This window comes from Camponotus vicinus, unplaced genomic scaffold (genome assembly GCF_025532165.1).
Source record: "Camponotus vicinus isolate PSW18456_S1 unplaced genomic scaffold, iyCamVici1.0 SCAF_3, whole genome shotgun sequence".
In the NCBI taxonomy this organism is placed as follows: Eukaryota; Metazoa; Arthropoda; class Insecta; order Hymenoptera; family Formicidae; genus Camponotus; species Camponotus vicinus.
The window spans coordinates 8,369,813-8,439,054 of NW_028141967.1; the positions used below are offsets into that span (position 1 = coordinate 8,369,813).

Here is a 69,242-nt window from a genome sequence, read left to right on the forward strand (position 1 = left end):
AAATTAATTAAGACTCGTAATTGTGCTCGACAAAAAGGAGAGTCGAGGGCCCGACCGTTCGTTCGGCGCCCCTGGCAGCCGATAACGAGATATCTCTTTGTCCGCGGAAATCTAAAAACAGCGCTCGTCCTTCTCGAAAGATCTAATAACAACAAAGTATATTAGATCGTTAAATTTTAAACGTTATCTCAGCAACCGTCGAGTGCTTGAAAAATCTGGATCTTTCGAGAAGGGCTCAAGTATAAATTGACGCGATCAGAGAGCGCTGGGCCTTTTGTCGAAAAGTCTCCGATGCGCTCATTTCGTTATCGAATATTTAAAAACGCTCTTTCCGTCGCTCGCGGAATATAGTGATTCTCGCCGTTGCTTGCGGATTCAAAAATTTTGCTCGAAATTTTCGATCTTTCTTTCGCTGCTAATTAAAAGACTGTAAATATATTAAGATTGTGTATTTGTAGATTAGAATAAAGACTTTGTACATAGACATATATATCTATCGGGACTTATCGTTCTCTTTCTCTCGGGCCGCGCTCACTTCCCGGTCTATTCTCGCGCTCTCTCAAACATTTGCTGGTCCTTCGAGCCGGATCGCTTGTCCGGTGCCGTGCAGTGAAGTGAGTGACCGTGCCCTTTCAGTGACCTTCCGTGCTATTCCGGACAGTGTCTGCCAAAGAAGAGAGGAATCATGAGTCGTAAAGCTGAATTACTAATTACCGCCGCAACCGATCTCTACGGCAAAATCGCCCGCACTCATGATAATCTAATGAAGCTGGGCGCTGCCAAAATCACGGTGGGCGCCGTGGGGGCGCGCTTGCAGTCCTTGGAAAAGTATTGGTCCAAATTCGACACACACAACGACGAGCTCCTGAACTACTTAGACCAAATCGCAGATTCGGAGTACTTAAGGCTCGACATACCTGCTCTGGCTGAGGAGGCCTACCTCAGTAATAAAGGTATGCTGCTAGACCTTCTACGTAGCCTCAAGGCCGAAGAAAAGGAAGCTGCTACGAAGGCGCGAGAGACGTCATCTCAGGCTCCTCGCACTACTCTTCCATACAGCTGCCACCGTTTTCTGGGCTCTACCAGGACTGGCCCTCCTTCCGGGACCTCTTCAACTCCATCATCGGCCAAGACACCGCTATCTCCCAGGTAGAAAAGCTGCACTACCTGAGGACGTGCCTGAAGGGAGAAGCAGCTTTATTGGTAGGAGATCTACCAGTCACCGGCGAGAACTTCACCCGAGCCTGGACAGAGCTAACTCATCAATAAGAGAACAAACGGCTCCTGGTTCGTTCGTATCTCTCTCGCTTCTCGTCGCTTCCGGTCCTGAAGGGTGAGTCCGCTTCTGAATTGCGCAAATTATTGCACGGCGTTATCAATACGGTCAGCTCACTCGAGAGCATTGGTCGACCGATTACAAGCAGCGAGGACTATTTCGTCTACTCGGTGACTGAAAAACTCGATCCCCGATCGCGGCGTGAATGGGAGCATTCGGTCAAGGGTACGACGGAGCCGCCGTCATACTCCACGTTGAGATCGTTTCTTGAAGAAAGATTGCAAACTCTCGAGGCCCTTCAGCCCTCGAAGGCTACGCCGGAGCCCGCTTCTTCCAAATCGAGCGCTTGTTCCAATCGATCCGCGCGCGTACAACACGCGCGAAAATCAGAGTATAGGCGTGGTCGTTGTTCCGTCTGCCAGCAAGATCACTACATAATGTTCTGCGACGGGTATAAGTCGAAAACCGCGGCCGAGAAGAAACAGCTGGTGGAAACTGCCAACTTGTGCTTGAACTGTCTTGGCAAGCACAAAGTCAGCGAATGTGCTTCGAAGAAGGCTTGCTCAGCTTGTGGCGAGAGGCACCACACTACACTGCACGACGCGTGCACCGCATCCGCGATCTTAAAGACGTCGCACACTACGCGTAATTCGCCGAACGTTCCCGTCGCCGTCTTGCTCGTGACCGCACGCGTTCGCGTAACGGATCGGTACGGAGTTACGCACGTCGCTCGCGCACTAGTGGACCAGGGCTCAGAGTCCTCGCTCATCTCCGAGGCATTGGTGCAGCGCCTGAGACTCGCTCGAACACCCACATCCGTCGCAGTGTTCGGAGTAGGCGGAAAGCAAACGGGGTGTGCCCGCGGCCGAGTAGCCCTCAATCTATCATCTTTAGGAGGTGGACCAACGGTGAGGGTCTCGGCACTAGTATTTCCTCGGCTGACAGTGTATGACGGCGGGATCAAGGCCGACTCAAATGCTTGGAAATATCTTGACGGACTGGACCTGGCGGACCCAGACTTCCTAACGGCAGACCCGGTGGACATTCTGTTGGGCGCGGACGTTTATGCAGCCATTCTTCAGGAAGGCGTTCGCAAGGGTGAACCTCATCAACCTGTGGCGCAGAAGACCTCATTGGGATGGATTCTCTCCGGCTGCGTCAGCTCTCCGACGGCATTGCGCCGCGCTATCGCTAACGCGTGCACCACCGAGGAAGATCTGTCGGTTCTCGTCCGTCAGTTCTGGCAGCAGGAGGAGCTTCCCGTCCAGGATTCGTCTCATAGCCTTGAGGATCGAAAGTGCGAAGAATTTTTTCGCCGAACATATACTCGTACTCCGGAAGGTCGATACATGGTTCGCCTTCCGATACTCGAGCCACTGCCGGATCTCGCAGCCACGCACCAATCCGCTCAGCGAGTCTTAGTGAGCATGGAAAAGAGGTTCGTTCGGGAGCCTCATCTACAAGACTTGTACAAAGACTTCATGAGGCAGTACGAGGATTTAGGACACATGAGCCTGGCTGACCCTCCGACGTCAAATCGCATCAGCTACTTGCCGCATCACGGCGTCATGCGCGAAGCTAGCTCCACAACCAAGCTGCGCGTCGTATTTAATGGCTCCTCAACCGTATCGTCCGGAACCTCTTTAAATCAACACCTCCTGGTGGGGCCAAACTTGCTGCCGCAGCTCGCCGACATTCTGGCAAAGTGGCGTCGTCATTGCTACGTCCTGGCAACGGATGTGGAAAAAATGTATCGTCAGATACTAATCCATCCTGAAGACCGCGACCTGCAAAGGATTTTATGGCGTTATAAGGAGGTCGACAAAGTTCGTGAGTATCAACTTAATACAGTTACTTACGGACTCGCGTGTGCTCCATTTTTAGCCATGCGCACTCTCCGCCAACTCGCGGATGATCTAGAGGAGCGATATCGCGGCGCTGCTATCATCCGCCGTGACGTCTACATGGACGACGTACTCACAGGCGCAGACACCAAGGAAGAAGCGTTGGCATTGCAACGGCAGCTAATTGATCTCTGCATGGCGGGCGGTTTCCCGCTACGGAAATGGTCAACGAATGATCCCACGCTCTTGGCTGACATCCCCGTCGAACATCGCATGAGGCAAGAAATTCGCGCGTGGCGGCCACATGAAACCCACGCGACGCTCGGACTTCAGTGGCATCCAGCCATTGATTGCTTCTCGTTTGCGACGAGGCACATATCCGTGACACGGATAACGAAGCGCTCCGCTCTCTCTCTAACGGCACGCCTCTTCGACCCGCTCGGATGGCTGGCTCCTGCGGTCGTGAGAGCCAAAATTGCTCTTCAACAGATCTGGCTCCAGGGCCTTGGATGGGACGACCCTCTCGACGACATCTTGGCCAGGACGTGGCACAACTATCAGACGGAACTCCCGCTGTTAGAGCAAATACGAATTCCCCGGTGGATGGGTTATCACACGGCGAACACCAAGATCGAGGTGCATGAATTTGCTGACGCCTCCGAGAGCGCATACGCCGCTGCAGTCTACCTACGAATAAAGAGCGAGAAGTCTTGGGATACGGCCTTGCTCGCTGCAAAAACGAAGGTTGCCCCAGTCAAACAGGTATCATTACCTCGCCTCGAGCTCTGTGCAGCGACACTCATGGTCAGGCTAGTCTCTCGCCTGCGAACTGTGCTCGAACTTCCACAGGCCCCCGTGCATCTCTGGTCGGATTCTACAGTGGCTCTTGGATGGATAAGGGGCCATCCTGCTAGATGGAAGACATACGTAGCCAACAGGGTAGCCGAAATCCAGGTTACCTGTCCAGACGCGCGATGGCACCATGTTCCCGGCCGGGAGAACCCTGCGGACTGCGCTTCCCGCGGTCTGTCACCAAGTCACCTTGTCGACCACCAACTCTGGTGGCAAGGCCCTTCGTGGCTCAAGGCGGATGCTCACTCTTGGCCAAAGGCCGCCGTTACGAATACCGAGGAGGCTCTACCAGAAGCACGAGTCAAGGTCCACGCAAGCGAAGTATCTGAGCCGCCCGTGAAAGAACCTGAGGAACTGCTGCGATTCTCCTCTCTTTACAGGCTGCTGCGCGTGACAGCTTGGTGTCGACGTTGGCTTCCCCGACGTAAAATCGAGAGCCAGTCAGCCACCGATCTTAATGCTGCCTATGGAGCAGCTCTATCCACGACCGAGCTCGATGCCACGCGACTGTTATGGATCCGGTTGGCGCAAGCCGGAAAATTTAAGCTGGAATTAACAGCTCTACGACAGAGTCGAAGCCTGCCAAAATCCAGTCCACTTATTCGTTTTACTCCTTTTGTAGATTCTGAAGGTCTACTCCGTGTGGGTGGACGCCTGAAGCATGCGCTGCTGGCCTATGATGAGCGACACCCCATCCTCCTGCCTAGCGACTCTCACCTTACACGACTCGTCATCGACGCCTGCCATCTCCGCTCACTTCACGGTGGGGTTCAGTTGACCTTGGGTCTGTTGCGGCAACGTTATTGGATTCTTCGAGGCCGCGCTATCGTCAAACAGCGAATCCACCAGTGCGTGACGTGCACGCGATGGCGGGCGGCGACTCCCCAACAGATCATGGGCAACCTTCCTCGAGAGCGGGTAACACCGGCGAGACCATTTCTTCATGCCGGGGTAGATTATGCCGGACCCATTCTTCTGCGGACAACCAAGGGGCGAGGTCATCGGACTAACAAGGCCTTTATCGCCATCTTTGTCTGTCTGGCTACGAGAGCCGTGCATCTGGAGGCCGTCTCAGACTACACCGCGGACGCCTTCCTAGCAGCGCTACGCCGATTCATCTCCCGGCGTGGTGTGTGCAGCACCATCCGCAGCGACTGCGGCACAAACTTCGTCGGGGCCGACGCTCAACTGAAAGCCCTCTTCACGGCGAGTAATCCGGAGCGACGTGCAATTGAGCAGCGGCTTGCGGCAGAGAGCATCCAGTGGAAATTCAATCCACCATCAGCACCCCACTTTGGCGGCATATGGGAAGCCGCCGTCAAATCGGTCAAACACCATCTGCGCCGGGTGTTGGGGGACGCGAAGCTAACATACGAGGAGATGAGTACTCTCCTCGCTCAGATTGAAGCATGTCTTAATTCCCGACCATTACAGGCTCTCTCAGACGATCCAGACGACCTCGCAGCCTTAACGCCAGGGCACTTTCTTGTGGGATCGGCGCTGACAGCTATCCCGGAGCCGTCTCTGGTGGATCAACCCTCCAATCGGCTAACCCGCTGGCGTCTCCTTCAGCAGATGCGAGACCATTTCTGGGATCGATGGGCAAAGGAATATCTGTATGGACTCATCCATCGTCCGAAGTGGTGGAAAAGGAGCGAGGACTACAAAATCGGACGACTGTGTCTCATCTGCAATGAGATTACTCCGCCGACGCGGTGGCCTTTGGCGCGCATCGTGCGAGTCCACCCAGGCGAGGATGGACAAACTCGCGTCGTAACCGTTCGGTCCGCTACCTCGGAGCTCACTCGACCGATTGCTAAGCTCGTCCTACTACCTCAACGCGACAACGACCTTGTAGAAGGGTCGTCGTCTCAATAGCGACCAAATTATTCTAATGTTTTTTTTCTCTCTTCTCTTCTTTCTTTTGTTAATTTTTTTGTTAATCACTGTAAACAATCATCTGTCCTTGTCTAGCTTCGATTTATTAGCAACCGTCACCATAACTAACGGCATATCTCTCCGCCTCGATTCTCGACCGCCAGCAGGAGCATACCGCGCATCCACTGCTAAAGTTGCCTAATTTCGCCAAACGCTTTCGGCGAGGAGGGCGGGATGTTCGAAACGCATCGAGCATTAAAAAAAAAAATTTAAATTAATTAAGACTCGTAATTGTGCTCGACAAAAAGGAGAGTCGAGGGCCCGACCGTTCGTTCGGCGCCCCTGGCAGCCGATAACGAGATATCTCTTTGTCCGCGCAAATCTAAAAACAGCGCTCGTCCTTCTCGAAAGATCTAATAACAACAAAGTATATTAGATCGTTAAATTTTAAACGTTATCTCAGCAACCGTCGAGTGCTTGAAAAATCTGGATCTTTCGAGAAGGGCTCAAGTATAAATTGACGCGATCAGAGAGCGCTGGGCCTTTTGTCGAAAAGTCTCCGATGCGCTCATTTCGTTATCGAATATTTAAAAACGCTCTTTCCGTCGCTCGCGGAATATAGTGATTCTCGCCGTTGCTTGCGGATTCAAAAATTTTGCTCGAAATTTTCGATCTTTTTTTCGCTGCTAATTAAAAGACTGTAAATATATTAAGATTGTGTATTTGTAGATTAGAATAAAGACTTTGTACATAGACATATACAGGGCGATCCTGAAAAACGATCCGTCTATAAAATGACATATTCCTGACACCATTCTAAGACAATTTTTCCTTTACCAAAATTTGATTTGAAGCGTAGTTTTTGAATTATGAGCAAAAATAGTTAGTAAATCACGCGTCGGGTACAGAAGGCAGGCAGGAGCGGCGCGGCGTGCCGCGAGCGCGGGCGCAGCTGACCGCCCGACGGGTGATTATCACCGCATGAGTCGCTAACTATTTTATCTTATAACATAAAATTATGCTTTAAATAAAATTTTGGTAAAGAAGAAAATGTCTTAGAATTACGTCAGAAATACGTGTTGCTTAAAATAACGTTATTTTAATAATGAAAAGTTGTTCCGGATCGCCGGCCGTCCGACGTTGCAATCAGCTGATTGCTACACGCGATGTGTGTATGGCGGAGTGTGTGCGTAAGAGAGAGAGAGAAAGAGAGAGAAAGAGGGAGAGAGGGAGGGTAGGAGGGACAGACATTCATACACACGCACGCACTTTTTTTCTCGCTCTCTTTCTCTCTTTTACGCAACACTCATACACTCTCTCATTCAGTCTCTCACTCACACTCTCTCGATCACTCACTCACTCACTCACCTGCTTACTCACTTGCTCATTCACCTTGTAGCAGCGTAGCGAATCTTCATGCTATGTATTGTTGTATCTGCTGCACGGTTATGATTGCTAGAGATGCGCGACACATTGAAATTTTTTCGATTATTAGTCTCACACTCGATTGACACAATACAGATTACGCGATAACGAGTTTACTGTTTATTCACTCACTATTGATTTATCGATACCAAAAATTACTTTCAAAGAAACGCGAATGCAAACAGCACATGACTCGACGCGAAGCGACGGACCGCGGAGACTGCGCGACCACAAGAGTTATGTTGCCAGAAACGCGACACGCGACATCTAACAAACGACTTGCGCGTGGCGCGTGATTGACGCGAGATAAGACGAACGATCGGCTAAAACCTTCGCATTGCGAATGCGGTAGAAAACATGAAACGTATAATGACATACTTAAAAAATTAATTATTTATTATAATAATTATTTATTATAAATAATTAATTTCTTAAGTATGTCATTATACGTTTCATGTTTTCTACCGCATTCGCAATGCGAAGGTTTTAGCCGATCGTTCGTCTTATCTCGCGTCAATCACGCGCCACGCGCAAGTCGTTTGTTAGATGTCGCGTGTCGCGTTTCTGGCAACATAACTCTTGTGGTCGCGCAGTCTCCGCGGTCCGTCGCTTCGCGTCGAGTCATGTGCTGTTTGCATTCGCGTTTCTTTGAAAGTAATTTTTGGTATCGATAAATCAATAGTGAGTGAATAAACAGTAAACTCGTTATCGCGTAATCTGTATTGTGTCAATCGAGTGTGAGACTAATAATCGAAAAAATTTCAATGTGTCGCGCATCTCTAGCAATCATAACCGTGCAGCAGATACAACAATACATAGCATGAAGATTCGCTACGCTGCTACAAGGTGAATGAGCAAGTGAGTAAGCAGGTGAGTGAGTGAGTGAGTGATCGAGAGAGTGTGAGTGAGAGACTGAATGAGAGGGTGTATGAGTGTTGCGTAAAAGAGAGAAAGAGAGCGAGAAAAAAAGTGCGTGCGTGTGTATGAATGTCTGTCCCTCCTACCCTCCCTCTCTCCCTCTTTCTCTCTCTTTCTCTCTCTCTCTCTTACGCACACACTCCGCCATACACACATCGCGTGTAGCAATCAGCTGATTGCAACGTCGGACGGCCGGCGATCCGGAACAACTTTTCATTATTAAAATAACGTTATTTTAAGCAACACGTATTTCTGACGTAATTCTAAGACATTTTCTTCTTTACCAAAATTTTATTTAAAGCATAATTTTATGTTATAAGATAAAATAGTTAGCGACTCATGCGGTGATAATCACCCGTCGGGCGGTCAGCTGCGCCCGCGCTCGCGGCACGCCGCGCCGCTCCTGCCTGCCTTCTGTACCCGACGCGTGATTTACTAACTATTTTTGCTCATAATTCAAAAACTACGCTTCAAATCAAATTTTGGTAAAGGAAAAATTGTCTTAGAATGGTGTCAGGAATATGTCATTTTATAGACGGATCGTTTTTCAGGATCGCCCTGTATATCTATCGGGACTTATCGTTCTCTTTCTCTCGGGCCGCGCTCACTTCCCGGTCTATTCTCGCGCTCTCTCAAACATCATGTCATTCGGGAGTGCAACTCACGTTAGCCACGCTTCGTCATAACTATTGGATTCTCAGGGCGAGAAATATTGTCAAACAAATAATCCATCAATGCATTACATGCACAAGAGAAAAGGCAGCGGTTCCAGAACAATTAATGGGCCAACTGCCGCAGGCTCGCGTCTCCGCTCCCGTGCGAGCATTTCTGCACTGTGGCGTTGACTATGCCGGTCCCGTCGCTACGCGACTTTCCTCAGGTCGAGGTATTAAATCGCATAAAGGATACATTGCTTTGTTCATCTGTCTCGCCTCTCGAGCAATCCACTTAGAATTGGTCAGTAATTACTCTGCTTCAGCATTTCTAGATGCATTCTCGCGCTTTTGCGCCCGTCGCGGTTTACCCACAGTCATGTATTCCGATAATGGTACGACATTCGTCGGTGCAGAAAAAGAAATAAGTCACGCGTACCGTGACGCCATCACGAACTCTGACTTTCTTAATAAAATTGCAGGAGATAAGATCGTATGGAAATTTATACTCCCTCACGCTCCTCATTTCGGCGGATTATGGGAAGCTGGAGTTCGCAGCTTGAAGCATCACCTTCGTCGCGTACTCGGTTCTCATACTCTAACCTTTGAAGAGTTTACAACGCTTCTCTGTCGAATAGAAGCGTGTCTAAACTCCCGACCGATCGGACCTCTAAACGATACGCTCGATGATTACGAACCACTTACTCCGGGGCATTTTTTAATCGGTTCCGCTCTCACGGTACATCCCGAACCCTCAGTCTTATCGATCTCCGAAAACCGATTGTCACGATGGCAACTTATTCGGCAAATCACGGAACGATTTTGGAAGATATGGCAATCCGATTATGTAAACACTCTGCAACAGCGATGTAAATGGCGAACAGAGCAACCGTCCATTAAAATCGGTACCATGGTCCTTATAAAGAATCAGCTCTTACCTCCATGTAAGTGCGAGCTCGGACGAGTGACTTAATGTCACCCTGGCCCTGACGGCTTAGTGCGCGTTGTCTCAATTCGAACCGCTCAATCGGAGTATAAGTGACCGCTTGTGAAAGTATGCGTCCTTCCGGTAAGGATCGATTCTCAATTCAACAATGAGAAAGTCGATTAAACATGTAAATAGCTACTGATACGTAAAATGTAAAAATTGTAAAATTTTGTAAGATACAGAAATTAGAATAAGTTAGTTACGTTGCGATCTCTAGTAAATACAATCATTCGAAGTCGATGCAACTTTTGTCAAGGCGGGCGGTATTGCATCGAATTTTCCGTTCTACCATGTACAATTTCTTTGTGTTTTTTTTTTCAGAATTAAAACGCTCAGTCGAATTGTAACCCATTAACGCGACGTCGCGAATCTCTTTCCTTTCATCGATTCAATCATTTGCTCGTCTCCTATTCCTTTATTTCGAAACTAACGTTTCGAGGTGGGCGGTATGTTGCGGATCCCGTATAATAAAATTAAAGTTCGGTAATCTCGGGACCCCGTCGCGAAACAACAACGAAAACCCTGACACCCAATGTCGAGCGATAATCTCGCAATGTTTACGTACCAACCGATTCTTTGTTTGATATCTCAAAAACAAGCAAAAACAGTCGGATCCTCGCTCGAAAATAAAATCACGCGATTCTACGTAACGCGAGAGGATTGGTTCTCCGAAATCACCTGTTTTCGCAGAACAGCGAAAACGGGGAAGAAAGCCTCTCCCGTGCGACCAGACGACTAAAAGATCGCACTCGAGTCAGACATTCGGGACTAGTCACAACGCGATTTCTTGTCCTAGCATTGGCGAGTCTCCCGCTTATCGTGCAGCTTGCAAGTTTCGTGTGCATCCGCGAAAGCCCGAGACCCTCTCGCGAAATCCAGGCGCTTCGCCCTCCGCAACCAGTTCTCTCTCGCGCTCCCACGCATCAGCTGAGCGGCTCGGTGCGACTATCGCTCTTTCTCCACGATAGTGCGCTCTCGCTCGCACTCAGTGCTCACGTACGGAGCCGTCGGGCCGAGAGACTCTCTTCGCGCTTTTCTGCGCTGAATAATTCTTTAAGTAAATTCGGGTGTACAACAGTTCGGTGAGTGAAATAAACATTAAATTTTGTGTGTGCAAATCATTCAACGACCATTGACTTCTATTCCTCGATTGATCATTGCTCCTCTTTCCTCCTATATCCCTTGTTTCGACGTGTCTTTCGACGCGTGTCCCGGCAATCTAAATTTCGAGCGTTATTTAACGTTGTCGAAACAAATATCATGAATATTACTGAATATTAAATGAAGTTATCATGGATAGCTGGTCAATTCAGAACAAGAGAAACTATGCGTTTCTTTCTCTGCTAAATTTCTGGAAAAAATAAAACATATATATTATACATGTAATTTATTTTTTTTTATTTTTTATTATTATACAGGGCGATCCTGAAAAACGTTATGTCTTTAAAATGACGTATTCCTGACACCATTCTAAGACAATTTTTCCTTTACCAAAATTTGATTTGAAGCGTAGTTTTTGAATTATGAGCAAAAATAGTTAGTAAATCACGCGTCGGGTACAGAAGGCAGGCAGGAGCGGCGCGGCGTGCCGCGAGCGCGGGCGCAGCTGACCGCCCGACGGGTGATTATCACCGCATGAGTCGCTAACTATTTTATCTTATAACATAAAATTATGCTTTAAATAAAATTTTGGTAAAGAAGAAAATGTCTTAGAATTACGTCAGAAATACGTGTTCCTTAAAAAAACGTTATTTTAATAATGAAAAGTTGTTCCGGATCGCCGGCCGTCCGACGTTGCAATCAGCTGATTGCTACACGCGATGTGTGTATGGCGGAGTGTGTGCGTAAGAGAGAGAGAGAAAGAGAGAGAGAGAGGGAGGGTAGGAGGGACAGACATTCATACACACGCACGCACTTTTTTCTCGCTCTCTTTCTCTCTTTTACGCAACACTCATACACTCTCTCATTCAGTCTCTCACTCACACTCTCTCGGTCACTCACTCACTCACTCACTCACCTGCTTACTCACTTGCTCACTCACCTTGTAGCAGCGTAGCGAATCTTCATGCTATGTATTGTTGTTATCTGCTGCACGGTTATGATTGCTAGAGATGCGCGACACATCGAAATTTTTTCGATTATTAATCTCACATTCGATTGACACAATACAGATTACACGATAACGAGTTTACTGTTTATTCACTCACTATTGATTTATCGATACCAAAAATTACTTTCAAAGAAACGCGAATGCAAACAACACATGACTCGACGCGAAGCGACGGACCGCGGAGACTGCGCGACCACAAGAGTTATGTTGCCAGAAACGCGACACGCGACATCTAACAAACGACTTGCGCGTGGCGCGTGATTGAGTAAATAATAATTATTTATTATAATTAGAAATAGTTATTATTTATAATAAATAATTAATTTTTTAAGTATGTCATTATACGTTTCATGTTTTCTACCGCATTCGCAATGCGAAGGTTTTAGCCGATCGTTCGTCTTATCTCGCGTCAATCACGCGCCACGCGCAAGTCGTTTGTTAGATGTCGCGTGTCGCGTTTCTGGCAACATAACTCTTGTGGTCGCGCAGTCTCCGCGGTCCGTCGCTTCGCGTCGAGTCATGTGTTGTTTGCATTCGCGTTTCTTTGAAAGTAATTTTTGGTATCGATAAATCAATAGTGAGTGAATAAACAGTAAACTCGTTATCGTGTAATCTGTATTGTGTCAATCGAATGTGAGATTAATAATCGAAAAAATTTCGATGTGTCGCGCATCTCTAGCAATCATAACCGTGCAGCAGATAACAACAATACATAGCATGAAGATTCGCTACGCTGCTACAAGGTGAGTGAGCAAGTGAGTAAGCAGGTGAGTGAGTGAGTGAGTGAGTGACCGAGAGAGTGTGAGTGAGAGACTGAATGAGAGAGTGTATGAGTGTTGCGTAAAAGAGAGAAAGAGAGCGAGAAAAAAGTGCGTGCGTGTGTATGAATGTCTGTCCCTCCTACCCTCCCTCTCTCTCTCTCTTTCTCTCTCTCTCTTACGCACACACTCCGCCATACACACATCGCGTGTAGCAATCAGCTGATTGCAACGTCGGACGGCCGGCGATCCGGAACAACTTTTCATTATTAAAATAACGTTTTTTTAAGGAACACGTATTTCTGACGTAATTCTAAGACATTTTCTTCTTTACCAAAATTTTATTTAAAGCATAATTTTATGTTATAAGATAAAATAGTTAGCGACTCATGCGGTGATAATCACCCGTCGGGCGGTCAGCTGCGCCCGCGCTCGCGGCACGCCGCGCCGCTCCTGCCTGCCTTCTGTACCCGACGCGTGATTTACTAACTATTTTTGCTCATAATTCAAAAACTACGCTTCAAATCAAATTTTGGTAAAGGAAAAATTGTCTTAGAATGGTGTCAGGAATACGTCATTTTAAAGACATAACGTTTTTCAGGATCGCCCTGTATATTACTTATTAATACGGTATCCAATATCCTTCTTTTTCTATTACCAGCTGTAATCTTCTTTGCATAGAATGAATTAAATTCTGTGTATATCCTTCTTTCTGCGATAATTGTTGCCAAACTTGATGCACGTGGTTTCTTAAAGCATCTCTTGTCCTGAGTTGACCAGCTCTCCATGATAACTTCATTTGAGCCCAAACATTTTCTATTGGGTTTAAGTCTGGAGACTTTGCTGGCCATCTAATTTGTTGAATGTCTGGATTTTCAGTGAACCATGCTTGCACCAATCTGGAAGTATGAACGGCACTATTGTCTTGTGCTATCTTAACAATTGGATATTGATCTTCAGGGAAAATTCGTCTAATTGCCGGTTTTAATATTTCTTCTAAAATTTCCACATATTCTTCCGCATCCATCCTTGAGGATATCTCTGTAAGTTCTACTAATCCATGAGACGTCATGCATCCCCAGAAGCCTAATGTGATTCTGCCGCTAGTTCCTGATGGAAGAACATACTTCGGATTTAACCGTTGTCCCTTTGGTCGCCAGACTCGATATCGCCCTTCTTCTGCGGATGAAAAAATTTTTTCATCCATCCAAACAACGGCATTCCACTCTTCTTGGGGTGTATTCAAATGTTGTCTTGCGAATAACATTCGTTGCTCTCTATGTCGAGGCTTGAGCTCTATTTTTTTGCTGCAGGCTTACAGTGAACTTTTGCAGCACGTAGGCGACGTCTTATTGTTTGTGCACAAATATTTATATCCCTGTTCCTCAGGATATTTATAACAGAATCAAAAGGATTTTCGTCAACAGCTCTTATAATTTCTTGATTTTGTTCCGGAGTAGTCTTCTGTGGCCTTTTATTATTTTTGCGATGGTCTTGAAGATTTGCCATACCTCTTTCTTCATGTTTTTTTATCCATAACGCAGCTGTCTGACGAGTGCATCCCACCATGTTTGCAATTTCAGTTTTATTGTATCCAGCTTCATGTAAGCCAATTATTTTGCCTCTGTCTGCTGGTGATATATTTGCAAAAATATTATTTCTGTCCATTTTATATTACAATATTTATATACAGAATTCTGAAAAAAATATTCTCTCTTTTCTTTTCTTTATACAGCACAATCTTGCAAAATCAATACCTTGCTTAGTAACAAACAATATACTATCATTATATTACTGTGACATATAATTATAAATATTGTAATATAAAATGGACAGAAATAATATTTTTGCAAATATATCACCAGCAGACAGAGGCAAAATAATTGGCTTACATGAAGCTGGATACAATAAAACTGAAATTGCAAACAAGAGCTAATAGAGCTCAAGCCTCGCCATAGAGAGCAACGAATGTTATTTGCAAGACAACATTTGAATACACCCCAAGAAGAGTGGAATGCCGTTGTTTGGATGGATGAAAAAGTTTTTTCATCCGCAGAAGAAGGGCGATATCGAGTCTGGCGACCAAAGGGACAACGGTTAAATCCGAAGTATGTTCTTCCATCAGGAACTAGCGGCAGAATCACATTAGGCTTCTGGGGATGCATGACGTCTCATGGATTAGTAGAACTTACAGAGATATTCCTAAGGATGGATGCGGAAGAATATGTGGAAATTTTAGAAGAAATATTAAAACCGGCAATTAGACGAATTTTCCCTGAAGATCAATATCCAATTGTTAAGATAGCACAAGACAATAGTGCCGTTCATACTTCCAGATTGGTGCAAGCATGGTTCACTGAAAATCCAGACATTCAACAAATTAGATGGCCAGCAAAGTCTCCAGACTTAAACCCAATAGAAAATGTTTGGGCTCAAATGAAGTTATCATGGAGAGCTGGTCAACTCAGGACAAGAGATGCTTTAAGAAACCACGTGCATCAAGTTTGGCAACAATTATCGCAGAAAGAAGGATACACAGAATTTAATTCATTCTATGCAAAGAAGATTACAGCTGGTAATAGAAAAAGAAGGATATTGGATACCGTATTAGTAAGTAATATATAATAATAAAAAATAAAAAAAAATAAATTACATGTATAATATATATATACAGGGTGACCCATTTTAACTTAGGCAGCCAAATAACTCGAAAAATAAGCACACTACGAAAAAATGTTTAGAATCAAAATTTTGTCATTTCGAGGGGGACGTACAATGACGTTAAAATGAGCCCCCCCACCCCTCCCCCTGGGTGGTGAGGGGGGGCAAGTTTGAAATCTTAAATGGGAACCCCTATTTTTTATTGCATATTCGGAATCTTTGGCTAAAAACACATACAATTTGTCTGAAACATTTTTCTCGTTTCATGATAGATGGCGCTGTAATCGACGAAATTCAATTTCTTCGATTTCTCTTACTGAGAACCCATGCTTACGATTCTGCAATAAATTAACAATAAAAATACCACGTTTTCATTGTTAATACTCGAAATTAGTCTTAAAACAAACTTCTCATTATTTTTTATTACTCATTAATTACTTCTCAAGAAACTGCTTTTAGCGTAACCTGCCCTTTAGGCAACTTGAATGGTCCAAAGTACCGAGACATTTTGGACTTTCCATCTGATGGAGTTCCTCTAAGTATCCCTCCAAAATTTTGTCCATTTAGTGCCAAAGTCACAAGTGTTTATGTATTTTTTTAACATTTGTATTCTGATAAAATTCTGGTAAAATGGCAAATTATACGCCTACAGAAGTAGTCGATATTCTTATAACCTTTGGCGAATGTGGTAGAAATTACAGACTTACTGCCCGTACTTATGCGGAGCGATTCCCAAATCGCCGCCATCCTACTGATCAACAAATTATAAACATTGAAAGGAGATCTCGTAATAATCCACTTCATCGCGAAAGGCGAAGGAATAGACTTCATAATAATAATGACCCTAGATTGCTCGCAGTTTTGGCTATGGTTCATCAAAATCCCCATATTAGTACCCGTCAAATAGAACGAGAACTGGGAATCCCTCAAACTACGGCACATAGATTGTTACGATCAGTCAATTACCATCCGTATCATATTACTCTGGTACAGGAATTAAGTGAGGCCGACTACGTACTCAGAGTACAATTTTGTAGATGGGCTCTTGAGATGTTAGATCAGAATCCAGATTTTTTTAGTAATGTTTGTTTCAGTGATGAAGCAACATTCATCAGCAATGGTAGTCTCAATAGGCATAATTGCCACTATTGGTCACCAGAAAATCCACATTGGTATCGTGAGGTGCTTAATCAACATCGTTGGAGTTTATATGTATGGGTAGGCATTTGCAATGGCCAAGTCATTGGACCTCATTTTTTTGAACGTCCAATTAATAGTCCAATGTATTTAGAATTCCTCGAAAATGATTTGCCAGCATACCTAGAGAATGTTCCCCTTGCAGTTAGACTAAATTTATGGTATCAACAAGATGGTGCTCCTGCTCATTATGCTCGTATTGTACGGATGTTTTTGAATCAAAGGTTCCCAAATCGGTGGATAGGGCGGGGTGGACCAGTTCTGTGGCCTCCGAGATCACCGGATTTGAATCCCCTTGATTTCTTTTTATGGGGATACGTTAAAGATGCAGTGTATAGTAAAGCTCCAACGACAAGATTGAATATGATGGAAAGAATAAGAAGAGCTTGTGAAGCTATAACTCCTTTAATGCTAGAAAATGTACAACGTAACTTTCGCTGTCGATTACTGTTATCCTTAGAAAATAATGGTGCACACTTTGAGCATCTCCTCCATGCGGAGAGAGCTGATAACAATGCAATCTTGCCTTAACTGGTTGGGTCACCACACGACCTTGCCTTCACTGGCTGGGTCACTACTTGACCTTGCCTTAACTGGTTGGGTCACCACACGACCTTGCCTTCACTGGCTGGGTCACTACTTGACCTTGCCTTAACTGGTTGGGTCACCATACGACCTTGCCTTCACTGGCTGGGTCACTACTTGACCTTGCCTTAACTGGTTGGGTCACCACACGACCTTGCCTTCACTGGCTGGGTCACTACTTGACCTTGCCTTAACTGGTTGGGTCACCACACGACCTTGCCTTCACTGGCTGGGTCACTACTTGACCTTGCCTTAACTGGTTGGGTCATCACACGACCTTGCCTTCACTGGCTGGGTCACCACACGACCTTGCCTTCACTGGCTGGGTTACCACACGTTCAAGCACCCCGAATTGTGAGAGGCGAGGGGACTCACGTTAATCAAGCACCCCGAAGGGAACAGAAAACTGCTACGTCCACGACGTTGTTCCTGGGTTACGCTAAAAGCAGTTTCTTGAGAAGTAATTAATGAGTAATAAAAAATAATGAGAAGTTTGTTTTAAGACTAATTTCGAGTATTAACAATGAAAACGTGGTATTTTTATTGTTAATTTATTGCAGAATCGTAAGCATGGGTTCTCAGTAAGAGAAATCGAAGAAATTGAATTTCGTCGATTACAGCGCCATCTATCATGAATCGAGAAAAATGTTTCAGACAAATTGTATGTGTTTTTAGCCAAAGATTCCGAATATGCAATAAAAAATAGGGGTTCCCATTTAAGATTTCAAACTTGCCCCCCCTCACCGCCCAGGGGGAGGGGTGGGGGGGCTCATTTTAACGTCATTGTACGTCCCCCTCGAAATGACAAAATTTTGATTCTAAACATTTTTTCGTAGTGTGCTTATTTTTCGAGTTATTTGGCTGCCTAAGTTAAAATGGGTCACCCTGTATATATATGTTTTATTTTTTCCAGAAATTTAGCAGAGAAAGAAACGTATAGTTTCTCTTGTTCTGAATTGACCAGCTATCCATGATAACTTCATTTAATATTCAGTAATATTCATGATATTGCATATTGTTACATAGTGTTACACCTGTATGTATTATATCTGTTAATTATATGTTTAATTATATTTATTTTTAATTATAAAAACATTTACTTGTTAATTTATATTTATTTATTATTGTATACAAATACAAATAATAATTTCAAAAAAATATATATATTTATCATATTTTCATTATACTTTTTCTCTTCCTTTTCCCCTTTCTTTTTTGTATTTTATTTCTGGCAAGTTTTTATATTTGAACACCAGTCGCTCGTCCTCAAATCTGTGACACACAATAAAAACTGGCATTAATATGTGTAATTCATATCACGCTTTATATTTTTTATATATTTAATGTATTTTATTTTAATATTTTATATAATTAATGTGCATTACTTACTTTCTAACCATATACATTTTGACATATTTGACATATAACCACTTTTTCAGATATGTCACACATTAGTTTGAATTTTGTGTAAAATCGCTTTGAAACATCGTTGCCAGATATTAAATAGTCATGACGCACAATTATAATAGAGTGGAAGTACGTCGTCCGAATATGCCTTGACACGAGCAAATTCAGGTGTTGAGGCATTTTGGTTGCCGAGTGTACGTGTTAATGTATACATATTTTTTCAAATTAAAGGAACGAACATGAAGCGACTCGGAAATCAATTTTTAGAGGTCCGGGACACATTCGCAAAAATAGAAGAACAGAATAGCAAAGTCATGGAAGTGAGTAATATATTAGGAATCTGAAAGTTGTCTTTTTTGTAAATAAAATTGATAGAGATACTATACTCAAATTGAAGCACACCCCTAAGTAAAATTTCGAACTTATAATTTTATTTTTTTTTTATTTTTCAGATTTTTGCACGTAGTGTTAAACAGCAGGCCGATGCAACATCTAAGCTTGCAGATGTAGCTATGATTATGACTGAAACTGATAATCGAAGAAACGATATTTTGACTAAAATGACAGAAAACGACAAGGAGAGAAATATTATTATGTTAAATCTCACTAAAATTTAGAAATCTTTGCTAAGAACTTTCAACCTTAAGTCTGAAAATAATACTATAAGTATTATAAGTATTATAATTTTTAAGTTTAAAAAAAAATACAAACCAAAGTCTAAATATAAAGATAATATAAACAATATGAGAGAAAGGGACTTATATATGATAAAGTTAATATATATATATATATATATATTAACTTTATCATATATAAGTCCCTTTATATATATATATATATATATATATATATATATATATACATATATGTATTAAGAGGATATATTGTTATATAATTGAAAGATATAATAAATATGTTATAAAGTATAAACTGCTGTATTTTTGAAATTGTTTATTTTTTTATTACATTTATACAATATAATTTGTAATATTTTAATTAAAAAATATATGCATAACAGTGTACATATACACACAGCAATATATATATATATATATATATATATATATATATATATACATATATAAATGTATAAGACAATGATGTAGGAGTATGAAATAGACTTCTGAGTTTTTAAATAATCTTTGTGATTAATCTTCGTTTGCATCACGGAACTGTGGAAAGCGTTCCCTCATTATTTGCTGCTGTATACGTCGAGCTACAGCACGAGGACCTTGTCTGACAAGCACGTCTCTTTCATGCCTATTGTTATCATTATTGGCAATAATTTGATATTCTCTCTCTGCTTCGTCATAATCAAAATTAAATATAAGAAGACGGTAATGAATTTGCATGTTGTGCAAAACTGCACATGCATTTACTATCCGTCCAGCAAAAGCTGGTTCATACATCAAAACTCGTTGATACGACAGACATCTCCACACAGCCTTGAAAACTCCGAAAAAACGTTCTGCGACATTTCTTGCTTTACATAACTGTTCTGTGTATTGAAATTGCCGTGTTCCTTCTGGATAATGTGGTAATGGCATCATGAGCCATGGCTCCAAAGGATATCCAGCATCACCTATAATACCATTAATATTATCTCATAATAACTAAACATACGTACGCGCGAAACAATAAGAGAATTCTTAGAATAATAAATTCAAATTTACCAATAAGCCAAGTACGACGTTCACCCCTATTATAGTGATATTCCATAGCGCGACGTATTGGGGAAACGCTCCATATAAAAGCATCATTTCTGGATCCGGGATAACGTGCATTAATGTTTAATATTTTCATATCTAGATCTACTATCTAAAATCATATAGAAATAAGTTTATTCTTATATAAATTATTTAAAAAGCTCAAACTAAATATTAATATATTAAGTTACTAACAGCTTGTACATTTAATGAATGCATCCCGTGGTGGTTGACAAATGCTTCCTCGTGTATTTTAGAGTCTAAAATATTCACAAATGTGCAATCGATTGCCCCAATTGCTCCTTCAAATGGCTATGGTGCATTTATAAATTTTTCATGGGCTCTCTGACGTTCTTCTAGTGTCATAGGAAATTTGCCGTAGTAATCGTTGATTTATCAAATCAGTAACTTCATGGAGACATCGACTCTGTGTTGATTGACTTATATTCAGATTAAATTGATTTCCTGTTGGTCTCTGATAACTGCCATGTGCATAAAATTGTATTGTTGCTAAAACCTAAATTAGAAGTAAATATATATAGTTTCTTTTAAAACAATTTAAATGCATTTTTGGTTTAAAGATAAACACAGATAAACACAGATATATATATATATATATATATATATATATATATATATATATATATACAGGGTGACCCACGTAAAGTGTTACAAATTTATATCTCGGAAACGAAACAATTTAGAGAAAAATATTTCAGACAAAAGTTGTATGGTTTCAAGGGGTGCATAAGATGGTGCCATTAGTTTGACCTTGAAGAGTCACCTGAAGGTCACGTGAAGGTCACCTCCAACTTTTTAAATGGGACACCCTATATGCTTTTGCATATTCTTGTAGCTCATCTCGAGAGCTTTCCAAAACACTATAATTAAGTTAGTTTTCATTAAGTACTTTCCGAGTTATGAGGCTTGAAATCATTTCTTAATTTTACATAAACCGTAAAATATCTTGTAAAATATTCATTTTTCGATTATCTTACCTTAATATTTTTATGTACAAAATAATAAGAGGAATTAATTGGTGTAAAGAAAATACATAATTGTTTCGAAAGAAAAAATGTAATTTGCAATTAACAATTACATTTCTTTTTTCGAAACAATATATCAATTCGATATCAATTCGACTTATGAGATGAAAAAAACTAAATTGTTTCCTGAATCGAAGAAAACTGAAAATTACTATGTTTTAAATTACATTAACTAAGTATGCGGCCTAATACATATTACAAAAGTTCGTCTATACATGGAATTATATTATAGTGCTCTCAGATGTTTATAAATTTTGAATTAATCTGTGCAACGAGTTATAACCTCTTTGCGGGATTCTCTTCTACTTAATAAGCTCTATGAGTGTTGTACAATTATGCGATGATATAAAAAAGTAATTATAGCCAACTTCGTGTCTTTTTTTTTTAATAAGTGCATTCGAATTGCCCGCCAATAATCGTAGTTCGCACCTTCCAATCACGTGCCAATCATGGGCGTCAAGCGTCAATGCGCCGCACCAATGGCTATTTATTTTCGTCTCCTGTCCTGTCGCCAGGAAGACTAGGTTCTTTAGTCTCCCTGCCTGTCGCACTCGCGAGCAGTGATGCCAGAATGGATACGCTGGCAACAGTAAATTATTTCGCATAGAGTATAGCTCGGCGTTCCTGTGGGACAGTCGAGGGTCGAGGGGTGTCGAGGAACGTCGAGCTATACTCTATGTGAAATAATTTGTTGTTGCCAGCGTATCCATTCTGGCATCACTGCTCGCGAGGACTAGTTGAGATCTGTTGCTAACCGTTTGCAACAAAACGAAGAGTGAATACGCTGCCGAGCTTTAGAAAATTCAGTGTATTTTTTGAATTAGTGAATTGACACGACGTGGATTTTACACGATGGCAGAGGACGATAGGCCTGTAAGTATCTTTTTCAAAAGCACAGTCATTATTCATATATGTACATTATTTATTGAATCAGCCCGAGTTTAATGACCTTTTAATTTTTTTTATAATTTATATATTTTATTTTTTATAAATTAAATTTTTAAAATTTTATTATACTTAATTTTTTATTTATTTTATAAATTATTTTAATATATTTTTTTTTATAATAAAAATATTTATTTTATATATTAAATATTTTTTTAAAATTTTGTTAATTTTTTACATTTCAAATTCTGATTTTTATATCATATTTTGATTAAATAAAATAATTATTATTTATTTTTATTTGCTTATTAATTTTTTTAAATTTTAATTCATTAAATTAGTCTCTTAAAATGATATGCCTGATAAAAATGATATATTTTGATAGAATAAATCATACATTTTTATTATAAATGTTTTCATTATATTTATTTATTTATATATATTATTTCATATTATAATTATATATCATTAATCAATATTTTATATTATTATATATTCCTTATTTATTAAATTTTATTAAATTATTAAATTATTGAATTATTGAATTATATTTTATTAAGAACTGCGAGTGCTTTTAGTTATATAATAGCATGAATAATTTTGATTGAATAAATTTGAAAAAAATAAAATTACAAACAATAGAAAATGATATATTTCATCAATATGTATATTTCCACGAGTTGTTATGTATCGAGAATAAACAAGAGTTAAGTGTATATACACCTAACTCTCTTTTTACGCGGTTCTTTTTTGCCCAAGTTTTTTTACGCGATTTGGCCTGAGCATGTAAAGATTGTCGTAACTGTTTCCGATAAAGTTGTAAACGTAAGTCGGATACGTAAATCAACGCATGATTTGACATAAACGTAAGCCGTATCGTATAAAATACTGCATCATTTTTAGTTCTATAATAACTATGATACAGTGACTGTTTTTGTTCAAGATATCTAATTGTTTATAATAAGTAATACGTTTATATATTAACTATATATTTAAAATATTTTAATGTTTTTAAGAATTAAATAGATATAAAACATTTTTTTAAGTTAATACAAATAATTAATAAAAGCATATAAACTATCAAATAATTAATAAAAGCATAAGCTATCAAATAATTTATGCATAAATCAAAATAGTTTATAGATACATTAATATTATTTTGTCATTTATTATTTTTTCTATATATATACCATTATAATAGTACCAATATATTATTTGCAATTATTGCATTATATAATGATAATATATTTTTGATATTAATGTCTTTATATTATATTTAATTGTATTTAAGATAAAAATTATATATTATAATACAACTGCATAAATTATCTGATAGCGTATGCTTATTATTTGTATTAACTTAAAAAATGTTTTATCTATTCAATTCTTAAAAACATTAAAATATTTAAATATAGTTAATGTATAAACGTATTACTTATTATGAACAATTAGATATCTTGAAAAAAGTCATTGGTAATCATAGTTATTATAGAAGTAAAGATCATGCAATATTTTATACGATTATACGGGTGTTTACGTCAAATCATGCGTAAATTTACGTCTTCGACTTACGTTTATGACACTATCGGAAACAGTTACGACAATCTTTGTATCGTTTATGACATTATCGGAAACAGTTACGACAATCTTGATCATTTTTTATGCGGTTTTTTTTCATATAATGCGATTTTTTTTACACGATATCCTTATTTGTTCTAATATCACGTAAAAGAGATGTCTTTTGTATCCGTATATCTTCTTTACACGATTTTTTCCCCAAATAATGTGATTTTTTTAATGCTTACGCAATACATTTTACTACGTAAAAAGAAAGTTAAGTGTATCATATATAACCTAATGTCTCAATATTATAACTTGTAAGCGTGTTTTTTGTTCATTTTAAAGATCATGGAACGAAGTTTCAAGAGATCGTTAAATTGAAAAGTGCACAAGCTTGCTGCAAAGCGCCTTAGATTAGACAGAGTCAGTGTTATTGTGAACCAGCAGCGTTTTAATTCTGACAGTAACAGTACTGATGATATGGAGGATAGTATTGAATTTTGTAATCGGTCATCTGAAGGTGATGGCCGCGTTTATTTTCATGAAGAAAGTCAGAATGAACAGAATGCTGTTGAACATTGACTGTGGACTGGATCCATCAGGAAGTGAAATTGATAGTGTGGATCTTATTGCTTCTGAAATTGTAAGTGATGATAACAGTATTGTTTCTTCAGAAACGGAGGCCCAGGAAGATGTTGATTCTATTAGTTCTGAAAGTAACGAAGAAAATGATTTATCAGACGAAGAGCAAGTGCATTTTGCTAATGAGAACGAGAAGGCTCAGTATATTAGAACTGCTGTAGAAGAGTGGGCTCGTGAGCCAGGAAGACTTTCAAAGAGGAAGCTAGATGATCTACTCTCTAAACTTCATCCTGCATTTCCACTTACCTTTTAGTTACAAAACCCTTTTACAGACCCTTGGGATTAATTTAATACCAGTTGATGGTGAAAAATTATGGTACAAAGGAATTACATTCAATTTGGATTCTATGGATTTGCAGGAATATTTAACACGTTTTCATGAAATTATCATTGATATTAATATGGATGGGATCCCTCTCCACAAAAGCTCCCCGATCAAATTTTGGCCTATATTAGGTAGGATCGTAAGAACCAAAAATGAGCCTTTTATTATTGCACTTTTTAAAGGAAGAGTCGATCCTAGTGTAAAGAATTTTCTCAAGCCTTTTGTGAAAGAGGTTGATCACTTGCTGCGAAATGGTTACACAAACAATGATATTGCTTATAAATTTTCGATTAGGCATTATATTTTGGATGCTCCAGCTCGTGCAAAAGTGAAGTGTTGTATTGAACATGGAGGATACTGCGCTTGTGAGAAGTGTGAGGTTGTAGGAGAATGGATTGACCATCGCATGACATATGTAAAACTTGATAAAACTCTGAGAACTGATGAGTCATTTCGTGACCAGGAGCAACCATATCACCATTTGGACCGCTCTCCATTGCTTGACATAAAAGCTCTTCTAGTATCTCAGTTCCGCTTAGATGCACTACATCTTATCGATTTAGGTGTGTTCAAGAGATTCCTCTTAGCTCTTCGAAAATGGAATGGACCTTAGAAGCTGCACCGTAACACTGTTACAGCTATTTCCCATGAGCTAGAAATGCTGAGGGACTCATGTCCATCGGATTTCAATAGACCTCCAAAATCTTTCGAGGATTTTACCTATATGAAAGGTACGGAGTACAGACGACTCTTACTATATGATGGTGTTTTAGTTTTTCGTGATTATTTAGATGAAAATGTTTATAAACTTTTTTACTTCTTCACTCAGCAATTTATATCTTAAGAAGTCCTGTGTTTGTGAGAAATCTTTGTGGCTATGCAGACCAATTATTAAGGACCTTTATTAATCATTCTGCAGATGTATTTGGAAAAAAAATTGTTGTGTATAACGTTCATAGTATGTGTCACTTGTCTAAAGAATGTGAAGAACATAGCGCACTTGATCCTTTTAGCGCTTATCCTTTTGAGAACAAGTTGTTTTCAATTAAATCATCTCTACAATCTGGATATAAACCGCTCAAACAAGCTGCATATCGTGATTTGGAGAAAGGACATGTTGATATTGTCTTTGAAGACCATGAGAATGAAGTGCATTTGGCACGGAGAGGATTTGTAGTTAATGAGATGATAGATGGTTTGCAATTCAAAAGAATCATAGTGAACGATACAATTTTTAAGTGTAACATGAAAGATTCCTGTTTCAAAACTGTTAACGGTGATATTGCTGTCCTCCATAATATTGTACAGAGACATGGTGAAGTTTTTTTGGTTGGATACTCTTTTACACAGATGGAAGACGTCTATCAGTACCCTCTGCCCTCATCAGAACTAGGCATTGTGCGATTATCAGATTTCAGTGAGGAAAGGTGTGTTTTTCCTCTTACTGAAGTTGTTGCTAAATGCTGGCTTATTCCTGATGGAGAATTTTTTTTATGTTCCCCATTGTTTCACACTATGCCTCTTCTCAACTAGTTTTTCTTTGTCCCCTTCTGATGCTGTATATTTGGTAAGTAGTAATGTGGTATATTGATCTTTCAATCCGATGGTACAATTCTCATCAAAGTAATTTATTGTATATTCTAATTTGTTTTTTGTCTTTTTCCCTTCTATATTTGCATATGTGATAAAGTTAATTGAGCTGCTGTGTAGCAAAATTGTATTTTAGAGCTTGAACAACTGTGATGTAGAATATAAGTTCTTTTATGTTATATAAAATTTGGATAGTATGAGAGATGTCCTGTTTGTGATTCTAATTTTTAGTTAAAATCATTCATGAAAACAGTTTAGTATTTGTATGATAATTATCATAGTATTTTTTATGTTTCTATTGTTGATCTCTCTCCTGATGTGACAACAATTAATGTTTCCATACACTTTTAGTTTTTTCCCTTTTTCAATTTTACCGTCTTTTTTGCAGTTTGTGGTGTTGAAATTTTTAACACACGAAGGAAATAGACTAACTCCTGACGACGATGTATTTTATGCTGTTGGTCTTACCCGATGGTTCACAACTGAACCATCGAATTAGATGAAAATATGGAAGTACAGATGAAATGGCCTCCCACATCTGTAGATGCCGGAAGTTTAGTGAGGAAGGAAAAACCGCCTGATCCAAATTGGGGAGAGGAAACCGTTTTGATTAAGAGATTTTATGGTAAGTAGTTTTTTTATGGGAAAGGCGGGGAAGGAATGTCAACTTCTTAAAGCATAAATTTTAATGAGTTGTGTTCCAGTGATATTTCTAATAATTCAAAGCGACTTTGTATTTCATGCTAATTCTGTACTATCAGCAATTGTTCTTGTTGTCTAGTCATTTTTTCATAATTTGATTATTTCCCTTGTTTTCGTTTGTTCTTTTCATGCTAATTCAAAAATGCTAAGTCTCTAGGTTTCCTATGTTAAGCAGTCAATGAATCAAGTGTTAAAAATTTATTCCTGTGTAGATTGCTTCCCAGCTTTTGTAATTAAATAACTTCTATAGGTTATCCTACTTAGATCTGTAATAGAAGAAATTAGTTTTGGAGTTGTTGATTCAATGAAATTTTCAACAAGTTCTTCCTCAGTATTTTGTTCTACTTCAATACTTTGATTTCTATCTAATAAACTATCATCGTCTACATTTTGATGATCAAGTGTCTCTTCGTCTTTATACAAGGGTGCTTTATCTTTGCAAGATTTTTAAAGTTTCTTACTCGGCCTTTTCACCATCTCTTATACAGAGTGAATCACTAAAAGTGTTACAGGCTAATATTTAAGTACATGTTGTTAGTTAAAAAATCAAGATGTCTTTGGAATGACCTTTAACAACTTCGCTTAAAAAAATTAACTTCATCACACAATGCCCGCTACCAAACAATCGCTGGAAGATAAGAGTTTCATATCTCATTGAGTTTCAAAAATATTAGCTTGTAACACCTTTAGTAATTCACCCTATATATGGACGCTTATTGTTATTTAGAGGCATTTGTCATTACCATTTGCTTAGTTTGTTTAGCTATCTGATATTTGTTCCAGATTTATATGACAAGGCTGCTGCTTCATGCAAGGGATATGTGGAGGATTCCAATTATGAAACAGATCATCGTGAATTAGGTAGAGGGTACAGAATAAAAAGAAAGGTACAACATTTAGACTCTGAGTCAGAAAAGGAATCAGATTCCGGATCTAAAGATTCTAGTGTCAAAAAAAAAGGCAAGGACCCGTCTAAGCAACAAGAATCTTCCAAAATCAAAAAAGATGATACCAACACCTCCTCCTGTTCCTTTTGTTGGACCAGGAAGATTTGTTGTATCTCCGTATAAATTAGTACGGCAGAATAAGCAGCATACTCCCCAGCTAGAGAAACAATCAACTAAGAAGACAATTGTTTGCAAATCCTCTCCAAAGAGTAATAGAAAACAAGTGGCCAAACGTATCTTTGATAACATGAGGGAAAAATGCAGAAAGAAAAAGATAAAAAAATCGTGCTCCGTGAAAAGCTTTGTCAGTTGCTGCCGAGTAAGAAACTTCAAAAACCTTGCAAGGATAAAACATCCTTGTATCAAGCAGTGTTAGCAGACGGGTCAGGTTTTTCGCGCATGCGCGGCAAACGAGGCCTCAATGAAGTATCTAATACAGGCAAAAAGGTGTGCCATTGGTCGCCCGAAAAAAATTTTCTCTTAGAAAATTGTTTCGGGTGATCAACAACACACATTTTTATCATACACTATACGAATAACTCACGACTATTTATTAAATATCACAAAACTTTTAATAAACTGTGTCTCACTCAACTATGTCTGTATGCCAAGTAATTTTCCTCGAGCCCGCCAAATCTTCCACATGTGGTACATCGCTGGTTAGCCGCCACTACTGTCGTGTATGCGCGAAAAACCTGACCCGCCTGCCAACACTGGTATCAAGATGAAGAGACACTTGATCAACAAAATGTGGACGATGATAGTTATTTATTGGATAGAAATCAAAGTATTGAAGGAGTAGAACAAAAACTAAGGAAGAACTTGTTGAAAATTTTATTGAATTAACAATTCCATTGAAGCAGATTCCTGAATACCGGCCATCCTCTACAGATACCGAAGTTCTTTTGGCCAGCTCATCTAAAGAGGATTTTGTTTTTAACTCATCAAGTGAATTGAAGAAAAATAAGCCTTTGCCAAGTCTGCCCTCTCCTGCTCTAGGCGAAAGCTCATCTTTCAATGATAAGTCTCATGCTAATGATTACTGTCTGTTTCAATCTGAGAAGTCGGAGAAGTCTGGAAGCAGTTGTACGTCTCAGAGTAATGGTAGTAAAAAAGCAGGTAAGAGAGTAAAGTAAAAAAATTATTTATTGTTGTTAAGAAAAAATTAGTTATTGATGTATATATAAATATTATTTTGTCGTTATGTTTGTTTTGATTTGCAGATAATTCTCTTTTCGATCTCGTCAGCATATATCATAATGATATAAAAAAAGAATTATAAGAACTGAATAGCAAATTAGATTTTTGTTTAATGAATCAAGAGAAACTACATAGGTATATACTTCCGGGTGAGAAAGTTATCAAAAGACCCACAGGATTCCCTTCACTTCCGGTTCAATCTGAACAAGAGTTACATACTTTGGAAACATTTTTAGCTAATGATGCAAATTTATCAGCAGCAGTAAGTTTTTCATCGTGTGTGCTTGGCAAAGTAATAACTACGTTTTAAATGAATTATGTATTAATTTTTTATTTCTTTCTGCAGAGTATGTATCTTGGAAGATTTGTGGACCAAAATAGTCTAAACAATTCAGTCAGGAAATTATTACGAAATGTACTTAGTAACGATGTGGCAAACAAATTCAGCATTCAAGGAGCCAAGGGAAAACAAAAGTTTGAGGTACTGAAGACATGGGAACTTATTCTAGGTGAGCAAAAGTACTTAAGTATTTTTGTGACTTGAAAGCATTACATTTTTTTATATATCTTACTTTTCCAATTAAGAATTTTTGTTATCATGATTAAAAGATGGTTAAAACCAAAGTAATTACTTTTATAATTGTTATTATTGTCTTAATAGCTATTGTCACTTTTAATAATACATGATGGATTCATTTACCATGTTTAGGTGCACTACTGTTATATTTTGAAGCAGAAGATATGACTGCGGCTGAAAAGGTTGCAAGTTTTTGGCTGGCCAATGCTCCATGGCGCGTACAAACAGATGGGACTATTCGTGGCAAGAAGTCTAAGAAAACCGAATAATTTATCAAAGCTGGAGAAATCTAAAGTCACCAAACCTGAAGAAAAGAAAAAGGAAAGATGCAGAAAAAATTTGCTATGCCAAGCCACTCCTCCAGCTATGAATAGAAGCCATCTATTTATGTAGATAACAATCTTTGTTACATATATGTACTTTTACTGATAATTTTAATTGATTTATGTTTTTTGCGTGCAAGTCACGGAAAGTAAGTCATTTTTCTTTTCTTTTAATACGCTGCTCCTTCAATGCGATTGATTCCTATGAAAATGATGGATCTCTTATCTGTCTGTGACTTAGATGTTAAATTTCTAAATAAATTGTGATATTATTTTGTAACCTAAAGATATTTTGTAACTTTGAAGATAGCAAATCTTTTGTTAATTTTATGTTAGTTGTAATGGTCATTTAGGCTTACAGAATAATACTCTAAGCTGTTATAACTTTACTGTCATAATGATGCGAGATAAATCTGAATAATTTTGCGAACTTTGTTGCTATTGAGGTTTCAACTTTCTACTGAACGTTTCACATTTTTAGTTAGTGCCAGTTTTTATTTTTCTACCTTACTATTTGATTTGTTGCATTGTAAGCATATTTTATTTTACATTATAAATCTACCTTTGTAAGGGTGCAGTCCCACGTAGAAGAAAAAGCGGAACGGAAAAGCGGAACGGAAAAGAAGTATAGTGGGGGTAACCAATCAGAACGTTTCTCCAAAAGACATATCTGTTCCGATTTTAAATAACCGGGTTCCCCATGTACCGGAAAAAGCGGAAATAAGTAAGAGTAAAAAATTATTTTTTATGAATTATAGTTAACAAAAATAATCAATTTTGTAAAAAAATATCTTTTTATAATAAATGGAAAATTCCAATGGAATATAATTTACGAAAAAACAAAGCTAATTCAGAATTATTGTAAATTTTAGGTTAGAATTTTTTCCGTTTTTGCGTAAAATATATTCCATGGGGAACCCAGTCATATAAAAGCGGAATGGAATAAAGAACTTTATAATAATATAAATTTAACAAGAGAAATATATTATTTTAGTGTAATTTTGTTGTTTTTATATTTTGTGAAAATATAAAATTAAACTAAACTATTTATATGAAACGATGATAAAATTACATTTTATATTTTAACAAATATTTTATTCAGAATAATATATTTTTAATAAATATTTTAATAAATACTATTTTATAAAAAATATTTTTTATTTATTTTAGGAAATTGAAATAATGAAAGCAAATAAAATATTATTACTATTGATAAAGAGAATTAAAGAGTGGAAAACAACTCCACAATTAAGATGCCAAAAGGAATTGCGTTGGAGAAAATTATTACAAGCTTTTTTAATTTACAAATTATTAAAAAAAGAAGAAGAAGAAAGAAAACAACGAAGATTTTGGGTTCGACCAATATTTAATGAAGAAAGAAGATATAATCAAGGAGCAAGTAATAATTTAATCAAAGAAATGGAAAATATTGATCCCGAAAAATATCTTGAATATTTGCGAATGAGTGTAACATCATTTACTGAATTATTAAATTTAATCGAGCCAATAATCATGAAACAAGAAGCTATAAGAGTTCCAATATCTGCATATACACGTCTGCAAATCTGCTTACGCTATTTGGCATCAGGTGACAGTATGTCATCAATATCTTTTGCTTTCCGAGTTGGAGTAAATACTGTGTCAAAAATTGTAGCAGAAACTTGTGAAGCTATTTGGGATATTTTAAAAGAAAAAGTTTTTCTTGAAATTACAGAAGATTTATGGATAAAGAAAGCTATTGATTTTGAAAATATATGGGATTTTCCAAACTGCATTGGAGCAATTGATGGAAGGCATATGGAACTCCAGGTTATTTGATTATTATGTATTTATTTATTTATCAAATTTAATAAATTACTATTTTTTTTAAACATTTTTTATGATGCAGGCTCCACCTCATAGCGATTCAACTTATTATAATTATAAAGGCAGTCACAGTGTTGTGCTTCTAGCACTTGTAGATGCAAACTGCATTTTTACTATAGTTGATATCGGAGCAGAAGGAAGACGAAGTGACGGAGGTATACTCCAGGAGAGTGAACTTGGACATCGTTTAGAAAACAATCGTTTAAATTTGCCAAAAGTAAGATCAATTTCAGAGAATGGTCCTGAATTGCCTTACGTTATTGTAGGTGATGAAGCATTTGCTTTAACTTCATATATGTTACGACCATATCCACGAATGGGTAATTTAAATCTACAGAAAAAAGTTTTTAATTATCGCCTAAGTCGTGCTCGAAGGATTGTTGAATGTGCTTTCGGAATTTTAACTGCAAAGTGGAGAATTTTTAGAAGACCTCTAGCAACAAATGTTGATCATGCTATTTCTATTATTAAAGCTGCCGTATGTTTACACAATTTTTTAATGATTAAAGATCTTTCTCTCCCTACAAAACAAAGAACATATTCTATTAATATTCCACAAGATACAAATAGTTGTCAAAAAATCCAAATTCCGGAAATACTAACAAATAATAATATTCAACGCGGTGGAACTATTAGAGAATTATTTGCAAATTATTTTTGTACAACTGGAGTTATTGAACAGCAATGGGAAAAAGCATACAATAATGATTTTTAAATAAGATTTTATAAAAAAACAATTTTTTTTATTTTTATAAAAGCAATTACATTTTTTTAATGTAATAAATTTTTTTAACATTTTTTAAACATTTTATTATATCTAATAGATTGTAATTAGAATTAGTATTAGTGTAGTAATAATAGTTATAGAAATTATAAGTATAAAATATTATATAAATAAATAAAAAAATTAATTCTTTATGTTGCTATATATATATATATATATATATATATATACGCATAGTTATAGTCATATATTATAAAGAAACAATAATAAATGTAATAATGTGTAATATAAGTAATAATAAAGCATGAAAACTATTATGTTAATAATCCTAGTTCTTCTTCAACTTCGCGTAATCTTGATAAAAACTCTATTTCTAATTTTGATCTTTCCTTATAAGAAAGTTTACGCATTCCTTCTGATAGACGTAACATAAAACCTTCTACAGGACATGGCTGTACGTTTTGCTTTAAAGTTTCAATAAGAACTTTTTCATATTCTTCAGAACTTGATTTTTTTCTTTCTGTAAGAAATCAATGTATGAAACAAAATTATTATTATTATTAAAATTATTAACTTATTTAATATTTGTAATTAATAAACAATAAAAATATGTACTTTTTCTTTCTGATGACGAAGAATTTGTAGAAGAAGTCGAAAGGGCTGAATGTGATATATTTTCATTATCATTGCTTTCATTATTAAAAAAATCGCCAAATACATTATCTGATGAGTTATCATTTAATGTTAATGACGTTGATTGATCTGTAATATCAGTTGAAGTTGAAGCTTGTATATCATCTGGTATTGTATCTCTTAAGGATGTAATAGTTCTAAAATAAAAATTATAAATTATAAGTAAACATCAATCGAAAATATCACTAAACGTTTTCAATTAAACTTACTGTCGATGTTCTAATACATAGTTAAGAAAATTCATTGCATTATAATGACGAAATGAAGGTTTCATTTCTCCATTTTTTGGTTTTCCAGCTGCACCACTTCTTTTTCGTTGTTCTGTAATTTTTTAAGCGTATTTCTTGCTTTTCTGTAGCAATCTTTTAAATAATTCCAACATTTTTCAGCTTCTACAGGTGTATATAATCCTGAAACGTAAATTTTTATTATCAATGTATACACATACACGCACATATATATATATATATATATATATATACAGGGTGACCCATTTTAACTTAGGCAGCCAAATAACTCGAAAAATAAGCAAGATAGAGAAAAATGTTTTAGACAAAAGTTGTATGGTTTCGAGGGGGCCATAAGATGGTATCATTGGTTTGACCTTGAAGAGTCATTTGAAGGTCACGTGAAGGTCACTTCAATTTTTTTAAATGGAATACCCTATATATTTTTGTACATTCTTGTAGCTTATTTCGAGAGCTTTCCAAAACACTATAATTAAGTACCTTTCCGTTAAGTACTTTTTGAGTTATGATGCTTGAAATAATTTCTTAATTTTACATAAACCGTAAAATATCTTGTAAAATATTCATTTTTCGATTATCTTACCTTAATACTTTTATGTACAAAATAATGAGAGGAATCAATTGGTGTAAAGAAAACACATAGTTGTTTTTAAGAAAAAATATGGAATTGTTAATTGCAAATTACATATTTTTTCTTCGAAACAACTATGTGTTTTCTTTACACCAATTGATTCCTCTCATTATTTTGTACATAAAACTATTAAGGTAAGGTAATCGAAAAATGAATATTTTACAAGATATTTTACGGTTTATGTAAAATTAAGAAATTATTTCAAGCCTCATAACTCAAAAAGTACTTAACGAAAATGTACTTAATTATAGTGTTTTGGAAAGCTCTCGAGATGAGCTACAAGAATGTACAAAAATATATAGGATGTTCCATTTAAAAAAATTGAAGTGACCTTCACGTGACCTTCAAATGACTCTTCAAGGTCAAACCAATGATACCATCTTATGGCCCCCTCGAAACCATACAACTTTTGTCTAAAACATTTTTCTCTATCTTGCTTATTTTTCGAGTTATTTGGCTGCCTAAGTTAAAATGGGTCACCCTGTATATATATATATATACAGGGTGATTCTAAATAACTTTATGTTTTTGCAAAAACATAATCTTGACCGAATTCTAAGACGATTTTTCTTTTGGCAAAATTTCGTCCGAAGCTTAGTTTTTGAATTATTAAAGGAAGTAGTTAACGTATGACGGGTCGAATACAAGAAGCAGGCAAGAATGGCGCGATTCACCGTCAGACGCGGGTGCTTACGCGGGGCGCCTGCTGCGATCAGCTGGTCGCTATACACATACAGACACACATGCGAACACATACATTCTCTCTCTGTCTGTCTGTCTGTCTCTCTCTCTCTCTCTCTCTCTCTCTCTCTCTCTCTCTCTCTCTCATTCGCTCACTCACCTGTAATTTGTTTTTTTTTTTTTTTTTTTTACGAGAGGGGAAAATGCATTTTATGCATACCCACCGGTCGATCCAGTGAGTTATGTGGGACTCGAGTACCAAGTCGAATTACCAACTCGGTACTCCCTACCCACTAAAAACCCCTTTCTTTTCACGAATTTCCTTTGACACACTGTCCCTCTGACTTCCCGAGATCTGTTTTCACATAACGTCAAAAAATAGTTATTATTACCTTGTTCGATGACTTTTGATGTATTGCTGTAATTGCTTGAAGGAGAAATGAATTTTCCGATAGATCGTACGTTCTCAAATTTAACGTAGATATCACGTTGCAAAAGACAAGAAATCCACATTAAATTATTAACTGAAAGTTTTTCTTCTTTCATGAACTGTATTCTTTTATAAACTTTAACGTAATCACATTTATTTACTCACTCGATGAGACGAGAAATTTACTAATGACTCTATCACTAATCACTATTAATCACTGTCGAATAATAACTGTTGGCGATTAAAAATCACTCGATGAAAGAAACACGCGCGGACACGTTACTACACGACGCGACGACGCGATAATGCGACGATAATTACTCAGCGACTGCAAGTAGTTTTTTGTCATGGTAGGTTGCGGTAGGTTAAGGTACCACTGGCGCTATCGAACGCGATCATGTGTTCGATTGAAGAATGCGGTAAACATAATAAACGTTTAACATATTAATATTATTATTATCATGAATGTGTGTGATATCCATACATCGTATGATATCTACTTAAAAATTAATCAGATTAAATAAGTGTTTTTAAAATATTTATTACTTTTACTATTATCTTAAATAAATATTTAATATTAATATTTTATATGATAATAGTAAAAGTAATAAATATTTTAAAAACACTTATTTAATCTAATTAATTTAATTAATTTAATTAATTTTTTTAAATAGATGTCATACGATGTATGGATATCACACACATTCATGATAATAATAATATTAATATGTTAAATGTTTATTATGTTTACCGCATTCTTCAATCGAACACATGATCGCGTTCGATAACGCCAGTAGTACCTTAACCTACCGCAACCTACCATGACAAAAAACTGCTTGCAGTCGCCGAGTAATTATCGTCGCATTGTCGCGTCGTGTAGTAACGTGTCCGCGCGTGTTTCTTTCATCGAGTGATTTTTAATCGCCAACAGTTATTATTCGACAGTGATTAATAGTGATTAGTGATAGAGTCATTAGTAAATTTCTCGTCTCATCGAGTGAGTAAATAAATGTGATTACGTTAAAGTTTATAAAAGAATACAGTTCATGAAAGAAGAAAAACTTTCAGTTAATAATTTAGTGTAGATTTCTTGTCTTTTGCAACGTGATATCTACGTTAAATTTGAGAACGTACGATCTATCGGAAAATTCATTTCTCCTTCAAGCAATTACAGCAATACATCAAAAGTCATCGAACAAGGTAATAATAACTATTTTTTGACGTTATGTGAAAACAGATCTCGGGAAGTCAGAGGGACAGTGTGTCAAAGGAAATTCGTGAAAAGAGAGGGGTTTTTAGTGGGTAGGGAGTACCGAGTTGGTAATTCGACTTGGTATTCGAGTCCCACATAACTCACTGGATCGACCGGTGGGTATGCATAAAATGCATTTTCCCCTCTCGTAAAAAAAAAAAAAAAAAATTACAGGTGAGTGAGCGAATGAGAGAGAGAGAGAGAGACAGACAGACAGACAGACAGAGAGAGAATGTATGTGTTCGCATGTGTGTCTGTATGTGTATAGCGACCAGCTGATCGCAGCAGGCGCCCCGCGTAAGCACCCGCGTCTGACGGTGAATCGCGCCACCCTTGCCTGCCTCTTGTATTCGACCCGTCATACGTTAACTACTTTCTTTAATAATTCAAAGACTAAGCTTCGGACGAAATTTTGCCAAAGTAAAAATCGTCTTAGAATTCGGTCAAGATTATGTTTTTGCAAAAACATAAAGTTATTTAGAATCACCCTGTATATATACACACAAACATATATATAGTAAATATAAATTTTACCTTTTAAATTGTTACGTCCAGACCCTTAAAAGGTCGGGCCGTCTGGAAGGACGCAACCTACTTACCCGGTGACACACTTTTCTGGCGTGTGTATAGATCGGGTCGAGCGCACTGTCAGGGGCCTGGCACAGGTCAGTGACCAGAATGGTCCCTTTAACTCTGTGAGTGTTCTAGGCCGTTACGCTCGTCGGTCCCTTTTCGGTAAGAGAATCGAATCTCTTTTACTCAGGACGGGACCCTGTGCGATTTCGGACTTCAAGGAATGAGAACGGGTAGCAAAATTAAATGAAGATTTTATTATAAATTATCATTTATTCAATAATTAGTCGTTTGAGCGATATGAAATATGTTTACATAAAGATCTTTTCTAAAAATACAAAATATAGTTGAAAACTTTATATGTGTGTTGTTTGTATGTGTGAGGGAATTTCCGCGGGTGTTACATTGGTTCGGAAGACGTCAGCCAGGAATAAAAGTGGTAAATCTAATCTTAAGTATTAACCCTGGCTGGAGATTATTACAATTTTGTTTCTTTTAATTTAAAATTTGCTATCTAAACAGGTATATTATAGGTGGGGAAGAAAAAAAAGGGGGGGAGCACAAAAGGTCAAGGATTTTCAAATTGGATAGTGGACGGAGGGAATTTCTTCCACAGGGCTTGTATAGGAACTCCTAATGGAAGGTGGGAGCCAGGGAGATGCCAAGCAATTATAGCATCGGGAGGGGCAGTGGTAAGGTAGTGAAGGAACTCCTCGTGATCAACAGGACCGGGGCCCACGGAAAGTTCCTTCGGGAATGGGGAAGTCGATGAGGGGAAACTGTGATAGGAAATAACTTAGAAGGTGAGGAGGGAGAGGTTCGGGAGTTTCAGGGGTGTCGGGATGTTCCGACGGGGAATCGGGAGGGAAGTCGAAATCGGGGGAATCTTGTTCAAGGTCGGGAAGATCTCTCGCGAAATCTTCCAGAGCCTCGCTGAATTCAGAAAACTCCGAGGAGGTGGAAGGAGAAGGAGGGTCTGAGTCGAGGGTGATGACAGGTATGGGAGGGGTACGCTCCCGGACAGGAGGTGAGGGGGAACGAGGGGGTTCGGGAGAAGGCAAAGGAGAGGGTTCGAATACAAGGGTTGATAAAGTAGCTGGGGAAGGAGAAAATTCTGGTGGGGTCGGGGTAGGAGATCTGGGGGGTGAACCAGACGACGGCGCGGGGCCTGGAACAGGTGTACCGGGGGAGGTCGAGGAATGCCCTGGGGATGAGATTGGAGAATAATTCGGAATACGGGGTGAGGAAGAGGGGTTAGGTGTGTGTGTGTGTTAGTGTCGAGTTTATTACTGCTAACGGGCGCGTCAATATTATCTAAGGTATCGCCATTAATAGGTTTAGGTAAAGATTGAGCTTGTATCCGTCTGTTCAGCCGATTCCGCCACCGCAACGCTGCCCGCCGTTTACCGGTGGGAGGCACTAATAATAATTTTGACGCTGAATATCTTACTGATTTGATGTTAGAATAGCTATTATAAAATATATCACTGTTGTCATTGGGAAAAGATGGATAAGCCTTGGGCAAAATGATAATTCGTTCCGAAAGATTTTACTCTTAAGTTTAAATAGGTCATACAAATAAAGAGATAGTTAAGTAATAAATAGAAGGGAAATGAAATGAATTAACGTGACTCGAAAATGGTTTCAAATAAAGGTTTGAAATTTAGGAGAAATTCGGATTAGGATTTGTTCGCGAATCGCCTTGCGGAGATTCCCGGCGAACGGGGAATTGTTCGCGAATCGCCTTGCGGAGATTCCCGGCGAACGGGGAATTGTTCGCGAATCGCCTTGCGGAGATTCCCGGCGAACGAGTAATTGTTCGCGAATCGCCTTGCGGAGATTCCCGGCGAATGAGGAATTGTTCGCGAATCGCCTTGCGGAGATTCCCGGCGAACGAGGGATTGTTCGCGAATCGCCTTGCGGAGATTCCCGGCGAACGAGGGATTGTTCGCGAATCGCCTTGCGGAGATTCCCGGCGAACGAGGGATTGTTCGCGAATCGCCTTGCGGAGATTCCCGGCGAACGGGGAATTGTTCGCGAATCGCCTTGCGGAGATTCCCGGCGAACGGGGAATTGTTCGCGAATCGCCTTGCGGAGATTCCCGGCGAACGGGGAATTGTTCGCGAATCGCCTTGCGGAGATTCCCGGCGAACGGGGAATTGTTCGCGAATCGCCTTGCGGAGATTCCCGGCGAACGGGGAATTGTTCGCGAATCGCCTTGCGGAGATTCCCGGCGAACGAGGGATTGTTCGCGAATCGCCTTGCGGAGATTCCCGGCGAACGGGGAATTGTTCGCGAATCGCCTTGCGGAGATTCCCGGCGAACGGGGAATTGTTCGCGAATCGCCTTGCGGAGATTCCCGGCGAACGGGGAATTGTTCGCGAATCGCCTTGCGGAGATTCCCGGCGAACGGGGAATTGTTCGCGAATCGCCTTGCGGAGATTCCCGGCGAACGGGGAATTGTTCGCGAATCGCCTTGCGGAGATTCCCGGCGAACGAGGGATTGTTCGCGAATCGCCTTGCGGAGATTCCCGGCGAACGGGGAATTGTTCGCGAATCGCCTTGCGGAGATTCCCGGCGAACGAGGGATTGTTCGCGAATCGCCTTGCGGAGATTCCCGGCGAACGGGGAATTGTTCGCGAATCGCCTTGCGGAGATTCCCGGCGAACGAGGGATTGTTCGCGAATCGCCTTGCGGAGATTCCCGGCGAACGAGGAATTGTTCGCGAATCGCCTTGCGGAGATTCCCGGCGAACGAGGAATTATGATGGGTGGATTAGACAGGGGAGTGGGACAAAGAAAAGTAAAAATGATTATTGACTAAAAAAAAACTTATTTCTCAAAGCTGGATGTAGAATATTTCTTTCGTTTACCTATCGGTCTAGGATCATTCCCAACGACAACCAGTTACAAAGTTAACACGAGAGGGGCAAGACAATAAAATTAAATTAGACTTACTAATAATTATAGCGAGCGTTGAAATATGTAAACAAAATTCAGCTCGGCCGGACTTGGAGGCGCAAGTGTCCAATTGCTGGCAGCTGAGGAGGAAGGGCTCGGTTGATCCGCGGTGTACCTCACTCACTTCACTTAATTTATTGTGAGATTTAGCCGCACGTGAACAGTTTGTTTAGAGATCGCACTTTTAGAATATATATATATTCTTTGTTTTTATTGTATGTGAACTGGAGAAAAGTATAACCGGCGAGAGAATCTTTCTAGTAAGACTGTGAGTAAAGACTCTGAACTTGCACTGAAGAGCTGGCGTGATATTTTTTAAAGAATGAACTGTGTACTATGAACTGTGAACTGAAGTGTGTCCGCGTCTTCGGCTCGCGAGTTTTAAGGATTTTACTCCTCCTCCCTTCTGGATGGTGGGGAATCTTTTTAGGCGAATGAAATGATTTCTATTACTCCCTTCCTAAGATCAAGGAGCTTGATTTTTTAAAAGGAGAGGGGTCTCTTAAGATTTTAATTGGTTAAGCCCTTTGGCTCGAGACTTAGCTCCATCCAGTAGAGAGTGGGAGTGAGCTGATTATCTTATCGCTTGATGATTTGGCGATTCGGAGAACGCTTGAGGGTGGCCTGTCGAACGAGCGCACGTGCACTATCAATTTCGAAAGGTTTTGTCTTACGTTTATTATTTGTCACTCTTCCGAGGACCAGATCTTTATTTTGAAAATTCTTTAGATAGAGAGGCTTGGAACATAAAGCCGTACCAATAGATACGGGACAGTTAGAATTTCTCATAACAACTTTTCATCATATAACTCGTAAATTTATTTAGAGTTTCGTTAACGCTATCTCGACTGGCCATTCTCAGTATTAGATTTGTTAAAGTTTAATGACGATACCCGCGGGTGAGGTTGCGTTCTTCTAAGTGCTATCTTTATTTCTAAGAAGAATCGCTTTGCATTCCGAATGCAAGTCGATCCTTGATTTCCTTCTTCCACGAAATCGTTTCGAGGAAAGAAAAGAATCGTGGAGTCCACCGGACGTAATACCCCCCGCCTTAGACAAATGTTGGGGGTACACGACATTTGCAAATAATAAGAATATTAGATTCTTTTCTTTCTGAGAAACGGAAAAAGGAAATTTATACGCATTATTATTATATATTTAAAGTAATATGTAAGAGTATAGTATAAGTGTGTTATAAATTTTAAAGAAGGAGGAAAGAAAAGGCGACCTCCATAACCCCTTCCTTTTATTCTTTCGTCCTTCTTGTACATGATTTCTTTTTATATATGTATGTATGGTTTTTTTTTGTGATTAAAATATAATATGATTAAATATTATATAAAGGCAACTTAACATAAGAAGAATATAAGGATAGTTTAATAAAAATTATTGATAATTGATATTTTAACGCAGTTATATAGTTGCGTGAAAGAGAAGACTGGAGCGGAGAAAGGATAGTAAGGACAAGAGAGAGATGTGGACATTTTGTCTTTGTCAGAGTCGATACCAGATGTGCGTATGAGAGAGAAAGACAAGGCTCCTTCTTTGTCTTTTGATCTTACTCTTCTCTCCTTAAGGGAAAGACTGGTATTCCCCACCCTCGATTCAGATCAGTCTCGTCAGTCTTCCAAAATGTTTCAATACAGTTTACACATTCGTTTGCAGGTCTGATTCTCATCATGGTTTGATTGCATTGCGTGCAATTTCTTAGAGGTTCAGTAAGGTCTCTATGAATTAGCATGTGTGGCAACACCATTAAGTACTTACGTCGGTGGCTTTTTGGCACTGTAAAGTAGCAGTGGGTGCAAATTTTTTGATGATTTGTGAGGTGTTGGAAAATATAGTTTCTTGATTGCCTGACACACCTGAGTTCTAATAGGTAATCTGGTGTTCCGGAATGGTCTTGTGGTCTTGTTCCTCTGGTAGATCTATGAATTTCTTGTCCATGCGTGTCGGGGTTCCAGGAAAGACATTGTCTTTCTGCCATTTTGTGCTGTGGTTGATGGTTAATTATTCAAGAATTAACTGTAAATACTTGGAATGCGAAATTATATATATATATATCTTATATTCTTGGTTTTTTATTATATTTCTAGTATTATTTTTCTTCTCTTATTATTATTATTATTATTATTATTTTTTTTTTTGTTGAGGAAAAGTAGTGAATAATATAGAGACAAACAAGGGCATGTGGTTATGGTTACAGAGTCAGGATTTGATGGAGAGAGTTCGAGGGGGAAAAAGGGGGAAAAGGTTTCTCTTTTCACTGTTATGTTTCTTCCCATCGGGCGAAGACAGGCGCTCCCCATCCTTCGCTAAGATATGCTTTATCGGTGTTCAAGTATTTTTCGATGCATCCTTTGCACTCTTCAGCTGGTCTAATTTTTATTATTATCTTATAGCATTGTGTGCATCTGGTTTGATTTTCTACTGATGCTCTATGTACTAAATTATGTGGTGCCACTACAGTGTATTCTTGCTGATAGTCTTCCGGAACTTTAAAGAAACATAAACTGCAGATTTTATAGCAGTCTGAAATACGTTGATAAATTTCGCCCTCGAGTGAAACAATACATCGAAGTTCAAATAGGTAGCTGTAGGTTTCAGGGTGATCGCTTGGTTTTACGCCGTCAATCAGTTCATCGTCTTCTTCCTGATTTTCAACGGATAAGTAATGATGTCCCGGCATTTCTACGCTGTAAGCGATTATCAAGTGTTCAAGGGTGACTCTTGTTGTATATATATATAAAAGAAATTAGAATAAATAGCTTTTGCGCTATATAGTTGTTATCCTATGTGTTTTACTTATTGTATATATATTTTGCATATATTCATTATATATATATTTTTATTATTATTTTTTTTATTATTATTATTATTTTTGTTGTTATTATTTTTTTCTTTTTCTTTTTTTATTTTATTATTATTATTGGTTTTTTTTTTTACACTGCGGGGGAAACATACTCCATAATGTTTTTGCTGTGACGAGCTATTCCTAATTTAATTAGTGCTTCTTTAAAATCGTATGACGCATCGAAATTTACAGATTGTAGTCGAAGATTAACTAAAGCAGCTCCTTTCCAAAGAGGTTGTACTATGTTTATCCATCCTTTATTACCCTCAGCGACTATGCGAGCTAGATTTTTATTAACCTCTGGCCAGGTGGGAGTGGGGGGTTCTGATCCTGTGTGAGCTAAAGCACAAGCGATGGCACGCCACGGTAATTTTCTGAACTCATCGTCAAGTTCGTACAGTTCATTATGAGACAGACATATTTTCCGGCCAATGTCCTTTAGAAAGATTTCGGCTGCTCCTATTAGTCTGCTGACTCTGGTTATTATACCTCTATGCCAGAGCTTGTTGTGCATTACGCTGACGGCTTGATCTTCATGTATATTTGTCATGAGTTTCTTATTAGCGGCCATTTTTATTTGTAATTTATTTTGCAGTTTTTCGTAGGCTTTTTCATCATTTCGGAGTTGTACCCAGAAGAGTAACGGTGATTCCACGCATACAACTCTTACTTCTTGATGCCCTGAGCGCAAATGTGTGGTGTCGATGGATTCGATTTCCATTTTCTATAAAGAGCGATAATGTCGATGGTATTATCGAAAAGATATTTCCTCCAGTGTTTCTATCAAAAGATGGAAACCGTGCGATTATTTTAATTGTTATCATTATTATTACTATTATCGTCATTACTACTATTGACATTTTATCAGGGAATATAATATATATATATGTGTGTATATAAATTTAGAGCAGTACAAGGTACAAATTATAAAGAAATAGTGTATAGGTACAATGAGGGAAGGGGGGGAAGGAAGAAAAGGAGAAGAGTAAATTTGCTGATCTAGTACTTAATGTGAGTGTATTGTATAATTTTTCTTACATAGATTAATTCGTTCAATGTATGCGTATTTTAACGCTGAATGGATTGTTATGATGCTAATATCCTACGGTGTTAGTATATATATATTACCTTATAAATTAATGTAAAAGATGTGTGCTATGGTATTAGAAGTATATGTATGTATATATTAATGAATATATATATACGTATATATATATATATGTAACTGAGTAGTCTTAATATATGTAATAATAACATGAGTATATAAAATATCTAAAATAAGTATATTAGTATGTAAAATATAATATATATAGTAGTAAAAAGTATATGTTAATATATATATATATATATATATATATATATATATATATATATATAGTGGAGATATACTAATGATATAAATGTAGTTGGGTTTTCTAAAACCCCCTTTTTTTGTTATTATATATCTATTTTATTTTTTTTTGTTTTTTTTATTTTATATATATATATTTTTTTTTATATTGCGGGGAATACATCTCTTGTTATTTTAGTACTTAATTCTACGTGTCCTAGCTTAATTAACATATCTCTAAAGTTGTAGTTTCCTCCGTTATGTTCGCCCTGTATCGTCAGCTTGACGAGGGCCGCTCCCCTTCCTAAAGGAAGTATAATGTTGATCCAGCCGGCGTGACCTTCGGCTAGGAGCCGGCAAAGTTCTCGGGTTTTCTCTGGCCATATTGTCGAATTATCGGGTGATCCTGTGTAGGCGAGCCCACACGCAAAGGCTTGCCAAGGCAGGTCTCGAAATCTATCTTCCAGGTGATAGGTTTCGTGCATTGGTCGCCAGGTTGACCAACCGTGGTCGCCTAGACGTACTCTGACCATCCCCGACGCCTGGCTGATTTTCTCTATCCATCCTCGCCGCCAGCCGTTACCCTCTTTGACTGCGACGTCCATTTCCAATTTTATGTCTTCCGGGAAGCATATCAGGAACTTGCTCCGTCTTGACATACGGAGGGCAAGTTCCTCTTCCAACTCCTGAAGGTCCTGGTCACCGTTTTTCAACCGGACCCAAAATAATAAGGGAGACACGACCCGGAGGATAAAAACCTCCAGCCGAGATCGTGTAAGGCTTCCCGTGTCAATGGCTGCTGGTTCCATTTTTCTATAAAAGAGGTTAATTTGTCTTATCATTTGCGACTTTTCCGCCGATTATCTATTTGAGTTTTACGGAAGATAACGTTGACAGAAGGCTGTAGAGAGGGGATAGAGGTTTGTAGCGGAATGCTTAAACTTTCATTCCCTGAGTTGTAGAGTATAGTAGTGTTCTCTTTATCAGAAAGAGATGGATAGATACGGTCTGAGGATCCTTCAGTGTCAGCGGGGTGTTTATTCTTTTGTGGATTCTCGAGTGGAGCGGATGGTTTGTTTGTTGACGGTGGTTGCTTTAGTTTTAAGTGTAATAAGAGCTGAGTGAGAGAATCCCAGATGGCTCCAAGCAAGTATATGGACCAACCATATACTGTATGCAAAGTGTAGCCATGAACTAGAGTATCTAATATCAATTTAAAAATTCTAACGGATAGATATATTCCCATTATTCCAGCGCTGATGTTTCCGAAAATTAAAAATCTATTTCAAAATTTTTCCCAGGTAGAGACGGCGATTTTTTCTATTGCGTCTTTGTCTAAAAGATTGGTAATTGAACCTCCCTGTAAGGATGTAGGTCTTCCCATTATTCCCCTGGCGATGGTGTTAAGTACCGCGGGCCTCTCGGCAGGGAACATAATATGGTCTTTTTGATCTTCCAGATCGTTTTCGCTATATATGCCACTAGTGGCTAGCGAACCAGGGCTAACGTACTTCCAAGTAGGCTTGGTTAGAGGTTTCATAATGGCAGGGGGTACTGTATCTACTGGTTTAGGCATAAGTTTATACCATGAATCTCCCAGCAGGTACATTGCAGGTGCAAATGCGTTGCATGCCGTTTGTATCCCCTGACGCAGTATTACATGTGTCTGCGGTGTCAAAAAGAATGTTCGATTTCCCCTTAATACAGGAAGTTGATTGTAACAATATTCCGTTTAAGCAAGTCTCACCTCGACAGGTACGCATTTTACTATGTGGATTACCTCACCGGCTAACAGTGCCATATATCCTGGTCCTTTCATTAAATAATATGCAAATATATCAGGCGATTGAGTTGCTATGGCTAAGGCGTTTTGCAATAATTGTTGCTCCAGATTACATTGTTGTAAAAGTATATTTCTATATAATTCACTTATTTGTGTATGTATATGTCTTTCTACATACACGAATTTGGAATTCATGTATGTAAAAATGTCAAGATTTGATACTTTTGATTGCTTTTTAAAGATTTCAATGCCAGGTGATGCTTCGAAAATTATTAATTTTGGATGTTCAGTACGAATTAGAGTATATCCACAAGTAATATATTTCCCACGGCTGGTTAATGCGAATATAGTGTTTTGTGCTGTTAACGAATAAGCTACTTGTGATTGCTGATTCATGCTGTCAATTATCTTGTCAGCATATTCTTCATATAATACGCCATAGCTAGAAAATTTGCAAGTATCAGCAGGTACGGGATCCCAGAAGGTATCTCCTCCTTCTATATCTAAACAACTTGTAGCGCTGAGTTCACACGCTACTCCAGATCTGAGGTGTACTTTATTAGTATTTATTTTTACGTCGGCTATGTAATCTTGGAGAGTAATTTTAATACTGCCCAGTACAATGACGTCCGCCCATGTTCCATATGGGTCGGAATAAGCGCTTCCGGAGCACGATCCTTCCGAGTCGACGTGACCGGCTAATATTATAGGACGTGTCAGGGTTTGATTTGATTTTAACCCAGTTATGTATGTTCCTGCCAATTCATAAGTTCCATAAGTGCATACGGCGGCATGCTTCACGAGTGGTTTCTTGTATGAACGAATATTTGCCGTTAAAGACATCCATGGTGTGAGAAAACATCCCGCATTTCTTAATTAATCGGTCGACTTCAATTTTACATTGTATTACTTTCACAGAGTCAAATTCGTTAATTTGAAGTAGTTGAATATAAATTCGGCTTGAATTGACGCTTTGCTGGGGAATATCACATTCTTCGATGTTTAGTAATGATAAGGTGGTGAGATTAGCAGACGCTGAACCACAATCGTAGCCTATTATTCCATGGGTGAATTGTAAGTTCACGAGTAAGAATGTTAACGTAGCTATTCCCCTGGGATCCATCTGCAAATTTTTCTTATATATATATATATATATGACATAATTAACCTATCTATTTATCATTCATTTACGTCGATTAATTATTATATTTATTATTTAGTTACTACCTAACAAAAGGATATTACATGTATACGTATATGAGGTTTTATTATTACTATTATTATTAATATTATTATTATCACTATTGTTTATCCTCTTGATGGTTTGATGATTTATTAATAGGTTTAATATAAGAAATTCGCAACCGATTTGGATGTACTATTCGGCTGTTCTTTTTTATTTTTATCCTTACATTATTTTTATTTAAAATTTCTAAAACTTCATGAGGACCTGTGTAATGATCGCCGAATTTTCCCGGTTTCGGGCCCTTTAGTAAAAATACCTGATCTCCAGGTTTAAAGGTTTGAGGATTGATTTTTCTGTCATAATATTTCTTTGATCTATGCTTGGCGCTGATTATATTTTCTCTTGTATTCCCTTGAATGTTGTGTAGCTGTGTTACAAGGTTTATCAGGTATTCATCGTAATTCGCTAATCTATCTTCGGGTGCTGGAAGTTCACTTGAAGGAACTCTTGCTATTTTTCCAAATACTAACTCGTATGGAGTGTGTTTCGTAGCTTCGTGGACGTTTGTGTTATAATTAAACATTGCAAGTCTTATCCATCGGTCCCATTGCTTTTGTTCATTAGCATATTGTTTAAGATATTCTCCTAGTACGTGATGTGACCTTTCCAAAGATCCGTTTGATTGTGGATGAAAGGCGGTAGTACGGAATTTACGAATTTTAAATAATTTAGCTATTTTCTTCATTAAGTCGCTAATAAAATTTCTGCCTTGATCTGTTAATATAGCCTTGGGGGATCCAAGTACGCAAATAAAACGGTCTACGAATGCTTCTGCAATTGTTTCAGATGTCTGGTTTGGCAATGGTATTCCCATGCAAAATTTTGTTAATTGATCTTGCAATGTTAATATATATTCGTTGCCTCTCTCGGTCTTTGGTAAAGGACCAACGATATCCATTGCTACTTTATCGAAGGCAGATCCTGGAGTGTCAGTGATTATCATGGGCTGTTTAGTTTTTACTCGGACTAATTTCTTTAACTGACATTGTAAACATTGTTGAATATATTTTTGGACGTCTGATTTTAAATTTTCCCAATAATAATTATGTTTTATTCTATGGTATGTTTTAGTAACGCCACGATGTCCTCCTGCTGGTGGACAGTGCGTCTCGCCGATTATAACAGGGCGTAAATCTTTAGGAGGATATTTAATTAATCCATTACATATTATTATTTTAGTAGGTGTGTCGAGAAGTATTAATCGAAGTTGTATCTTAATATTATCCCACGGGACATTGTTAACATAATCAGTCTTTGCTATGCTGAGTGTTTCTAATTTCAATGTTTCAAGTAGATTTCGTAAATCGTTTAATACTGTAACGATTTGGTTGAGAGTTACTGTAGGACCTTCTCGTTGTCCTTCGCTGACAGGCAGTGCCACGTGGTAATAGTTTTTATATTTTATGGCGTTAGCTTTACCCAAGGCAAGAGAATTTAGATGTGGTAATTCATTTCGCTCAAATAATTTTTTAGATCCAGAATCCAGAGGATTTCCCTCAGTATCAACAAAATATGCAATGTTGTCTTTTCGTAAAAATAGTAATTCACGTGAGTCGACAATATTACTCTTTAAGAATTTATTTCCGATTATAAAGGGTTTTATTTTCCTGGATTTTAGATTCTTATTAATGTCATCTTCTTCCGTATCTTCTTCTTCCGTATCTTCTTCTTCCTTCCTTTCTTCTTTTGTGCTTAATTCATTTATTGTTTTATAATTTTTATCAGGAGGATCATTTCGTTCATTAATTTTTTCGGTATCAATTTTGAATTTAGCTGTCTGACTTCTTGTTCATATTCTGTTCTGTTTAGGAGGATCATGTATCAATGCTTTCTCTGTTAGCTGGGCCTCGACTGGTTCATTTAATTCTTCTAAAGTAAATGGAAGTAAGTCAGGATTATCTTCCGTTATTATTTCTTCATTATCTTCGCTATCGGAGAGATGTAAATGAAAATAGTCGCTTTCTTCTTCTTCTTCGTCTTCTTCAAGTTCTTCTAACATTTCAGATATTACTTGAGCATCTTCGGAGTTGTCAGGGTTTAAGAGTTCTTTATTTCTTATAATTTTGCAATCAAATTCTTCAATATTTGCTGGATTCCTGGATAATGCATCTGCATTTACATTAGTTTTTCCTGCCTTGTATACTACTTCATAATCATATTCGGCCAATTTCAATCTCCATCTTAATATCCGCATATTTGCATCTTGAGCGTTTTTAAACCACATTAGTGGTTTATGATCTGTAACTAAAGTGAATTTTCTTCCGTACAAGTATGGTCGGAAATGCTTAACGCAAGTTCGGAACTTGTACTTCCGTTTCTTCGTCTAGGGTACTTATGATGTTTAAATACGCTTTTCCGGATGTATTTTCGACAATGGTGTCCCCTAGATAAATTCCGTGAGTTAATTTTAATCTGGGTATATATCCTACTTTTATTTCTGGATTTTTTATCCTCACATAAAATAATGACTCAGATCGTGGAGCCACTCTGATCATCTCCGGCGTAAAGAAAGGTATGTTAATTCCGGATGCAACCAGGCATTCTTCCGCATAATCTATTTTCGAAAAAGTTTGTTTAAAAAATTCATTGCCTAATATTCCAGATTGCGGAATTGGGAAATCGTTAGATACAATATGAAAGATGACTGGTTGTTCAAAAAGAGTTAATACGATTTCACCGAGGGTGTAAACAGGATAATCATTTATACCATTTAATTTTAATATATTTTTGTAATTAATATTAAGTCCCTCAGGCGCGAAATTTTCTTTGATAACATTAGGTCCAGATCCTGTATCTAACATAAGAGTTATGGAAGTCGGCATATCTTTAACGTTAACCCGGACAGTAGGCACTAGGCTTTGCTTGTTGAGATTTACTGTCACAGGCTGTACATTTATGTTATTACTTCCTACTTGGCCACTTGAGATTGTGAAAGGTGTGAGATCTGCCCGGCCCCCTGCTGCACACCCGACGTCGAGGGGCCCTTGTAGTTTCCCTGACTATTTTCCTTGCGACGGTTGTTACTCGCGATACGTAATTGACAATCATCGAGTAGATGACCTCTGTCCTTGCAATATCGACAGAATAAATCGTTCTTAGGCGCCGCTTGTTGATTAATTTTAGAACGACACTCTTTAGAGGTGTGTCCGAATTTGTCGCAAGTTTGGCAAGTAATTCTCGGTTTATTTTCGAGGTTTCTCTCTTCATTTTGTTTTTTCCAGCAATTATTGGCGGAATGCCCTGGCTTATCACACCACTGGCAAATTACAGAGACTTTATTGGGTTGACTATTAGTATTTTGTCGACAGGTTTTTGCATTATGTCCTGGTTTTGAACATAATTGACAGGTGACAGCTTTTTCCTGTATTACGTTTATCGTTTGTCGAGTTTGAGGATCGCGAAACCGACATTTGTCAGCACTATGCCCTCGTTTTTTACAAATCTGACATATTAATATTTCCATGCCTAGATCAGATTTATGGTGATTTTGTAGTGAAAATTGAGAGAGTTTTCGACAATTGTTTGCTACATGCCCCTCTTTGAGGCAGATTGGCACGTTTCCCGCAATCGATTAGTAGGTAATATTTTTGTTCTGTTTGAGTCATTGCTCTGTCCCTGTCGTAAATCTGTCATTATCCGCAGTTCTCTTTCTATCCTTAAGGCATCGGCGACCGTTTCTTGTACATCTAAATCCCTCGCTATTCTTTGTTCGATTTCGGGCTTAAGCCCCCTTATAAAACATTTACTCATGTCTTTTTCTAGCGATGTCTTAGTAGCTTGGTCCGGCAATGTATTTCCGGGTCCTCTATACGCCTCTAATATCTGTTTTCCTAAGATCTTGACGCGGTTAGCGTAAGTAACTACATCCTCGTCATTTTTCTGATAAATACATCCTAGTTCTCCTTGGAGTTGATAGACGGTTTTTACCGGCCCATAAATTCGTTTTAAATAGGCAGTTAGTTGCGATACTTTATCAAAATCTTGGTCTTGAATCGTTCTGCGTGCTTCACCTACTATTCGTGTTCTTAAAATTTTAGTAAACTGCGGTTCGGCTTCCTTAGGAAGCATTGATTTTGCTTCTTCGCAGCCTTCAATAAAATAGTTAAGCGGAATGTTGCCATCGAAGAAGGGGACAGCGTCAACCGCATATTTCAGTGTGGCGAAAGGATTTTGTTGCGCCATGATTTTAGGGTTTTCAGGATAATTTTCAAAGTTATTACTATCAACTATTTTACTTATACTAGCGTTTGCGGCGGTAGATTCGGAATCGTTGGAAGACGGCTCAGGCGAATCGGCAATTAGGGTATTTTCAGTTAAACTGGAAGAATTTTCCTCAATAAATTGGACTTGTTTAGACGTCGCTTTAGGGGTAGATGTGTGTAAAGGAGTAGAAATAGCTCGAGTGTTTTTTGGTTTACTATATCGCTCTAATGCAGTTTTATAAAGATCTTCTATTTCGTCTTTATTGACTTTACTTCGAGTCCCGTCACTCATTCCGGTTTCCAAGATCGCACATTTCAATCCCGGACGAGCTCCCAAAATTTATCAGTATGTTACGTCCAGACCCTTAAAAGGTCGGGCCGTCTGGAAGGACGCAACCTACTTACCCGGTGACACACTTTTCGGGCGTGTGTATAGATCGGGTCGAGCGCACTGTCAGGGGCCTGGCACAGGTCAGTGACCAGAATGGTCCCTTTAACTCTGTGAGTGTTCTAGGCCGTTACGCTCGTCGGTCCCTTTTCGGTAAGAGAATCGAATCTCTTTTACTCGGGACGGGACCCTGTGCGATTTCGGACTTCGAGGAATGAGAACGGGTAGCAAAATTAAATGAAGATTTTATTATAAATTATCATTTATTCAATAATTAGTCGTTTGAGCGATATGAAATATGTTTACATAAAGATCTTTTCTAAAAATACAAAATATAGATGAAAATTTTATGTGTGTTGTTTGTATGTGTGAGGGAATTTCCGCGGGTGTTACATTGGTTCGGAAGACGTCAGCCAGGAATAAAAGTGGTAAATCTAATCTTAAGTATTAACCCTGGCTGGAGATTATTACAATTTTGTTTCTTTTAATTTAAAATTTGCTATCTAAATAGGTATATTATAGGTGGGGAAGAAAAAAAAAGGGGGGGGAGCACAAAAGGTCAAGGATTTTCAAATTGGATAGTGGACGGAGGGAATTTCTTCCACAGGGCTTGTATAGGAACTCCTAATGGAAGGTGGAAGCCAGGGAGATGCCAAGCAATTATAGCATCGGGAGGGGCAGTGGTAAGGTAGTGAAGGAACTCCTCATGATCAACAGGACCGGGGCCCACACGGAAAGTTCCTTTGGGAATGGGGAAGTCGATGAGGGGAAACTGTGATAGGAAATAACTTAGAGGGTGAGGAGGGAGAGGTTCGGGAGTTTCAGGGGTGTCGGGATGTTCCGACGGGGAATCGGGAGGGAAGTCGAAATCGGGGGAATCTTGTTCAAGGTCGGGAAGATCTCTCGCGAAATCTTCCAGAGCCTCGCTGAATTCAGAAAACTCCGAGGAGGTGGAAGGGGAAGGAGGGTCTGAGTCGAGGGTGATGACAGGTATGGGAGGGGTACGCTCCCGGACAGGAGGTGAGGGGGAACGAGGGGGTTCGGGAGAAGGCAAAGGAGAGGGTTCGAATACAAGGGTTGATGAAGTAGCTGGGGAAGGAGAAAATTCTGGTGGGGTCGGGGTAGGAGATCTGGGGGGTGAACCAGACGACGGCGCGGGGTCTGGAACAGGTGTACCGGGGGAGGTCGAGGAATGCCCTGGGGATGAGATTGGAGAATAATTCGGAATACGGGGTGAGGAAGAGGGGTTAGGTGTGTGTGTGTTAGTGTCGAGTTTATTACTGCTAACGGGCGCGTCAATATTATCTAAGGTATCGCCATTAATAGGTTTAGGTAAAGATTGAGCTTGTATCCGTCTGTTCAGCCGATTCCGCCACCGCAACGCTGCCCGCCGTTTACCGGTGGGAGGCACTAATAATAATTTTGACGCTGAATATTTTACTGATTTGATGTTAGATTAGCTATTATAAAATATATCACTGTTGTCATTGGGAAAAGATGGATAAGCCTTAGGCAAAATGATAATTCGTTCCGAAAGATTTTACTCTTAAGTTTAAATTGGTCATACAAATAAAGAGATAGTTAAGTAATAAATAGAAGGGAAATGAAATGAATTAACGTGACTCGAAAATGATTTCAAATAAAGGTTTGAAATTTAGGAGAAATTCGGATTAGGATTTGTTCGCGAATCGCCTTGCGGAGATTCCCGGCGAACGGGGAATTGTTCGCGAATCGCCTTGCGGAGATTCCCGGCGAACGAGGAATTGTTCGCGAATCGCCTTGCGGAGATTCCCGGCGAACGAGGAATTATGATGGGTGGATTAGAAAGGGGAGTGGGACAAAGAAAAGTAAAAATGATTATTGACTAAAAAAAAACTTATTTCTCAAAGCTAGATGTAGAATATTTCTTTCATTTACCTATCGGTCTAGGATCATTCCCAACGACAACCAGTTACAAAGTTAACACGAGAGGGGGAAGACAATAAAATTAAATTAGACTTACTAATTATAGCGAGCGTTGAAATATGTAAACAAAATTCAGCTCGGCCGGACTTGGAGGCGCAAGTGTCCAATTGCTGGCAGCTGAGGAGGAAGGGCTCGGTTGATCCGTAGTGTACCTCACTCACTTCACTTAATTTATTGTGAGATTTAGCCGCACGTGAACAGTTTGTTTAGAGATCGCACTTTTAGAGTATATATATATTCTTTGTTTTTATTGTATGTGAACTGGAGAAAAGTATAACCGGCGAGAGAATCTTTCTAGTAAGACTGTGAGTAAAGACTCTGAATTTGCACTGAAGAGCTGGCGTGATATTTTTTAAAGAATGAACTGTGTACTATGAACTGTGAACTGAAGTGTGTCCGCGTCTTCGGCTCGCGAGTTTTAAGGATTTTACTCCTCCTCCCTTCTGGATGGTGGGGAATCTTTTTAGGCGAATGAAATGATTTCTATTACTCCCTTCCTAAGGTCAAGGAACTTGATTTTTTAAAAGGAGAGGGGTCTCTTAAGATTTTAATTGGTTAAGCCCTTTGGCTCGAGACTTAGCTCCATCCAGTAGAGAGTGGGAGTGAGCTGATTATCTTATCGCTTGATGATTTGGCGATTCGGAGAACGCTTGAGGGTGGCCTGTCGAACGAGCGCACGTGCACTATCAATTTCGAAAGGTTTTGTCTTACGTTTATTATTTGTCACTCTTCCGAGGACCAGATCTTTATTTTGAAAATTCTTTAGATAGAGAGGCTTGGAACATAAAGCCGTACCAATAGATACGGGACAGTTAGAATTTCTCATAACAACTTTTCATCATATAACTCGTAAATTTATTTAGAGTTTCGTTAACGCTATCTCGACTGGCCATTCTCAGTATTAGATTTGTTAAAGTTTAATGACGATACCCGCGGGTGAGGTTGCGTTCTTCTAAGTGCTATCTTTATTTCTAAGAAGAATCGCTTTGCATTCCGAATGCAAGTCGATCCTTGATTTCCTTCTTCCACGAAATCGTTTCGAGGAAAGAAAAGAATCGTGGAGTCCACCGGACGTAACAAAATATTGGCTTACGTCTTTCCATAAATCATCTTTTTTTAGTCTTCCTCGCTCTTTTAATGGTATACGATAATCATATAAAGCACGCCTTTTTTGAACAGCACTGATTAAATCCTCATCCAATTTTAATTTGTCATAAGTAATAGTTTCCTCGACAACTTCATTTTCTTTATCAATATTATTTTTTTGTTGAAAATTTAATTGATTTTGTGATATATCTAAATAAATATAATAATACTTGTTTATTATATTTTATTATAGTTCCTTAATATGTTATGATCTATTTCAAATACTATTTGCTGGTAAATTTAGTCATTTATACTGCATTGAATTTGTGCGCACACTAAAGTATTACACATACCAAGCATCTAAATGCAATGATATAATATAAGTATACTTTAACGGTAAAATAATTCATATTCTAAATAATACACACATAATATCATATTCTAAATAACGATATCAGTAGTGAGTATTTAATCATTCAAAATGTTTATATACTGTTTTATTTAACTGTTTCATGTGTAATAGAGTATTACTAATTAAGTTCAGATGACTAAATTCGTTATTAGTTATAATAACAAATATCTGTAAAATTTATTATACTTTTTATGAAAATACGTCTGGCATCATCTATCACTATCAATTGCGTTTCTTCTTTGTAATTTGCAAAACAAGAATGTTCTGCAATTTGAGAAAATTTTAACACCCAGTCACAATATGCACATATTAATTGTTCCTGAATTAATAAAAAAACATAAATAATTTAGTTTTCTTTCTTTCAACTTTAATTATGGAAAATATACAATCTAACCTAATTTAATGTTAAGTGTAATAAATTGTCACAAAATTTAACATATATATCTGAAAATAAAACACATATTTTATATAATAATAAAAAAATTTACCGATGACATTATTATTGTATATAAAAATAAATTTATAAATTTTATTTATGAACAAGAAAGACTAGATATGCTAGGTACATACATACGAGAACGCTAGGTATAATGTCTTTTGGAGAAACGTCCTGATTTGTTACCCCCACTATACTTCTCTTCCGTTCCGCTTTTTCTTCTACGTGGGATTGCACCCTAACGGTGCACCTTTCCCGACGCCGCGGATCGGCTCGCCGGAGTCAGGGTTCGGGAGAAGGGAAGGCTCAGGCTCGCAGAACTACACGTGTTAATTGAGAACAAACCCTTTATTCTGTAATCCTTAAAACTAAATTCCACAATCAGGTGTATTTCTAAGCGGACGCGTACAACTAGAGATTGCGGACGCAAGATCTTTACACGCTGGTCGCGTACAGTTCGTGACGGACACGGATTTCTCGCAACGAACGTAAGATGTGCGCAGGGTCGCGTACAGCACGCCGCGGCTCGGGCGTGACGAATCTACGAACACAAACCTTAATCCAGTGACGCGGGATGTGTACAGAGTGATCGTGAATCGGACGCGACTTACTTACGAACACAAACTTTAATCTAGTGACGCGGGATGTGTACAGAGTGATCGTGAATCGGACGCGACTTACTTACGAACACAAACCTTAATCTAGTGACGCGGGATATTTACAGAACTATTACGTAAAGGTTAGGCGCGGACGTGAGAGGAAGATATTCACAGGGTGGTCGCGTGAACCTAATCGCAGACGCGGGCGCGAAAGACCTACAGGGTGGTCGCGTGCAACGAGGCACGGACACGGGTCTAACAGGGTCTGCCAACCGTGGTCAGCTGAGGACGGGAACACCCGTCCTCCGGGTGGTGTACACGAGAACGCCCGTAGTACACCGGGATACTGAACGTCGGTTACAACCGACCGGGCCCGGTAACAACCGGGCTCTAGACCAGGAGAGTTAAGACAGGTCACCGAAGTACAATTAACGAGTACGAACTAGCGTGACGCGGGGCCGAAGAAACGGTCGGTTCGGTCGGAGAACGCGGGTGTTGCCGACGGGGAAAGGGTACGGCTAGGAAGTGAGGCCGCGAAGATGGTTATACTTTATTCGTTCCAGGAGCCGTGAAAACGGCTGTTGTTCCTTCGAGCCGTGAAAACGACTGTAATCCCAGAAGTCGTAGCAATGGTTGTCGTCCGGGAGTCGTGGAAACGGTTATCGTCCAAAAGCCGTGGAAACGGTTGTCGTCCAGGAGCCGTGGAAGCGGCTGTCGTCCAGGAGCCGTGGCAACGGCTGTCGTCCAGGAGCCGTGGAAGCGGCTGTCGTCCAGGAGCCGTGGAAGCGGCTGTCGTCCAGGAGCCGTGGAAACGGCTGTCGTCCAGGAGCCGTGAAAACGGCTATTCGGTCGGGAGCCGTGAGAACGGCTATTCGGTCTTCGAGGATGAGCTGGATAGTTCCGGACGTCGGTTACGACCGACCGAGTACGAGAACGCCCGTACCCTGGACCGGGTCCTCCGTGGCTCGACAGGATACCACTGGACGTCGGTTACAACCGACCGGGCACGGTAACGACCGTGCTCTGGACCAGAGGCAAGGATAGGAACTCGGTAGGCTTCGAATGCCCAGAGTACGCCCTGTGGCTTCGAGCGTCCCGAGAGTCGGGACAGGAATAGGTGCCGGTCTGCCGGAGCGGCCGCCTTATATACCCGGCTGGATACCCCCACGCGCTACCCCCACACGGTCATGCGTGTTGAAGTGGGGTAGGCCGCGATTCTCAATCGGCGGCTCTTAATCCGCGGCTCGGCCGAGGTGCTCAATCGGCGGCGCTCAGCGCCAACTTGGCGCGAGCGTGTGTTCATAAACCTGGCTCTAGTAACGGCTCTGCCGTTACACCTTATAATTGCATTTAAGATTCCATATTTTTTAGGATATATTATTCATATAAATAAAAATTTTGAAATTTAATTTCTTATGTAATTTTTTATTTTATAGCGCTTTTTGATGCCATAAAGATGAGGGTTTACAAACGGAGGGAATTCCATTCTTTATGGCATCAAAAAGCGCTATAAAAGCGCTCTCTGTCTTACGAAACATATCGATTTTTCAAGGATTTCGATGTCGATGAATGCTCGAAACTGTGACCACCTGAATATCGAAATTGATGAGAGGATCGATTTTATATTGATATCGAGATTTCGATATCGAATCGATGACGATCCGATGTATCGTTTTTCACTGGAGGACAGCTCGCTTACGAACGGGCGATACAGAAAAGGATTTAACATGTTCGCGATACCGCAAAACGATTAGTCGCTGCCAACATTCTGTCGAGAGGGGTGAAACGCTCGACACTCTGCCGATATGGCTGGAAGCGATAATATTCGCGAGCATGAAAAGATTGCGAGGGAGATTGAGAAAACGAGCGAATCGATCCGCAAGAAACATCGCGCTTTGAAGACCGGTAAGATTGACGACGATATCGCGGTCAAGACCCATTTTAGGCCTATTTATCGAGCCACTACAAAAGATCGTCGACAACTCTAGCTCAATCGCGATGAAAAACGAGCCGGAGAGTAATGCTGACGCGAAGATTAAAACATTACCCATCAAACAGTACAAGGAGAAGGAGGAGGAGGAGAAGGAGGATACAACACCGAAAAAGAGGAAACCATTGAAGGCGAATCGTTTATCGACGATCGATCGGATGCTTTACTGGATGAACCGCTGATAACCTCTACACCGTCCGCGACAACGGGAATCGTACAACCCACGATACCCGAATCACTCGCAATCGAAAATGTTTCCCAAACTACGAGCAACCCGCTCGAAACATCTGTTCGAAACATGTTACAAACGTCGGAAGGTCAAGAAGTGTTGCGAGAACACTTGGGGCCACTGGGACAAAAGTACATGAGCACTCTCCTTAGTGGCGACAAAAAAAACGAGATCGATCACGTGTACAGTGTCTATTTCAACGAGAATGAAATGCGTCTCGGTAACAAACGATTCGGACATTGATAAAGATGACTCTATAATCATAGACAAAGGGTGCGTTCGGAAACGTGAGATTTGATGAGTTTCAGTGGAAAGGTAGTGGGGGCACTATGTGCCTTCGAGTGTTGAGTGTCGCCGAACGCTTCTCACAGATACTTGATGTGTTTACAAAAATGGACGAGCGTCAACGAAATGTCGTTGCAATTGCTACAATAAATGGACATAATTTATTGAGAGCAATTACCGAAAGACTCAAGTACGAGGAGAGTAGTGATGAAGAATGTGACCAGTGGAATCACGAGGCAAATAAACTTACAGAACGGGTTTGCGTTCGTGGAAATTTAAAGCGTGTTGTAAGAATTGAAGATTATGTTGTTACAACAATACATAATTACACAGGAAGACAATTCAGGGAACATTTTCGATTGACTAGAAGAACATATGAAAATTTGGAGCAAATATTGGCACCTAAATTAATTAGAAAAGGAGAAAGTGGAAGACTTACCTTAGATATTCGAACACAGTTACTGTCAGTCCTGTGGTTGCTTGCAACTCCAGATTCATTTAGGTAAGTTTATTCAAGTATTTATTAAATACATGTAATTTTTGCATTAAAGAAGTTAGTAACACGCAATTTTTCCTTTTCTAGATCAGTATCTGATCGTTTTGGTATTAGTAAGTCAATGTTACACGATTCCATGAGGAGAGTTGTGGCCTCTTTAAATGATTTAGTTGACAGATTTATTAAATGGCCTGTAGGGGATCGATTAGACGCGGTCAAACATCGTTTTTCAAAAATCGGTTCTCTTCCTGATGTGATTGGGGCAATTGACGGGAATCACATTCCTATCCCAGCACCCAAGGTAACTTTAGTTGTTTATAAGAATTTATAGAAAATACTTCAAAATATTCTTGCCAATCATCAAATTTTATATCTATTTGCACAGGTCCATCCTATTTCTTATAGAACAAGAAAAAAAGAACATGCTATTACACTGCAGGCTGTCTGCGATGCAGACCTTGTATTCACAGATTGTTTCATCGGGTTTGCTGGGTCCGTTCATGATGCCAGGATTTTTAGGAACTCTGATCTGTGGCATGCAGTATCAGAGAATCAAAATCATTTTTTTCCTAATAATGAATATATTATAGGCGATAAAGCTTACCCAGTGCTGTCATGGTGTTTAGCTCCATATATTAACAGAGGCAATATGACCGAGGTTCGAAAATTTAATTATTATATATTATATGTAATTATATTATACAATGATCATGCAAGAGTTGCTCACTTTTTAGATTTTTACTCCTTTAAAAATATACTAATGATTCCCTATACATATTAATTTTTTAATATTTACGCTGCTTTAATTGAATCTTTTTCTCTTTTGTTTTTATAGGCACAGAAAAATTTTAATCAGCACCTTTCAAAAATGAGGCAAGTTATTGAAAGAGCTTTTGCACTTCTTAAAGGAAGATTTCTACGGCTAAAATACTTACATATGAGTTGCATCGACTTGATACCATATGTAATTTTAGCAAGTTGCGTTCTTCATAATATTTGTCTCGAAGGTTGTGAGAATGACATTAATGATTTTATATGTGAAGGCTTAGAAGAAAATGCTAACAACGATAATGAGGATGACATTTTCTTTGATCGATTATCTAACGATCAGAGAGGACTGACTCGCCGTGAATACCTTACAGCTCTAATACAATAGTATAATAACACATTGTATCATAAATAGTGAAATGTTAATTAGTTTGGTTACTATACAAAATAAAGTAGAATGTGAAATAAAACATGGTTTCTTTTATTTTATGCATAAATAAAAATTGACAAATGATAGATTTCTACAAAATCAATTCTTATTTTATATAATGCACTTATCTTTTTTACATTTACGAAACATATCAATCAAGAATAACTTAAAATATAACAAAAATCACATATTTCTTGACTATTAAATATGTTTATAAAAAATGTATATATGTATATATTAAACATATATATTTATGTAACGCATAAATAAAACAACAAATATATCTTTTAACTAAAATATTTTTAAAACGTAAGAAGAAAGTAATATAAAAGGATGGTTTTTTCGCGCTACTTAAAATACTTATTCTATATTAATGACAATAAATACCCTGCAAACATACCCAGTGAAAAATGACCCATCAAATCGACATAATCGATATAAATTATATCAATTTTTGACGTCAATTTGATGTCGATTCGATGGTCATTTCTCACTGGGTAAAGTAATAGTATAACATATATTACTATTTTGTTTAATACATGTATAAAAAAATGTTTTAATTCATAACTTTCCGATTAGCTTCTCCATCATTTCTTTATATGCATCAATCGCTGCCTTTGACTCAGCAATTGCCTCTTGATGGCGCCGCTCCCTCGCTTCCTCTCTTGTTTTCGCATCGGCAAGAAGAGCAGCAGACCAGTCTTGCAGTTCTCGTTGAATTCTAGTCATTTTTCGTTTTTTTGGAGGAATTTCTTCATTTTGGGTCGATGAGCCTGAAATTTCTTCATTTACTTGATTGGAATCACTTAGCTCTTTGAAATTAAAGGTTACTCTCTGCCCCTTATTGAGATTGGAAGCAATACTAACTGGTTTAACACATGGCTTCTCACCTAAGACTTCTTCCAATTCTTCATAAAATTTACATGTTTTAGGATCATTTCCAGATTTGTTGTTATGGTCTTTTGTTACCATGTATTTTCTTTTTATGTCTTTCCACTTATTTTCGCATTGAGTAGGAGTTTTTATCTCCCATTCAGGAGTAGTCTTTTTTAATTCTCTACTAATTAAAGACCATACATCCCGGTTCTTCATCTTCTTGAAAGAATTTTGATGGTCTCGCCAAAGATAGATAAGACATTTTACTTCGTTATCATCTTTCCAGGACGCTGTAGAGACTCCAGGAGTTACATTGATTGATGAGACTGCAGAAGTTACATTAACATTAGTGTTTCTTGAATAACAAAATATTTACTTCATACTCTTCATGAAAAAATACTGAAAAAGCATCAAAAAACTTACCTGATGATTCACCTTGTTCAGTCGTTATGCAAGCATTACTTGAGTCACTGTTATCATTTATGGATGTCTCCTCCTCCGTAAATTTCAAGTTGAAAAACTTAAGCGTATCTTTGCATACAGGTACACCAAAAATATAGTTATCTGCATAATAAAATAATAATTACATTGTGTTATGCGCTCAATATATAAGTTTCAATGTCTCAAAAAACTTATATGATTGATATATTTAATCTCAATAAACAAAAAAATCATTAATGTAATGTTATTACAATATTTAATAATATAGATATAATGTTATTAAGTAACTCCCTCATGTTATTAATAACTCACTTTGTACATCTTGCACAAGAATATTTCCATCACTATCAAATAATGGAAGATTTTTATTCATTATCAGTTGATGTTGTTCTTTTATTAATGTTATATCAGACATTATTTAATTATTTACTGTTATACTAAGAGGTATATGTAATGAGGTTATGTAATTCCTCATAAACAACACGTGATAACACGCGCCAAAATAAACATCGATCCCACCGATTCCACTTACTTTTTCGTCGAGTGGATTAGTGGCACTCGGTGTGTTCCTCTAAACGTTTCCGAACGACTTCACCCGAATGCTCACCGAACGTTTCCGAACGGCTGGTGTGTGTCAGTGTGCACACGAGGGGTGTTTCCGAACGCACCCAAAGCGAGGTACATTGGTACACCAGGATTATACGAGTTGCTCTTCAAGAGAATTCCCGATGACGTCATATACACTGAGGACGATATGCAAAAATATAAGAGCATATTAATGGCGACGAGTGCACATAAATGCCAATATGATGCGCAAGGTCAATTAAAGAGCAACAAGAGATACAAGTATAAACAAATAATTGCACCGTTGATGTCGATCGAATCGAAAAAGAAAAAAATCTGGAACGGGAGTATTCATGCCAGTGATGTCAGAAAGCTTATGCTGGCAACCGGCAACGTAGTGAAGGGGGTAAGCACACAAGTGAAAATCGCGTGTACAGATACACGATTTTTGCTTGTGTGCTTACCCCCTCCACTACGTTGCCGGTTGCCAGCGTAAGCGTTCTGGCATCACTGATTCATGCCTCGCGCGATAACGCTAACCGAAAGTAAGATCGATTACGTGCACTGGGACGACCCCAACGAGCTAGTAGATCGCCTATGATTGCTCGATGCTTCGCGCAGAGCTGGCCACAACACTCACGACAACGAGATCCTGTCGATCATCGATGAACTTCGCGAAGTCAGCCTTATTATAAATTAAACAGTGTCTCGACAAAATTAATCAGTCGATCGACATCATTCACGTCGAAAAAAATTCCTATCAACAAATTTGGATTATTCGAACGGAGAAATGAAGCAATCAGCACAAGCGATCATTGGGGTAAATTGGTGATAAGTTACTTACGTCAAAACGCTCTGTGTCGCGTCGCTACGGACTATGACGTGAGGTTGCGCAAGATTCGTCGTGTAGCGCAACCTGAGGCTGATACCGATGCAGTCAATAAACTGTACATGGAACAATGCGTTAAAACGTTGAAGAATCAACAGAAAGAATCAGAAGAGAAGCTGACTGCGATAAACGAGCGTTCGAAAAGGATATGCGAGCTTTGCAGACTGCGATAAACGAGCTTCGGCGTGCGATTAACACTAATTCAGAAACAGCTACGAACGGTTCATGAACGACTATCAAACGGGTCAGGAACGGCTACAAACGGCTATCGAACGGCTGTCGAACGGGTAAAGAAACGAATGATAAAACGCACGATGATTCCCGGGGTACATATCGTTTGATCGACGAATCGAAACAACGATGGATCGGCGATTGAGAATAACCGAGAAAGCGAAAAAGAAGAAGAACGGCTATGAACGACTAGAGAGTGGCAATGAACGACAATGAACGGTTCAAGAACGGTTGTCGGACGGTTATTTAACGGCTATCGAACGGGCCAGAAACGGTTACGAACAGGTCAAGAACGGCTACGAACGGTTATCGAACAGCTGTCGAACGGCTATCGAACGACAACGAACGGTAGCGGACGATAAAGAACGACTATTGAAAAACAACAAACGGTAGTGAACGGTTCAGAAACGGTTACGAACGGCTAAAGAGTGATAAAACAACGAATGATAAAACGCATGGTGATACTCGGGGCACATAGTTGATTGACGAATCGAAACAACGATGGATCGACGATCGGGAATAACCGAGGAAGCGAAGGAACAACATAGTTTAGAGAAATGGCAGTTAGTGAACGAACTGCACGCACCGGCGAGAAAAAATTTTCCTCGAAGACATGTCATAGTGCGGGGATACGATGACCTGTGGCAAGCTGACATCGTCGAGATGCGTCCGTACTCTCGTTTCAATAGAGGTTACAACTACATACTCATTGTCATCGATGTGTTAAACAAGCACGCGTGGGCCGTACCACTCAAGAGTAAAGGCGGAAGCGAGACAGCTGACGCTATCGCCGAGATAATTCGAAATAGCAAGAGCTATCCGAGAAACATACAGACCGATATAGGAAAGGAATTTTATAACGCTGACGTGCAACAGCTCATGCGGAAACATGACATCAATCATTATTCTACATATTCGGTATTGAAGGCATCGATTGTTGAGCGATTCAATCGCACGCTGAAAAACGACATGTGGAAGATGTTTACGCTGAACGGATCTTACAAGTGGATCAACGCGTTGCCGCGACTCGTATCGGATTACAACGCGCGCAAGCATCGAACGATCGGTATGCGACCCGTCGACGTTACCCCTGCGATCGCTGAAAGACTCTTGGCTACTGTGTACAACCGTGTAAATATCATGGGTCCGGCAAAATTCAAAGTAGATGACTCGGTATGCGTTAGCAAGTACAAGGCACTTTTCGAGAAGGGTTACACATCAAATTGGACAACCGAGGTGTTTAAAATTGTAAAAGTGCAACATACTAATCCCGTAAGCTATCTACTTGAAGATTATCGCAAAAAATCTATCGCTGGAGCGTTCTACGAGCACGAGTTGCATCGCGCGAATTATCCGGACGTGTATCTCGTGAGAAAGTATTGCGCAGGAGAGGTGACGAGATTTACGTGAAATGGCTGGGATTTGACAATTCGCACAACTCTTGGATACATAAGGACAATGTGATTTAATTCATACACCGTTTATTTTTAATTTTCAGGAAAAAATATATATGTACAACATATAATATTTGAAAAATAAAAATATACATAAAAATATATAAAACAAAAATCTTTATTAATATTTCTTTCAATAGTATATGTATTTATTCTTAATATAAAATGTGTAAGCATTACATAAAAATATATGAAATATAAAAATACAAAAATCTTTATTAATATTTCTTTTAATAGTATAATACATTATGCCACATACACACATACACACACACATTTTACATTACATTACATTTTACATTTTACATTTTATAAAGGTATCCGGTAATGCCCCCATGCTAACGTGTCAATCAAATCAGGTATGACATACTGCTTGTCATCGTACGGACACAGAGCAGTTTTTGTCTCGCGGACGGTATACACCATGCAATTTCGATCTTATACAGGATTGCTGTCACGTCATTTCAATTTCATCATGCAAACACCGCGTGTAATCGTCGAACGTTATATTACGCGCTACGACATTACTTTTGATTCCTTTTGCCTTTTTTGTGTCCTTTCTGCCGTCCACTCTCACCGCGTACATTTTTGCTCTAAGCCCGACGAATTCGGTCATTATCGCGCCATTGTTTTCATCCTTCATCAAGTCCGGCACATTTTTATTCACCAGCGGTATACCGTACGCATTGCCTACAGCATAATCGCTCATATCGAATCTAGCGATATCGCGCTTCATGTTTTCATACACATCGACGCGCTCGACGTGATATATTAGACTTGTCGGTATACATGATCTTACATTTGTCGCGATACAGGGGAAACATGTACTCGTGGTGAAATTCGTACAGACACTCTTTCGATATGTCGAGTATGCACATACCCAAACAGCACCAAGTCGACTGTTAGTTGACTGTCAGTTGGCAGAAAAAGTCTAAAGTCGACTTCAAAGTCAGACTGAATGTCAACTTAAAGTCGACTAACAGCCGACAAATGACTCGACTATAGTCGACTATTAGTCAGCTAGTAAGTCGACTTAGAAGTCAACTTTATGGCGATTATAAGTCAATTTTCAGTCAATTTAATATCATGTCCATTAACTACTAAATTTTTACTTTTGTCATTTCTCAAAAACTTGATCGATTTAATGTTCTGTATATAGATACATATATGATGGAATTAAAAAAAATTAACCTAACCATCTGCGGTTAATTACATGTAGCTCTGAAGCTCCTTGCAAAAGCTAGAGGAGATGCGACTATAATAGTCTGCTCTCTTTGACCGATAAACCGTGATTTGTGGCCATGTGCCGCGGCCTTATATTACTGTCTTAGATGAATTCCACTTTCGAGTTAGGCGTTTTCCTTTTCGCTTCCTAGCGGCGAGGCGTGAAGCTCGTGGAACTATATGAATATTTCTATTTATCCATTGGATATCTTTGGTAGCTACTTAATGAATATACACACACACAACAAAACCAGACCACTAAATTTTAGCAAAATTTTTTAACATCTTTCAATAGCAACAAATCAGCAAAAAAATCACCGTATTAATATGAAATAAAACTCAAATTAAACAGTCCTCTTAAAAACTAAAAAAACAAAATTTGAGTTACAAAAAATGTTTTACTAATGACGAATACTGAAAATAAACTTTAAATAGAAAACAAATTCTGTTTTAAACTACTGCATTGCTCAGGAAAATCGGCTCGCTGATGTAAATACTTTAATTATATAATATTGTTACATATAATACAATTAAAGAATAATGAAATTAAATCAATCAAGTCTTTGAAAATGCCTAATTTAATCGACTTTTCGCTTTACCGAAAGGCGACTTTTAATATTCTAAAAATGGTCGGCCTTAAGTCGATTCATAGTCGATAGTTAAAGTCGACAATAAACCGTACTAGAAATTTTACTAAATGTCGACTTAAAGAGACGACTTCAAGTTGACTAAAAAATGTCGACTATCAGTCGGCAAATAGCCATTTGTGATGTGTGGGTACCGACGTAGATTGGTTTATAAAATTTTACTTCCAGTTTGCGCAATTCTACGGCGATTAAGTTTTCCGAAAAGACGCTTCGACTTTGGTTTCGCGATCATCGCTTCTGCGCCGTATCGTCCGTCCCACTTTGTCAATAATTTTACATCAACACGATTACGCACATTTTCCATCGTTTCACCAAATACTGCATTGTTCATTAATTTGTATAAATTTTTTTTCAAACTCATTTTTCGCAAGTGTTCTAAACTGTGTATTTAATTCGATATAATTGCGAAGCAACGGAGATTGCGTAAATTGTAGTATTCGATGTATTTTTGTTACACGAAGACCGTGACGCGTACATTGCTGCAGGTTGCGGTAGTGTATCACGCTTCTTATCGTATAACGTTGCAAGAAGCTCGTCTTGCCGGGCGGCTTGTTGCGTGTCGGACAAAATGGAAGGTCAGTGTGTGTATCGTGAAGATGTTGCGGATGCTCTAAATCTACCTCGAGGATATAGTCTGTAGGCGAATCTAGCGCGATAGATGATGCGTAAAAATTCGACACGTCGTCAACCCATCGAAAATCGGCGTAAGACAACGGTTGACACATTGCCCATCCGTACAAATTGTTTACATCGAAATACATCAAGTATGACGATGATTTCGATGAATCGTAAGACTCCATGTACAGTAAGTGACAATGATTCTTTCCTAGGCCGGGCAAGGGGAGTTAGAAGTATAGACATGGCGCCATCAGCCGGCAGCGGCTGACTTGCGCGGATTATCGACTTAATTATCAATCGTGACAAAAAAGTATGTTGAGTCGATAAAGAATATACGCGCGCGACTTATTACAATAATTAAAGATATTAACTCAAAAATAACTTTAAATTGACATTAATATACACTCACCCGCAAAAAAAGCGGTACACCTAAAATTTGAGAAAATTTCATCAAATTTTAAATGATCATAACTTGGTAAATAATGATGATAAAAATATGTTTAAAAAAACAAAATGAAGGCTGTAATGTCCACTTTAAGAATATTTAAGTGGCAATTATGCTCAGCCATTGTTTTCAAAATGGCGGATAAGGAAGTGAAAGGATGTAAAATTGATTATTAAAGGATCGAGTTTGGGACGGTGCACGGCGTAAATCAGGTAACGCAGCCCAATGAGACCAAATGCTCGTGAAAGTGTGGAGTGTTATCTTTAAAATGTTTTTTTACCGAGCTCGATACGATGATTTTTCGCTGAGTTATTCCGAATTTAATTAAAAACGCTCTTTTTTCTTCTTCAATTTGCAGCTCAGCGAATAATTATCGTATCGAGCTCGGTAAAAAAGCATTGTAAAGGTGATACTCCACACTTTCACATGCATTTCGTCCCATTGGGCTGCGATACCTGATTCACGCCACGCACTGGAGCAAAGCGGGAACCTTTATTTATCGGTTTTGTATGCTTTCATTTATCCGCTATTTTGAAAAAAAATGGTTGCACATAATTTCAATTTAATTTAGGTGTGTGTGTGTGTGTGCTCGTTTGTATACCACAAGGATAAGGACCCCGTGGTTCGTCAGCTCCACAGTATTTAAAGACTCCAAACCCTCCTTGTGGCGTGTGTGTGTGTGTGTGTGTGTGTGTGTGTGTGTGTACGGGCGCACGCATGTGTGTATTAATAGTGGGTATGACCTCCTCGTGCGCGTATTACCTCATTCATACGATCAGGCATACTCTGTATTAGTCTTTTTATTTCATCCTGCGTAATTGCATCCCATGCATTTTGAAGAACTCTTTGAAGTTCTTGCAGTGACTGAGGTGCAAGTACGTGATTTCGTACTTTCTTGCCGAGATTGTCCCACAAATGCTCAATGGGATTTAAATCCGGACTACTTGCTGGCCAAACAAGTCGATTTATGCCAACTTCATCGAGGAAATCAAACACTCTTCTCGCAGTGTGTGGTCGAGCATTGTCTTGCATAAACAAGAAGTTCTCTCCGATAAAGGGTGCATACGGAACAACATACGGAAGGAGTATGTCTTCCACGTATACATCTGCGTTCATGTTCCTGTCAAAAAAGTGCAAATCTGTATGAGCGTCCGCTGAAATACCTGCCCAAACCATCACAGAGCCTCCATTGTAGCTGTACCTTTCACTTACAGTACAATCTGCAAATCGTTCTCCACGAC

At 38.8% G+C, this 69,242-nt stretch overlaps 3 protein-coding genes and 3 pseudogenes across 3 annotated transcripts; 4 read left to right on the forward strand and 2 right to left on the reverse strand.

Annotated features, from left to right (window-relative positions):
- The first annotated feature begins 685 nt into the window (after window positions 1-685).
- On the forward strand, window positions 686-5,850 carry LOC145968450 (uncharacterized). Its single transcript, XM_083093905.1, has 2 exons — window positions 686-1,149; window positions 1,389-5,850. Exons 1-2 carry the CDS (start codon window positions 686-688, stop codon window positions 5,848-5,850), a joined length of 4,926 nt encoding a protein of 1,641 aa, XP_082950031.1.
- A 3,375-nt stretch (window positions 5,851-9,225) lies between these two features.
- LOC145968451 (uncharacterized) lies at window positions 9,226-9,819 on the forward strand. Its single transcript, XM_083093906.1, has one exon. It carries the CDS (start codon window positions 9,226-9,228, stop codon window positions 9,817-9,819), a length of 594 nt encoding a protein of 197 aa, XP_082950032.1.
- Window positions 9,820-24,224: 14,405 nt separating this feature from the next.
- Window positions 24,225-30,001, forward strand: LOC145968951 (uncharacterized; annotated as a pseudogene).
- Window positions 30,002-32,931: 2,930 nt separating this feature from the next.
- On the reverse strand, window positions 32,932-55,327 carry LOC145968953 (uncharacterized; annotated as a pseudogene).
- On the reverse strand, window positions 45,136-47,226 carry LOC145968269 (uncharacterized; annotated as a pseudogene).
- A 3,635-nt stretch (window positions 55,328-58,962) lies between the features above and the next one.
- On the forward strand, window positions 58,963-60,040 carry LOC145968954 (uncharacterized). The gene is made up of 3 exons (XM_083094839.1): window positions 58,963-59,420; window positions 59,502-59,715; window positions 60,005-60,040. Exons 1-3 carry the CDS (start codon window positions 58,963-58,965, stop codon window positions 60,038-60,040), a joined length of 708 nt encoding a protein of 235 aa, XP_082950965.1.
- The last annotated feature ends 9,202 nt before the right edge of the window (window positions 60,041-69,242 follow it).

What these genes read in the sequence shown, in the direction of transcription:
- LOC145968450 (XM_083093905.1), top strand. Translation starts at nt 686, where the DNA reads ATGAGTCGTAAAGCTGAATTACTAATTACCGCCGCAACCGATCTCTAC. An exon ending in AAGACACCGCTATCTCCCAG is followed by an intron (nt 1,150 to 1,388) that starts GTAGAAAAGCTG and finishes CAATACGGTCAG; the next exon opens with CTCACTCGAGAGCATTGGTC.
- LOC145968451 (XM_083093906.1), top strand. Translation starts at nt 9,226, where the DNA reads ATGTATTCCGATAATGGTACGACATTCGTCGGTGCAGAAAAAGAAATA.
- LOC145968954 (XM_083094839.1), top strand. Translation starts at nt 58,963, where the DNA reads ATGTGCCTTCGAGTGTTGAGTGTCGCCGAACGCTTCTCACAGATACTT. An exon ending in GCAACTCCAGATTCATTTAG is followed by an intron (nt 59,421 to 59,501) that starts GTAAGTTTATTC and finishes TTCCTTTTCTAG; the next exon opens with ATCAGTATCTGATCGTTTTG. An exon ending in TTCCTATCCCAGCACCCAAG is followed by an intron (nt 59,716 to 60,004) that starts GTAACTTTAGTT and finishes AATATATTATAG; the next exon opens with GCGATAAAGCTTACCCAGTG.